A 72089-nucleotide genomic window follows, 5' to 3' on the forward strand; every position below is an offset into this window, starting at 1 on the left:
TCTGATGGCCCTTGTTTTTTTCAATTTTATTTTATTTTCTGATTTTATGTTTAATCCTTTTATTTTATTTAATTCATAGAAATTTCATTTTTAATCCAAAAAATATGGTACTATCACCAAAAATCTTTAAATATTTTCATCTTCCATATTTTGAATTAAAATTATTTTTTGGATTAATTTTGCTATTTTTTTTGAATTAAATGATTTTTGACTTGTTTTTAAATATTTTAAAATACTTATGACCTTTTAAAAATTCTAATTTTTTTTGTCTAAGATCCTTTGATCTTGTTAGACATAGGATAAATCCCTTGGCCATTTATTTGGTGATTTGAAGGGATTCGGAGTTTTGTCCATTTAAAAATGCATTTTAATTTATTTAAAAATTTATTTTTAATTGTTTAATTGTGTGAAAATATCATTGAGCCATTTGGTTTACCTTGTGATGTTTGACTTTCTGTTTGGCCTTGATCATGGTAGATTTGAACTTTTACTTGATAAATACTATTGGATTTAAGGGGTTGATGAAATGTACATTTCATCCCTCAAAATGAATGCATAGTATTGATTAGATGAAATTCCTCCTATGATCAATTTGGGTTTCTATTTCCCTTTCCCTCTTCATCTTCATCCCTATTCTTTCCCAATTCATTCATTGACCAATGAAATCTAAAGTATCAAATGCTAGTTGATTCATCGATAACTTTGTTACAGATGAATCAACATGAGCCTGATTAAGATAGGTCCATACAATCTTATTTTTGTGTGTGGTATGTTTTGGGAGCTTGGTTCTTTGTACCATGTCTATAACGTGCATTAACACCAATATCTTTATTGCCCGACCTCAGATAGTTGTGACTTCTACATAAGTCTAATTACGATTGCTTAACATATAGCTAAATCTGTCCCACAAGGTATAACATTCTTGTAAGTGAGATTGCAAGTCTCCCATTCTTCATGGCATTGTATGAAGACTTGAAATTTTTTCCTTTTGTGAGAGCTAGTGGCATACTTGTTGAATTATCCAAGTTGGAGCCATTCTCATGGAAGATGTCTTGGTTTAAGGATTCATATTTGTGAATGAATGGTTGAGTGTTCTCCAAAGAATGACTTAATCAATTAAAAATCAACACTAACCTTTGACTAACATTTCCTTAATATTGTGTAGTGGGGTATTCGTTACCTTTAGGTTTATTGACTAAACCAAAAGTAAACATACAATTCGAGTCGCCACCGCACTTTTATTTGTCCAAAGGAAAGGCTATAAAGCGAACAAAATCCAAGTAAGAAGTTTTATCAAATCAAAAACTAATAAAACTGTCAGAGATCTAGGTAAGGGGGTTGGTTATGAAATGGGAAGGTTTTACGCACCCAAAACATCCTTAGTACTCTAAGGGAACCTCTTTTTGCAAATGTGTGTTGTAGGTTGGTATTTGAGAAAATATGTGCAAAAGATTGGGGGGATGAGAAGAGAATATATTATATTGATAATTTTGTTGTTTGAATGGATGAACCCGTTGCCTACGTACCATCACAAAGGTAGGATCAAAACCTCGTAGTTCGGGGTGAAAATCAAAAAAATTGGTGAATTTATTTGATCAAAAGCCTTAAGGTCTTTTGTTATCAAAGAGAGAAAACTCAACCTAAACCAACAATCCACCATGTGAGGAAGACTTCAACATGCTAGTGAGGAGTTAACCCTATAATAAGCATGGAAGACTTATAATCCAACCATTAAGGATGAGGTGAGGTTTACATCAACCACTATGATAACTCAAACCTATGACTAGTGTTTATGAAAAGGTTTAATAAAGGTGGCCATTGGAACCACAAAAACAACTTGAAGTGAGTTGTATTTACAAGTTAGATTTATTTACAAAATAAGGTCAAAGTTGAATTAAGATTCATTCACAATGAGTATTAGTGAAAAGAGTTTGAAAAGTCAAAGGCATAAGGCCTAGGTTTCTAGTTTGAAAACAATGTCAAAGTTAGAAAAAGTTTTGGCTTGGGTTAGAGTGAGGAGAAGAAGAGAAGGGCTATTCCTAAAGCATACAAAGATAAGAGAGAAGATAAAACCCTTGGAGTTCCTTTTCTTGAAATCATAGAGATGATTCAAGATGCTCCTTTCCTTTGGACTTAGCAAACAAACAAGCAATCACACAATATTTGGATTCAAGCTCCTAGGATCTCCATTTGGCTTGTCTCTCTTAACTTGGCTATTCATGACAATGGTCCTCTTTACTATATCAAGATGGAATCCCTATCACACAAGAGCAAACATCAAAAAGTTCACAACACAATAAGAGGAATGGACAAACAATAAGTTTTGGAAAGGATGTCCTTTGAAGTCAACTTTGAGATTTAGCATTCTAAAGGCATGAGGCCTAGTTGCTCTTCAAAAAGTTTAGCATTCTAAATGCATGAGGACTAGTTGCTCTTGAACTCCTTTAAGCATGGGTATGTCCTAATTCTAAGTCCTTTCTCCTTTTTGCATTAGGTTCACACAAAACAAAAGCAAAACCAACACCAAACAACAATATATTTATATACAATAATGAGTTCAAATGAGCAAAAGGAAAATGGCATAAACATAAAATATGTGCTCAAGTGAGCAAAATGAAAAGCAATATGAATAAATGAGCAAAAGTAAATTGCATTAAAGTAAATTGCAAGAAATTAAATGCTCAAATTAAAGCTAGTAGTTAGTGAAGTTATGTTAGTTTGTCATAAGACAATTTAGCGCTATGTTAAGAAATCGTATGTGGACTAATATAGTAGTCACACCTATCTGAGGCCGATCAATAAAACTATAGACAAATAAACACAAGTTAGAGACATGACTAGTAAGCCAAGCTCCTAAAACTTGCCATGCCAAAAGAAAAGAGAAAGGCCTTGTATGGACTTTAGGTTCTTTGCTTGACCAAGAAGCAACCTATCTTGGACACAAAACAACTCACTTGATCTTGGATCAAGTTGAGTTTGGTTTGGATCAAAGAAGGTTAAACCCCTCATTTGTCAAGACCAACCATAAGACATTAACTCATTAGCCAAAATAAAAATAAAATGAGATGAAGATGAAATGGATGGAAAGAGAAATAAAGTGTCAAACTCAATTGATCAAATATGAACAAAGTCATCATCAACCAATGTCAAACAGAAGAGAAATGAAGATCACAAGTCAACAAGTCGACCACATTGTTTTGGTATTTTTGAATTAAAAATAAATACAAAAATAAAATGGACAAAATATGGTCTAACCTCAAATTTAATTCAAATTAACTTCAACAAGTCCAATTAAATTCTCATAGGTCTAACATGGTCAAACAAGTTTTGACAAATTTTCTCAATAATTTTTGAAATTAAAAACAATAAAAATAACACAATATGAATTAAAATCTCAAATAAATCTCAAATAAATCTCAAATCAATTAAGAAATTGATGAGACTATTTTTCATTGACATATCATGATCCATATGGATTAGGAAAATATTTTTGGAATTTTCAAATATCAAAAAGTATTTTAAAATGAGTTAAAACTATTAAAAACCAAATAATTCACAAAAAATATTAAATGAAGTCACAAAAATAGTTAAAAATCAAAATATGAAACTAGATTTTTCAAGAATTTTTTTGGCATTGGTCTCATATTTTTGTTACTTCAAATAAAATATTTATGAATTTTTGAGAATAAAAGGGATTAAATGAAATTAAAACAAAAATAAGAAAATCAGAAAAAACCAGCGCCCTCTGATCATCTCATTAATTGACGTTGCAATGATCTGAGGGTTCAGAGACGCGGATGCACGAAAGGCCTAAGTCAAGCGCGCTACACTTGGATTTAAAATAAGTCAAAACAATGAAAGGCTAGGATTTTAACGTTTCAGTGAGATCCAAGGGCCATGAAGCTCCCACGTGGGGATGGTGGTGGAAACCACCATCTTCTCCGACGATCTAACTAGATCTGGCCACCACGCGCAGGGAAATGAAGTTTAATGAAAATGAAAACTGAGGATATCAAAATGAAGCTGGGGTGATGTACATCACCCCTGTAACCATGGATCCTCCTCAAAGTTCCTATTTAGAGAGAAACATGAGCTTAAAGATCAAGGTGCATGAACTGAAATGGCACGATTTGCAAAATTAAGACCACCACTGGCCTGCCTCATGCATGAGGGCTTCAGAAAACAGCACAAACCAAAGAGATTCACATTATATAGCAAGATCTAGATCAAGAAAGTTTGGTGATATACCTCTGAAATGGAGTTTCAAACATCACGAATTTTCCAAGCTCTTGATCCAATTTTGATTTGGAAGTGTGATGGTGATGCAAGGTTAAGGAATTGAGCTGTAAAGATCAACTAATGATGTTGAAACTCAAGCTTGAAAATGAAATAGAAAACTGAAAAATTCCTTTAGTGAGGGTTTGGTTTTCAATTCAGCAACACTTCGGATCTCCTTGTGGTTACCATTTGAATGAGATTGCACTTCTATTTATAGGTGGAATGGATGCAAGGCAATGCTTGGCTCGTGTGCATGAAATTTGGATCCTCCATGCATGGGCCTGTACAGGCGCATGTGAGGCCCAAGAATGAATGCAAATCCATGCTGAATTCATATGGAAGTGAATTGGACGTGCACAAGGCTTGGCATTTGCTTGCACATGAAGTTTTAATGTGAAATGCACAAATGAACATAAACATTAAGCTCTTCGAAACTAACTCATGGAAAGTCCAAAAAATTAATGTGAGTAATGGTTAGAAAGCCCTTGAAATAAGGAACAAAAGTCATGTTGGGCAAAAAATCATTTGGAGTTTGGAAATTTATGAAAACTGGCTGTGAAGTTTTGGGTACAAAACATGTCTAGGTTCCCTTTGAAATTTTTTACCCAAAGTAAGCAACTTCAATCCCTTCTGTTCCAATGATGCAAGCCTCAAATGGAAAAAACTCCAACGTAAAAGTTGTAGATATTTTCAAGATGATCAATTTAGACTTAAATGTTTCATTATTTGTGTTTTTCATGAGAAAGTTATGGGCACTTGAAGTTGGGCATTTTTCAAATTCAATGACTTAGGTCCAAAGTGACCTATAATGTTTTGTATTATCAGATGTGTTTCTTTTAGGATTATGAAATTTTGTCCAACATAAAATTTTAATTAGACATCTGAATCTTTCCAATGCAATTAGTTTCACCTCAAAATCATAAAAAATAAGGAAGTCAGGTCTTTGGGAAATTGACCCAAAATTAGGGTTTCAGTCAAAATGACCTATAATGTTTTGAAATGAATGATGACCTTCCAAGTTTCAAATGGATTTATTATGAACATGAAATTTGTTCATATGGTTCTTAAGAACATGTTTTCTCTTGGGGTCATCTTCATTTGACAAACACATCACAAGTTGCGTCTCAGTGATCCTCAGTTTAGTCAGATGACTTGACTGGTTAACTTCTCAAAGCCAACCTTCCAATCTTGATGAATGACTGATTGAGGATCCTCAAATAAGCTCATATATGCATAAAATAATGAATCAAAGAACTTACCTTGATTAAATTTGATCATAGGTTGAGGTTGCTTTGTGAGCAAGGCATTGTGAATGTTCACTTTGTTTAAAATAGTTTATAAAAACCTGATTTGTTTAAAACAATGATATTTATCAATTAAAAATATGCAAACATTTGTTAAACAGAAAAAAATAAGAGTGCAAAGAATTGGGTAAAGGCTCAAATTTATTTGATAGAATGGTGGTCTGCAAATGGCGAGACTCCATGGATCTTTACAAATTTGAAATTGGTGATATATATTGGAAAAAGGGATACATTGAACATAATGACCGTTTCTCCACCAACTCTGAATCCGATGTATTTGAAGCTCCAGTTGATGACTGAGCGAGAATCTTTGACAGAAGACAGCTATGGAACAAAGTCTTGTCAGGATGCAGTTACTTGCCAAATCCCTAATTTTTGCCTAGATTGCCCTAGGGTGAGGTACTCAATCTAGCGGGATATATATTTATTCATTTTTTTTATGTCTCTAACTTTTGGCTGGACCTCCCTTTCGGGTTTTCAATCCACCGAGACGCTCATTTTTGCCTAAGTCGCCCTTTCGGGTTTTCAACTTAGCGAGCTATTCTGTTTTTATTTTAGGCGAAGTATTTCTTGACTGCATCTGAATTCACAGGACGAGTGAAATCCTCCCCGTCCATAGTTGTAAGCAACAAAGCACCGCCTGAAAAGGCTCTCTTAACAACATATGGACCTTCATAGTTTGGAGTCCACTTGCCCCTGGAATCGGGCGCGAAAGACAAGACTTTCTTGAGCACGAGGTCACCTTCTCGAAACACACGAGGCTTGACCTTCTTATCAAAGGCTTTCTTCATCCTTTGTTGATATAACTGACCATGGCACATGGCAGTTAATCTCTTCTCTTCAATCAAGTTCAATTGGTCATAACGACTTTGAACCCATTCAGCCTCAATCAACTTGGCTTCCATCAAGACTCTCATTGATGGGATCTCGACCTCCACGGGGAGCACAACCTCCATGCCATATACAAGAGAAAAAGGGGTTGCCCCTGTTGAAGTGCGGACAGATGTACGATAACCATGCAAGGCGAATGGCAGCATCTCATGCCAATCTTTGTACGTAACAACCATCTTCTGAATAATCTTTTTGATGTTCTTGTTAGCAGCTTCAACAGCCCCATTCATCTTGGGTCTGTAGGGAGAAGAATTATGATGTGGAATCTTAAACTCGCTACACAGCTCTTTCATCATCTTGTTGTTCAAGTTAGATCCATTATTAGTAATGATCTTGTCTGGCACACCATATCGGCATATAAGCTGGTTCTTGATAAACTTCACAACCACCTGCCTGGTCACATTTGCATATGATGCCGCTCCAACCCACTTGGTGAAGTAATCAATAGCTACAAGAATAAAACGGTGACCGTTCGACGCCTTTGGTTCAATCATGCCAATCATGTCAATTCCCCACATGGAGAAAGGCCATGGTGAGGAAATAACATTCAGAAGTGTCGGGGGAATATGAATCTTATCCGCATAAATCTGACACTTGTGGCATTTCTTCACATATTTGCAGCAGTCAGACTCCATTATCAGCCAATAGTAGTCTGCTCTCAATATCTTCTTAGCCATAGCATGTCCATTGGAATGAGTACCAAATGAACCCTCATGGACTTCAGTCATCAACAGGTCTGCTTCGTGTCTATCCTTGCATCTGAGCAGAACCATGTCAAAATTCCTCTTGTAAAGCACATCACCATTGAGGTAGAAACTTCCAGATAATCTCCTCAAAGTCTTCCTATCTTTAACAGATGCCCCAGGAGGGTATGTCTGACTCTAGAGAAAGCACTTGATATCATAGTACCACGGCTTATCATCTTTTACTTCTTCAACTGCAAACACATGAGCTGGTCTATCCAAGCGTATCACGGTGATATTGGGGACTTCATTCCAATATTTAACCATAATCATTGAAGCAAGCGTAGCAAGAGCATCTGCCATCCGATTCTCATCTCGAGGAATATGATGGAAGTCAACCTCAGTAAAGAAAGTTGAAATCCTCCTCGCATAATCTCTGTATGGGATGAGGCCAAGATGATTCGTCTCCCATTCACCCTTAATCTGATTAACAACAAGGGCCGAATCACCATAAACATCAAGATGTTTGATCATAAGATCAATACATTCTTCCAAACCCATAATGCAAGCCTCATACTCTACCATATTATTCGTGCATTTGAAAGTTAGCCTTGCTGTAAAAGGAAAATGTGTGCCTTGAGGAGTAATAATCATTGCCCTAATACCATTTCCATACTGATTAACAGCACCATTGAACACCATACCCCATCGGGAACCAGACTCTGGCCCTTCATGGAGCGTAGGCTCATCGCAATCTTTTATCTTCAAATACAGAATCTCCTCATCCGGGAAGTCGTACTGCACAGATTGATAATCCTCAATTGGTTGATTTGCCAAGTGGTCAGCCAAGATACTACCTTTAATAGCTTTTTGAGCTCGATACTCAATATCATACTCAGATAACAACATCTGCCAACGGGCAATCCTCCCAGTTAAAGCAGGCTTCTCAAAGATATACTTGATTGGATCCATTTTGGATATTGTTGATTCTAAGTGTTGGCAACAATTTTGGTAAAACAAAGAGTGTTCACAAGATGTTATGTGTGATGTCTTAACATGAGATATCCTATGTACCTGCTGGAGTTCAAGAACATGTTCATGCAGGATTGTTTCAGAATGCGACATACAATGACAAGGCTTCTGATATTGGATGTACCTGCTGGAGCTTAAATAAAAGACATGTTCATGCAGGATTGTTTCAGATGACACACACAAGGTCATGACATCTGATATGGCTGTACCTGCTGGAAGTTATAAAAGGAATTATTGGATTATGCAGGATTTTTCCAGGATGTCAGACCCGATGTCATGACATCCTGTACACAGAACATTCAGTATGAATGTCTGGTGTTTTGTGATTGCACAATTAATGGCAATCTTTGGATGATTGAAGATATGATTAGCTGGCGCATTCAATCATGGATTACAACCAGATTTACTTATTTTCCAAGGAGATCTAAACAGCTGTTATAAAAAGATTTGATTGGAAAATAGATTTAGGGTTTTCAAGATGTCCAAGACCAGCTGGATGCTTCTATAAAAAGGGACTTAGAAAACTTGTTTGTACACACAACCAAGACTGAGCGAAATATAGAGAGAGAGTTAGGGTTTGTGTCTGTTTAGTCGTAAGACTTGTAGGTCATTCAAGTCATCCATTGATGATTGAATTAGACTGATTTGTGGTTGTAATTTGTCACTCTAAAGCTGTTAAGCAAGAGTGTGTGTCTTCTTGATCAAAGCTGTGAAGCAATATCAAGAGTGTGTCTTCTTGATTGAAACTGTGAAGTAAAATCAAGAGTGTGTAATTGAAAATTATTTTCTTTTCACAAGGGATTGTTGTTTAAAATCACTGGTGTGTGATTTTAGGGAAGTGAATGGGTTCTCATATCTAAGAGTGCTTAGGTAGAAATTGCACGGGTAGAGATTAGGTGAGAAAGACTGTAACTTGTTGAAGTGTACGGAGAGTCTTTGAACTAATTCTATTTTAGTGAATTTCCTTCCTGGCTTGGTAGCCCCCAGACGTAGGTGAGTTGCACCGAACTGGGTTAACAATTGCTTGTGTTATTCGCTTTACCATTCTGTATTTTTTATCCATTGTGTGTTAACAGATATTAGTGTCGTGACATTACCTTCGACATCTTATATCTGATACCAGAATTTCAATTAGTATCAAAGCCGGCATCATGCTCTGGTTCTGGGTGAGATTTAGGGGCAATACTTTCTGGTACAATGGAGAGAGATGGAGGATCTGTTCATAGGCCACCAATTTTGGATGGTTCTAACTATGACTATTGGAAACCTAGAATGGTAGCGTTTCTGAAATCCCTTGATAACAAGGCTTGGAAAGCTGTGTTAATAGGTTGGGTACATCCTGTCATTACTAAAGAAGGAGAAGCCACCACTAAGAAGCCTGAAGAACAATGGTCCAAGGAGGAGGATGATCTTGCTCTTGGAAACTCTAAAGCCTTGAATGCCATATTCAATGGGGTAGACAAGAATATTTTTAGGCTGGTAAACAACTGTGAAGTGGCCAAAGATGCTTGGGACATTCTCAAGACCACTCATGAATACACCTCTAGGGTAAAGATGTCTAGACTTCAGCTGCTCACCTCCAAGTTTGAAAACTTAAGGATGAAAGAAGATGAAAACATTCATGAATTTCACATGAGTATCCTTGAGATTGCTAATACTTCAGGAGCCCTGGGAGAGAAGATGACAGATGAAAAGTTGGTAAGAAAAATACTCAGATCACTCCCCAAGAGATTTGCTATGAAAGTAACAACCATAGAAGAATCTCAAGACATCTTAAATATGAGAGTTGATGAGCTAATTGGATCCCTCCAAACATTTGAGATGGGAATATGTGATGGAGCTGAAAAGAAAGCCAAGAGCATAACATTTATGTCAAACACTGAAGAGGAAGGTGGTCAAGATATTAATGAAGACCTGGCAAATGAGATAGCAATGCTGGGAAGACAGTTCAACAGACTGATAAAAAGGGTAGATGTGAGAGCAAAGGAAAATGTCAAGAACATCACATCTGACAAATCCAACAGCTTTGGTAAGAAACCAAAGTCTGAAGAAAATCCCAAAGAAGTTCAGTGTTATGAGTGTAATGGGTATGGTCATATTAAAACTGAATGTGGGACCTACCTCAAGAAACAAAAGAGGATTCTTGTGGCCTCTTGGTCTGATGGAAGTAAAACAGAAGAAGCCACAAACCATGTAACTGCATTGACAGGAAGATGGGGGTCTGAGGAAGAGTCAATTGATGATGAAAGAACCCTTAAAGAATTGTACCACAGAAGGGCAGGAGTGTGCATACAAGTTGAAAGCCAGAAGAAAGTGATAACTCAGCTGGAAAATGAAAAGGAAGAGCTTGTGGAAACCATCTCAAAATTAAAGGTGGAAGTTGTATTCTTGAATTCCAAACTAGATGAGATGACTAAGTATGTAAGAATGCTTAACAATGGATCTGCCATCTTAGACAAGATTCTCCAGACTGGCCAAATAACAGGAAACAAATTTGGTATTGGATTCAAGGATGAGTACAGTTACACTGGTTGCAAATCAAAATCCAAACCTAAGTGCAGCCATGTTAAAAGCAAACCTGAGATGTCACAACAGATGTCACAACAACAAAAAGGGAAGCATCAAAGATGGAAATGCCAATACTGTGGAAAAGTTGCCCACCTGAAGCCCTTTTGCTATAAGCTATGTGGCTATCCTGGCCCTGTTCAGTCTCAATACCAATCAAGGTCCAAGCATCACAAGACTGTCAACAAAAAGCAATGGGCTCCTAAGACAAAGGTCACAAGTCTCATAGCTCACACTTCCCTCAGAGTTTCTGCCAAAGAAGATTGGTATTTTGACAGTGGTTGCTCCAGACATATGACTGGGAACAAAAATCTGCTAACTGAACTTCATCCTCATGCCATGAGTTATGTTACCTTTGGTGATGGTGCAAAGGGGGAAATCAAGGGAATGGGTAGGCTGGATTGCCCTGGAGTTCCTGACCTTGATGATGTCCTACTTGTTAAGGGACTAACTGCTAATCTTATAAGCATCAATCAACTGTGTGATCAAGGTCTGACTGTAAACTTCACCAAAACTGAATGTCTGATTACTAACAAAGAAAATAAAGTAATCATGAAGGGAGTAAGGTCCAAAGACAACTGCTACATGTGGAACTCTCAAGAAACTGGATACTCCTCAATGTGTACCTTAGCCAAAGAAGAAGAGGTGAAGATATGGCATCAAAGATTGGGCCATCTGCACCTTAAAGGTATGAAAAGGATCATATCTGTTGAAGCTGTTAGAGGAATTCCCAACTTAAAGATTGATGAGGGAAAAATCTGTGGAGAATGTCAAATTGGAAAACAAACAAGGATGTCACACCAGAGGCTTAGACATGACACAACTACCAAAGTCCTGGAGCTACTTCATATGGACTTGATGGGACCCATGCAAGTAGAAAGCCTTGGTGGGAAGAAATATGCATATGTGGTGGTAGATCATTTCTCCAGATACACCTGGATCAATTTCATAAGAGAACAATTTGATGTTTTTGAAGTCTTTCAGGAGCTTTGTTTGAAACTTCAAAAGGAAAAAGAAAGTCCTGTTGTCAAAATTAGAAGTGATCATGGGAAGGAGTTTGAGAACAGCAAATTTTCTGAATTCTGCTCTTCAGAAGGAATTCATCATGAGTTCTCATCCCCCATCACTCCCCAGCAAAATGGTGTGGTGGAAAGAAAAAATAGGACTCTTCAAGAATCAGCCAGAGCTATGATTCATGCTAAGAAATTGCCCTATCATTTTTGGGCTGAAGCCATGAACACAGCCTGCTATGTTCACAACAGAGTGACATTGAAGAAAGGAACTCCCACAACCCTTTATGAAGTCTGGAAAGGAAGAAAACCCACAGTCAAATACTTTCATGTATTTGGTAGCAAATGCTATATCCTGGCTGATCGTGAGCAAAGAAGGAAGATGGATCCCAAAAGTGATGAAGGAATATTTCTGGGCTATTCAACAAATAGCAGAGCCTACAGGGTCTTTAATTCCAGAACTAATGCATTGATGGAATCCATTAATGTTGTGGTTGATGACCAACAGACGGATGTCACAGACGATGTTGAGACATCTCTGAATGATTCTCCAATTGACCACTCAGACAAAAATAAGGAAGAAGAACCTCCTCAAGCTGAACCTGAAGATGACAAAATTAACAAGGGACCCTCTATCAAAATTCAGAAGGATCATCCCAAAGATCTTATCATAGGAGATCCAGATAAAGGAGTCACTACTAGATCAAGGGAAGTAATCTCACATGGTTGCTTTGTGTCAAAGATTGAACCCAGAAATATCAAGGAAGCCTTGACTGATGAGTTCTGGATCAATGCAATGCAAGAGGAGTTAGGCCAATTCAAGAGGAATGAAGTATGGGAATTGGTTCCTAGACCTGAAGGAGTAAATGTCATAGGAACAAAGTGGGTTTATAAGAATAAATCTGATGAACAAGGGGTTGTTACTAAAAACAAAGCTAGATTAGTAGCTCAAGGATATACTCAAGTTGAAGGAGTGGACTTTGATGAAACATTTGCTCCTGTAGCTCGCCTTGAGTCCATTAGACCATTGCTTGGAGTGGCATGCATTTTGAAATTCAAGCGGTTTCAAATGGATGTAAAAAGTGCCTTCCTGAATGGCTACTTAAATGAAGAAGTATATGTTGAACATCCTAAAGGATTCATAGATCCAAATCTTCCACAACATGTGTACAGATTAAAGAAATCCCTCTATGGGTTAAAGCAAGCTCCCAGGGCTTGGTATGAGAGACTCACCATGTTCCTCACTGACAATGGATACAAAAATGGAGGTATTGACAAAACTCTGTTTATGAAGAATGAAGGAGGTAAGCTCATGGTGGCACAAATATATGTAGATGACATTGTTTTTGGTGGGATGTCAGAACAGATGGTTGAACATTTTGTTAGACAAATGCAATATGAGTTTGAGATGAGCGTTGTTGGAGAACTGACCTACTTTCTTGGGCTACAAGTCAAACAGATGGAAGACTCTATCTTTCTATCTCAAAGCAAGTATGCCAAGAACATTGTGAAGAAGTTTGGAATGGAAAATGCAAGCCATAAAAGGACACCTGTTCCTACTCATGTGAAAATCTCCAAAGACGAAAATGGTGTTAGTGTAGATCAGAGTCTATACAGAAGCATGATAAGGAGTCTCCTATATCTCACAGCAAGCAGACCTGACATTGCATTTGTTGTAGGTGTTTGTGCTAGGTATCAAGCTGAACCAAAAGTCAGTCACATAAACCAAGTGAAGAGAATACTGAAATATGTCAATGGCACCAGTGACTATGGGATGTTGTATACTCATGGATCTGGATCCATGTTGACTGGGTACTGTGATGCTGATTGGGCTGGAAGTGTTGATGATAGGAAAAGCATATCTGAGGGTGTCTTCTTTTTGGGGAACAATCTGATTTCATGGTTTAGCAAGAAATAAAACTGTGTATCTCTATCCACTGCTGAAGCTGAATACATAGCAGTTGGGAGTAGTTGTTCTCAACTGGTCTGGATGAAGCAGATGTTGTCTGAATACAGTGTCACACAAGAAGTCATGACATTATACTGTGATAACCTGAGTGCCATAAATATTTCCAAAAATCCTATTCAACATAGCAGGACAAAGCACATTGACATTCGTCATCACTTCATCAGAGAACTAGTAGAAGAGAAGATCATAACTCTAGAGCATGTTACTACTGAAAAGCAATTAGCAAACATTTTCACTAAAGCTTTGGATGCCAATCAATTTGAATGTTTAAGGGGGAAGTTGGGGATCTGTGTTCATGAGAACCTATAGCAAGCAAAGGAGTATGTGGTTATCCCAGAGGATATTTCTGCCTGGGAAAACTGTGTTGTGGCAAGGACTAAAAAGGGGGAACCTTTGGTCACTTTTGACTAAAAAGGGGGAGAGGTGCGGATATGGAAGTTGTTGTGGAAGTTGTATATAGCTAGAGGACAACTATTATTAAAGGGAGTGCACAAGATGTCTGATATGGTGCACAGGTGTTGATGTTGAAGTAGATGTCAGAATGACATTCTGGCTGGTACAGGTGCTGGAGTTACAATAGCTGTTTGTTGTATGCATAGATTTAGGGGGAGAAGGAGTACCCTTATGCATTTGTGTGGCTTACTAGTTGCATCCATAACTAGTAATTCTGTTTGTTGCACAGATTTAGGGGGAGGAGAAGTACCCTTGTACATATGTGTATTACTAGTAGCCATAGCTAGTAATTATTTTCGCTTCTGCTGCTGATTAAACTACTGTTAAGTTGTTTAACTGCTGATAGCTTACCTTGTGAACAAAAAGGTCAAATATATGTTTTATCCAAAATTTGCCAAAGGGGGAGTTTGTTGATTCTAAGTGTTGGCAACAATTTTGGTAAATCAAAGAGTGTTCACAAGATGTTATGTGTGATGTCTTAACATGAGATATCCTATGTACCTGCTGGAGTTCAAGAACATGTTCATGCAGGATTGTTTCAGAATGCCACATACAATGACAAGGCTTCTGATATTGGATGTACCTGCTAAAGCTTAAATAAAAGACATGTTCATGCAAGATTGTTTCAGATGACATACACAAGATCATGACATCTGATATGGCTGTACCTGCTGGAAGTTATAAAAGGAATTATTGGATTATGCAGGATTTTTCCAGGATGTCAGACCCGATGTCATGATATCCTGTACACATAACATTCAGTATGAATGTCTGGTGTTTTGTGATTGCACAATTAATGGCAATCTTTGGATGATTGAAGATATGATTAGCTGGCGCATTCAATCATGGATTATAACAAGATTTACTTATTTTCCAAGGAGATCTAAACAGTTGTTATAAAAACATTTGATTGGAAAATAGATTTAGGGTTTTCAAGATGTCCAAGCCCAACTGGATGCTTCTATAAAAAGGGACTTAGAAAACCTGTTTGTACATACAACCAAGACTGAGCGAAATATAGAGAGAGAGCTAGGGTTTGTGTCTGTTTAGTCGTAAGACTTGTAGGTCATTCAAGTCATCCATTGATGATTGAATTGGACTGATTTGTGGTTGTAATTTGTCACTCTAAAGCTGTTAAGCAAGAGTGTGTGTCTTCTTGATCAAAGCTGTGAAGTAAGATCAAGAGTGTGTCTTCTTGATTGAAATTGTGAAGTAAAATCAAGAGTGTGTAATTGAAAAGTATTTTCTTTTCACAAGGGATTATTGTTTAAAATCACTGGTGTGTGATTGTAGGGAAGTGAATGGGTTCTCATATCTAAGAGTGCTTAGGTAGAAATTGCACGGGTAGAGATTAGGTGAGAAATACTGTAACTTGTTGAAGTGTACGGAGAGTCTTTGAACTAATTCTATTTTAGTGAATTTCCTTCCTGGATTGGTAGCCCCCAGACGTAGGTGAGTTGCACCGAACTGGGTTAACAATTGCTTGTGTTATTCGCTTTACCATTCTGTATTTTTTATCCATTGTGTGTTAACAGATATTAGTGTCGTGACATTACCTTCGACATCTTATATCTGATACCAGAATTTCAGATATCAACCAAGTCGTATGATTCAACATATACTGGCGTAAGCGCTTAGAAGCCCAAGCCAAAGCACAACATGTTTTCTCAAGCGTTGAGTACCGAGACTCACAGTCAGTGAACTTCTTACTCAAGTAGTATATTGCATACTCTTTCTTCCCTGATTCATCTTACTGACCAAGGATACAACTCATGGAGTCATTAAGCACGGTAAAGTACATAGTCAATGGTCTCCCTTCAACAGGTGGAGACAGAATCAGAGGCTCGGACAAATACTCTTTGATACTGTCAAAGGCCTTTTGGCAATCCTCGGTCTAATCTTGACGCTGATCTTTCTGGAGGAGCTTGAATATAAACACACATGTGGCAGTCATGTGGGATATAAATCTCGAAATGTAATTCAAGCGGCCAAGAAAACCTCGGACTTGCTTCTCAGTTTTGGGCGTAGGCATCTCCTGTATTGCTTTGACCTTGGTAGGATCAACTTCAATACCTCTTTCACAGACAATAAAGCCCAATAACTTGTCGGAACGGACTCCAAATGTACACTTGTTCGGATTCAGGTGGAGTTTGTACTTCCTCAAACGCTGGAAAAGCTTCAACAAGTGTTCTACATGTTCAACTTCCGTTTTCGACTTTGCAATCATATCATCAACATACACCTCGATCTCTTTGTGTATCATATCATGAAACAAAGTAGTCATAGCACGTTGATACGTGGCTCCGGCGTTCTTCAAACCGAAGGGCATCACTCAATAACAGAATGTTCCCCAAGGTATGATGAATGTTGTCTTCTCCATATCCTCGGGTTCCATTTTAATCTGATTATAACCGGAAAATCCGCCCATAAATGAGAAGACATTGAATTTAGTTGTATTGTCTACCAACATATCAATGTGTGGTAGAGGAAAATCATCTTTCGGACTAGCTTTATTCAAGTCACAGTAGTCCACACACATTCAGACTTTTCCATCTTTCTTAGGCACGAGCACAATATTGGCCACCCATTGAGGATATGTAGAAGTCACCAGAAACCCCGTATCAATTTGCTTCTGAACTTCTTCTTTAATCTTCACTGCCATATCTGGATGAGTTCTTCTAAGCTTCTGCTTCACAGGCACACACTCAGGCTTTAACGACAAGAAGTGTTGCACAATATCAATATCTAGACCAGGCATGTCTTCATACGACCAGGCAAATACATCGACATATTCTCGTAGCAACTCAATCAACCCCTTCTTAACAGACTCTTCAAGGAGTGCCCCAATCTTCACTTCACGGATACAATCTTCAGACCCCAAGTTGACTGTTTCTAGATTCTCAAGATGCGGTTGAATGATCTTCTCCTCATGCTCAAGCAGACGGGAATCTCATCAGGAATCTCTTCAACATCATCTTCTTCTGCCTCAAATACAGGGAACTCAAAGTTGGGAGATGATGTTGGATTATTATGTTCAATGGGTTTGATTAACCTGCATAATGATTTTGAGTATAAAAAAGATTTCAGATTTCAAACAAGGCAAATCATTATGCAAATGAAAAGATTGATTTTATTCTCTTTTTAGGGTTTTATAGTGATCACCAATTTCATGCAAAAAGCAAAAAGGAAAAATAATTTGGAAAAACAAACATTTAACATGTGATTATTGAATGAATATCATTGTATTAATCAAATTGTGCCAACAATGTCTTCACTTCTCCTTTTGGCATGGGAGAAGGGTTTTCAAACAAAATGAACACATTACATTGACTTATGGATAACTGTTGGAACATCAACAACGCCCCAATTATTGCAGATTCCGTCAGGTATGACAAAGTTGCCAAGGTCTTCCTCTTCATCATCTTCAACAACGGCAGCTGCTTCCTGATCTTCAACAGTGTGGATGAAACCACCACTCTGGAATAACTCACGCTTATTGGAAACACCAGAAGAATACCCTATGCCAGCCCGGGACTTATTATCTTCCAACTTGATCATTTTCCCCAAACCAGTAGTTGCACCATGCTCAATGGCCAACTTCGCATCATTGTAGGAGACAAATGAAGAAAGTCCTTTCCTCGAAGGCTCAGCAATAGACAAGGCTTGGAACGGAGTCCCATCCTCATCCTCAACATCAATGTAGGAAAAGGAAGATAAATGACTGACCAAGAGAGCCTTCTCTCCCCCTATCACCACCAACTTCTTGTTCTTCATGAACTTCAACTTTTGGTGTAGGGTGGATGTCACGGCGCCCACCTCGTGAATCCATGGTCTGCCAAGCAAACAACTGTAAGACGGATGAATATCCATGACCTGGAAGGTGATCTGGAAATCACTGGGTCCAATTTTGATCTGGAGTTCTAATTCGCCGATCATAGTTTTGCGTGATCCATCAAACGCCTTCACAACCACTCCACTTTGCCTCATGGAAGGCCCCTGGTATGAAAGTTTAGCAAGAGTGGATTTTGGCAACACATAAAGCGATGATCCTGTGTCCACCAACACATTGGACAAGGTATCATCCTTACAGTTCATAGATATGTGTAAAGACAAATTGTGGTCTTTTCCCTCCTCGGGAAGATCAGCATCACAAAAGCTCAAGTTGTTGCAAGCAGTTATATTTGCAACAATGCTATCAAACTGTTCTATAGTGACATCGTGGTCCACGTATGCCACATCAAACACCCTCTGCAAAGCTTTGCGGTGTGGCTCAGAATTCATCAACAAAGATAAGACAAATATCTTTGATGGAGTTTGTAGCAGCTGATAAACAACATTCTATTCACTCCTTTTGATAAGCCTCAGTATCTCATCACCATCCTCTTTCAGAATGCCAGACTGGCCAACCAGGATAGGAATGTTATTATTCTTGATAGCAACAGGGTCAACAACAGGAACATAATTGTTTGAAGAAGAAGTCCCCACAGGACCGGCAGGATTAATAGCAGTTCTCTTCACAACATCTTCGTGGGATTTCGGCGGAGCCGAGAAAACACGACCACTACGGGTCACACCACTGACGTATGAAATGCTCACTATAGAAGTTGAGGGCAACGACACCTCCTTTCCATCTTCTAGCATTACAATGTTGTATCGATAGGGAACGACTTTGTCTGATACATATGGGACAGGGCCCGCTGGCTTGATCACAAGAGCTGGAGATACTTTCTTCTTGCTGCCATCATACTTGACGACAACGGGCTCAGGAATTCTAAATACAGGGGAGATAACACCAACTTCGTCCTCATTACGATTCTGAAGTATTTCAATCATTCCTTGATCAATCATCTCTTGGATGTCCTTTCTTACTTGTCGGTATCCTCTCTCATTAATAGTGCACACCTGGCACGTATCGTGGTCATGCTCGTAATGGCTGTGTTCACACAACAGCTTATGCATCTCGACCAAAGACTGCCTTATGTCATTTACATACAGGACTTTGTATTTTCCAGGGCATCCTTGGACCATGTCAACAATTGTTTTCCCATGCTCGGGCAATGGGTTCTTCTTGACATTCGGACCTACGTCCTCAAAAAACAATATCCCACTTCTCACAAGGTCTTGCACCTTGGTCTTGAACGGGTAACAATTATCCACGTCATGTCCGGGAGCACCGGAATGATACATACAATGAAGCTCAGGCTTGTACCACCACTGAGGATTGGTCGGTACAGCAGGAGGGTCTCGCAGAGTTATCAGCTTTTTATCGATTAAAGAAGGATAGAGCTCAACATATGTCATCGGAACCGGGTCTAAAGCTACCCTTTTCCTCTCATAGTTGTTGGTGCTGGTGTTATTATTGCTGCGAGGCTGGTAGGCATGTTGTTGTTGACGTTGTTGTTGATGGTGAACTTCTCGAAAAGCAGGTGCTATATGAGCCACCTGGTGTCGGTTGACGGCAGGACGTACATTCTTCCTCCTTACAGAGGGCCTTCTTTTAGTATGGGAGGACACAACATGGGTCTCTCCCTTCTTCTTCTTAGCAAAGCCCCTATACCTCTTTGCTGAAGAAATGTCTTCTCTGGATAAACGCCCTTCACAAACCCCTTCTTCCAATCTCATTCCCATATTCACCATTTCGGTGAAGTCTGAGGGAGCACTGGCAATCATTCATTCATAATAGAAAGAGCTCAAAGTCTTCAAAAAGATCTTTGTCATCTCCTTCTCTTCCATGGGTGGCACTACCTGAGCTGCCAGTTCTCGCCATCTCTGTGCGTACTCCTTGAAGGTCTCATTCTCCTTTTGCGACATCGCCCTCAACTGGTCCCTGTCCGAAGCCATATCCACATTATACTTATATTGCTTTACAAAAGCCTCTCCAAGGTCATTGAAAGAGCGGATGCTTGCACTCTCCAGCCCCATATACCACCGGAGCGCAACACCAGTCAGGTTGTCTTGAAAGTAGTGGATCAACAGTTGGTCATTATCGGTCTGTGTTGACATCTTGCGAGCATACATCACAAGATGGATGAGTGGGAATGTGTTTCCCTTGTACTTCTCAAAGTCAGGCACTTTGAATTTAACAGGGATCTTCACGTTGGGCAATAGGCACAACTCAGCAGCACTTTTACCAAAGAGGTCCTTACCCCTCAAAGTTTTCAGTTCCTTGCGCATCTCAAGGAATTGGTCTTTCATCTCGTCCATCTTCTCATAAACGTCCGGGCCCTTAGATGGCTCAGAATGATAGATGGTGTCTTCAACACGGGGTAAGGTGTGCACAACGGGAGGTGGCACAGATAGGACCGGGCTAGATGTCGGCAAAGAAGCGAGAGTAGGAGCAAAACCCTCTGGCACAAAATTAGCAGGCATTCCCCAAGGGAACCCGGCTGGCATAGACGGAGCAAAGTGGGCCGTTGCAGCAGGTACGGTAGAAGTTGCTATCTCAGATATAACATTCCTCGCGGGAGGAGTTGCAGGAGTTGGCGAAGCTTGGCTCTGGGCGGCTAGAACTGACTCCATCATGGAAGTCAGCCTAGCGATCTCTTCCTTCAATTCCCGATTCTCTTGCTCTAAATGCTCCATTATCCTTGGATGATTGGCTCTGGTATTATACCGGTGCGTCAGCTTATCTTCAAAATAAATGAAGAGCAAAGAGTTAGACCACTGATCAAGAGCTCAGGACAAAACCTGCTTATGCATATGATGCATGCACTGTTTGTGCATATGATTTTTTTAATCAGAGGAACTTTATAGATATCTATCTGCAAATATTTGAAAATATTGAACTTTTAAGACATATATGGGATACTCATAGCAATAATATTTGGAAACTTTTTACACCAAAGAAGTAATACAGTTTTGGTAACCAAATACAATACAAGAGGAAAGGAGAATGAACATCCTATGGAGCCCTAGAAATAATCGTCCAAAGCTCTTGAGATCGGAAGATAAGCTGCACGAAGCCTCTTCACCTCTCTCTCATAAGCTACTTCCATATCGGCCTTCTCCTTGGTGAGCTGATCATACTTCCTCTTCCAAAACCTAGATGAGTGAGGAAGAAGAGAAGTAACCACATCATCAGGCTCATCAATAACCTGATGCTCTAGAAATTCTATCACTGCATCCTTATCTTTGAGCTGCTGAAGAAGTTCCTCTCGCTCACGAACCCAAGCACGCGACCAGTCTTCATCTCTCAACTCCTCTACTCCTTGATTAGGGAGGGTTGAAGGCCTAACCATAACCATAGGGGTAGGTCTCGGATAATCATATGGCATGCAGTACTCAAGATCTCTCTTCCTCACCCAAGCGGTGTAGGGTTCCAAAGCAATACAATTCTTCGGACCAAGCTCCTTCCTTCCCTTCCTATGAACTTTGCGCCAGGCACGGACCATCCTACCCTTCAAGTTCTGGGGATCTTTACCCTCTTTAAAGAATACACCTTCCAACTGAAGGTTGTTAGGTTTATCCTTTAAGGGGAACCCAAGCTAACGGCGAGCCAAAGCAGGATTGTAGTTAATTCCACCACATGTACCAAGAAGAGGCACATTGGAGAATTCACCATAAGAGTCAGTAATCTGAACGCCATCATAAACACGATTATACCAAGATATATCATCATTAGTGAGAGAGATAAGTCTCGCAGACCACCGTAGACATCCCTTGTTCTCCTTGAAGGCGAGCGTCTGAGGCAAGTGCGAAATAAAGCACTTGTACAACAGAGGCAAACAACACACGATGGAACCACCACCCTTTGCATTCCTCATATGCAAAGAGAAATAAGTGTCACCCAACAGAGTCGGAACGAGATTAAGAGAAGAGAAAGTCCTAATAGCGTTCATATCCACAAAATTGTCGATATTGGGAAATAACACTAGCTCATAGATGAGTAGCACAAATATGGCTTCAAAGGCGTCCTCACTCATGGCCTTCCCAAACAAAGTAGCTTGGGCAGTGAGAAAATCAGACGGGAGACCTTGAATTCCACCTTTGGTAGTCATATGAGCAACAATATCAGATACATCTATGTGAAGCAGGTCAGCAATCTCTTGAGAAGACGAAATCCTCTCCAAACCACTGAACGACAACTGATCAAGAATAGGTATACCCACATGATAGGCATACTCCTCAAGTGTAGGCAAAAGTTGGAAATCTGGAAAAGTGAAGCAACGATACAAGGGATCATAGAATTGCACCAACACACTCATCAGATCTTCATCCACCTTGGTAGAAAGAATAGACAGAAGCTTCCCATGGCGAGCTTTGAACTCCAAGGGCTCTAATACATAAGATGTAAAACTCCTTAACTCTTTTAAGTCGGGTTGTCTGAAACTGTACTTCTTCGTATTCCTTCTTTGCTTATCCATGTCCGAAAATTTGCAAATACACCTCTTAAGTTCCTTGAAAATTTTCATTGTTGATGATATGGATGTATATGAATGCATGGATGCAACAATCACACTCAAGGATCAAGCAAGTCACACCACACAAAGGTCACAGGATGGTTCAAGTCATCGTCAATATCAGTCATCCATTTTGGTGGATTATGGTTTACACCTTATCAACACCCAAGTTCCATTGATATTAAGGATATACGAGAACGGATCAACCGCGAATCACTAGTTTGTTGTAAGTCACGAGCATGGGGTCTCGTTTAAGAACCACCCAAAGGGAGTGTACTATGGTTAAACCTTACAATCATGTTCTAAAAAGGTCCCCATAGTCATCATCTCATCTTTCGGATATTATCGGATAAAACGACTACTCGTATTCCAAAAATATTCTCAAGAGAGACTCTTATGAGTGTAGTATCACGTAACAATCGTATCAAATCTTACACTTGAACGACCTTCGCACTACGTCCTAAAATAGGCCAAGATGGGCTAGGTATCTAAGGTTCTTGGCTTCTAAGGTTTATATTGGGTAGAGTAATGCCTAACCACGACTACTCATGTGACATTATTGATCCGAACAAGACCTTCACCAAGTGAATGGGCTTGCAAGTTAACTTGCTTAGGAATAACTCCACACAAGTCAACAAGACTATGCCATTCTCCTATCATAAGTGCACTCGAGTTCGGGTATAGAACTCATCTCACAAGAAACCACCAAGCATGCAAGCAATTAATATATCAAGCAATTCATACATTACAAACAATACAGTCATCCCAAATTTGCACAAAAATATGTCACCAATAAATATAAACATACAACACACATAAGCAAAAAGTAGGCTTAAACCCACTAGGATAAGATCCCCAGCAGAGTCGCCACTTTTCTGTTGCGGGGTATTAGTTACCTTTAGGTTTATTGACTAAACCAAAAGTAAACATACAATTCGAGTCGCCACCGCACTTTTATTTGTCCAAAGGAAAGGCTAAAAAGCGAACAAAAGCCAAGTAAGAAGTTTTACCAAATCAAAATCTAATAAAAATGTCAGAGATCTAGGTAAGGGGGTTGGTTATGATATGGGAAGGTTTTACGCACCCAAAACATCCTTAGTACTCTAAGGGAACCTCTTTTTGCAAATGTGTGTTGTAGGTTGGTATTTGTGAAAATATGTGCAAAAGATTAGGGGGATGAGAAGAGAATATATTATATTTACAATTTTGTTGTTTGAATGGATGAACCCATTGCCTACGTACCATCACAAAGGTAGGATCAAAACCTCATAGTTCGGGGTAAAAATCACAAAAATTGGTGAATTGATTTGATCAAAAGCCTTAAGGTCTTTTGTTATCAAAGGGAGAAAACTCAACCTAAACCAACAATCCACCATGTGAGGAAGGCTTCAACATGCTAGTGAGGGGTTAACCCTATAATAAGCATGGAAGACTTATAATCCAACCACTAAGGATGAAGTGAGGTTTACATCAACCACTATGATAACTCAAACCTATGACTAATGTTTATGAAAAGGTTTAATAAATGTGGCCATTGGAACCACAAAAACAACTTGAAGTGAGTTGTATTTACAAGTTAGATTTATTTACAAAATGAGGTCAAGGTTGAATTAAGATTCATTCACAATGAGTATTAGTGAAAAGAGTTTGAAAAGTCAAAGGCATAAGGCTTAGGTTTCTAGTTTGAAAACAATGTCAAAGTTAGAAAAAGTTTTGGCTTGGGTTAGAGTGAGGAGAAGAATAGAAGGGCTATTCCTAAAGCATACAAAGATAAGAGAGAAGATAAAACCTTTGAAGTTCCTTTTCTTGAAATCATAGAGATGATTCAAGATGCTCTTTTCCTTTGGACTTAGCAAACAAACAAGCAATCACACAATACTTGGATTCAAGCTCCTAGGATCTCCATTTGGCTTGTCTCTCTTAACATGGCTATTCATGACAATGGTCCTCTTTACTATCTCAAGATGGAATCCCTATCACACAAGAGCAAACATCAAAAAGTTCACAACACAATAAGAGGAATGGACAAAGAATAAGTTTTGGAAAGGATGTCCTTTAAAGTCAACTTTGAGATTTAGCATTCTAAAGGCATGAGGCCTAGTTGCTCTTCAACAAGTTTAGCATTCTAAAGGTATGATGCCTAGTTGCTCTTGAACTTCTTTAAGCATGGGTATGTCCTAATTCTAAGTCCTTTCTCCTTTTTGCATTGGGTTCACACAAAACAAAACCAAAACAAACACAAAACAACAATATATTTATATACAATAATGAGTTCAAATGAGCAAAAGGAAAATGGCGTAAACATAAAATATGTGCTCATGTGAGCAAAATGAAAAGCAATATGAATAAATGAGCAAAAGTAAATTATATTAAAGTAAATTGCAAGAAATTAAATGCTCAAATTAAAGTTAGTAGTTAGTGAAGTTATGTTAGTTTGTCATAAGACAATTTAGCGCTATGTTAAGCAATCGTAAGTGGACTAATGTAGTAGTCACACCTATCTGAGGTCGGTCAATAAAACTATAGGCAAATAAACACAAGTTAGAGATCATGACTAGTAAGCCAAACTCCTAAACTTGCCATGCCAAAAGAAAATAGAAAGGCCTTGTATGGACTTTAGGTTCTTTGCTTGACCAAGAAGCAACCTATCTTGGACACAAAACAACTCACTTGATCTTGGATCAAGTTGAGTTTGGTTTGGATCAAAGAAGGTTAAAGCCCTCATTTGTCAAGACCAACCATAAGACATTAACTCATTGGACAAAATAAAAAGAAAATGAGATGAATATGAAATAGATGGAAAGAGAAATAAAGTGTCAAACTCAATTGATCAAATATGAACAAAGTCATCATCAACCAATGTCAAACAGAAGAAAAATGAAGATCACAAGTCAACAAGTCAACCACATTTTTTTGATATTTTTGAATTAAAAATAAATGCAAAAATAAAATGGACAAAATATGGTCAAATCAACTTCAACAAGTCCAATTAAATTCTCATAGGTCTAACATGGTCAAACAAGCTTTGACAAATTTTCTCAAAATTTTTTGAAATCATAAACTATTTAAAAACAATTAAAAACAATAAAAATAACACAATATGAATTAAAATCTCAAATAAATCTCAAATCAATTAAGAAATTGATGAGACTATTTTTCATTGACTTATCATGATCCATATGTGTTAGGAGAATATTTTTGGAGTTTTCAAATATCAAAAAGTATTTTAAAATGAATTAAAACTATTAAAAACCAAATAATTCACAAAAAATATTAAATGAAGTCCCAAAAATAATTAAAAATCAAAATATGAAACTAGATTTTTCAAGAAATTTTTTGGCATTGGTCTCATATTTTTGTGACTTCAAATAAAATATTTATGAATTTTTGAAAATAAAAGGGATTAAAGGAAATTAAAACAAAAATAAGAAAATCAGAAAAAACCAGCGCCCTCTGATCATCTCATTAATTGACGTGGCGATGATCTGAGGGTTCAGAGGCGTGGATGCACGAAAGGCCTAAGTCAAGCGCGCTACACTTGGATTTAAAATAAGTCAAAATAATGAAAGGCCATGATTATAACGTTTCAGTGAGATCCAAGGGACATGAAGCTCCCACGTGGGGATGGTGGTGGAAACCACCATCTTCTCCGGCGATCTAAGCAGATCCGACCATCACGCGCAGGGAAATGAAGTTTAATGAAAATGAAAATTGAGGATATCAAAATGAAGCTGAGGTGATGTACATCACCCTTGTAACCATGGATCCTCCTCAAAATTCCAATTTAGAGAGAAACATGAGCTTGAAGATCATGGTGCATGAACTAAAATGACACGATTTGCAAAATTAAGACCACCACCGGCCTGCCTCATGCACGAGGGCTTCAGAAAACAGCACTAACCAAAGAGATTCACATTATATAGCAAGATCTAGATCAAGAAAGTTTGGTGATATACCTCTGAAATGGAGCTTCAAATAGCACGAATTTTCCAAGCTCTTGATCCAATTTTGATTTGGAAGTGTGATGGTGATGTAAGGTTAAGGAATTGAGCTGTAAAGATCAACTAATGATGTTGAAATTCAAGCTTGAAAATGAAATAGAAAACTGAAAATTCCTTTAGTGAGGGTTTGGTTTTCAATTCAGCAGCACTTCAGATCTCTTTGTGGGTTACCATTTGAATGAGATTGCATTTCTATTTATAGCTGGAATGGATGTAAGGCAATGCTTGGCTCGTGTGCATGAAATTTGGATCCTCCATGCATGGGCTTGTACAGGCGCATGTGAGGCCCTAGAATAAATGCAAATCCATGCTGAATTCATATGGAAGTGAATTGGACGTGCACAAGGCTTGGCATTTTCTTGCACATGAAGTTTTAATGTGAAATTCACAATTGAACATAAATGTTAAGCTCTTTGAAACTCACTCATGGAAAGTCCAAAAAATTAATGTGAGTAATGGTTAGAAAGCCCTTGAAATAGGGAACAAAAGTCATGTTGGGCAAAAATTCATTTGGAGTTTGGAAATTTATGAAAACTTGCTGTGAAGTTTTGGGTACAAAACATGTCTAGGTTCCCTTTGAAATTTTTTACCAAAAGCAAGCAACTTCAAGCCCTTTTGTTTCAATGATGCAAGCCTCAAATGGAAAAACCTCCAACATAAAAGTTATATATATTTTCAAGATTATTAATTTACACTTAAATTTTGTATTATCACATGTGTTTATTTTAGGATTATGAAATTTTTTCCAACATAACATTTGAATTATACATCTTAAGCTTTCCAATGAAATTGGTATCACCTCAAAATCATAAAAAATAAGGAAGTTAGGTCTTTGGGAAGTTGACCCAAAATTAGGGTTTCACTCAAAATGACCTATAATGTTTTGAAATGAATGATGACCTTCCAAGTTTCAAATGGATTTTTTATGAACATGAAAGTTGTTCATATCGTTCTTAAGAACATGTTTTCTCTTGGGGTCATCTTTATTTGACAAACACATCACAAGTTGCGTCTCAGTGATCCTCAGTTTAGTCAGATGACTTGACTGGTTAACTTCTCAAAGCCAAACTTCCAATCTTGATGAATGAATGATTTAGGATCCTTAAATAAGCTCATATATGCATAAACTAATGAATGAAAGAACTTAACTTGATTAAATTTGATCATAGGTTGAGGTTGCTTCATGAGCAAGGCACAGTCAATGCATAGCTGAAATAGGGTTTCCTTAGGAAACAACCCTCGAGCGCTTTGGGTTATCTTGATCAAATTGGCAAATTGAGATACTTGGGAGACATATATGATGATTAGGAACTTTGTGAACCATTGTCATGCTTTTTCTCATCTTCATCTAGCCACTTCATTGAGCTTAGGAGCCTCCTAGGAGCATTGGAGCACATGATCACTTGAGCTTCAAAACAAAAAGAGTTAGTGACATATTTTTGTGCTTTTGGTTAGTAATCAAAATAATAAAAGCAATAATATACAATACAATCATTCTTGGTGGTCTCAAACCACTCACACAAGTCCCACCCCCTAGGGTAAAAGAGCCACACATGCTATGATCCTTGAGGCAATGCATTGAGCAAATGATATGATGCCATGAGGGATCTTAGGGTCAAAATTAGGGTCTTACATATTGGTTTACTTTCAAGTCATTTACTTAATTAAATTTAAATTTAAGTACCTTTATCATTCATTGCCATTTATATTTCTTGCAAGATGTTTATGTTTCAGTCATTTTCACTATGCTCACTTGAGCCATATCATTTATGCTTGTATATATTGTGTGCCTTTGATGTTTTTCTATTTATGGTCTTAGGACCTTAAAATATTTAATAACAACAAAAACCCTAAAAATTATGTTGGTAGATTGTTGGACCTCCTCCCTCGACTTGATCTGAACTCTTGGACTTAGAAGTAGACAAAATTCCCTATACTTTGACAGACTTGGCCAATGCCATTATTTGAGACTGAGCTATCTTTGACAGTGTTTTTTTATCTGATGCAAGCCTTGAGTTTACCCTTGGTTCATCTGTCACTTTGTCTCTGTGCTTAATTGTTATACTGTTATTATTGTTGATGTCTGATGATTGTTTGTTTGAGTTTGCCAAGGAATATTTCATCTTATACATTTGAAGACTACTATTGGAGTTCTTGCTTGGATGTTATTGTCATCTTTATTTGATGCCTTGGTCTTCATTATTAATTGCTTGGATGTTGCTTGTCAATAGTCCAAAGGAAATGGGTTTCTATCTGACATTCTTGTCTTGTGGATGTTTTCTCATTGATCAGATCTTTTCAACTCTTAAGTTTTAATTTTGTTTAGGGTAGTACCTTCATCTCCTCATTTCCGTCTTTAATTTCAAAATATCTCCCTCCTTTTAAAATATTCTTTGTCTGTGTTTTCAACTTAGACATGTTTTAATGAGTAGAAACTTTGGCCTTATGCCACTGATTTTAAAAAAAATTTCTTAATCAAACTTGTGAATAAATTTAACCATATTGACCTTCAGTTTCAAAAGACAAAAATAAGTAATAACTTCATTCAAGACTTTGGCCTTTTTGTGCCTTTTTCTGTTATTGATTAAAATCAATCCACCAATCCCTTTGAAATTTTTACGACGAACTACGGGGTTTTGATCCCTCATTTTTATGTTGGTACATAGGCATAAGACCGAAGGTCTTGTCCAACACAAAAATATAATAAATGAATTCTTTTATCATCCCCCAATTATATTTTTTCAAACATAATTTCAGGCAAAAACACTTGCACATAAAAAAGGGTTCCCTAGGAGTACCTAGGATACTTTGGGTTCTAATACTTTCCCTCTGTGTAACTAACCACCTTACCTGTAATCTCTAGAATTTTATTAGTTTTGATTTGAAAACTTCTTATCTTTTGGTTTTGTTCGTACTTTTCCATTTCCTTTGGAAACAAATAAGGTGCAATGGCGACTCTGATTATTCAAATGACGTCGGGTTTATCCATAGCTCGATGGTTACGAATGCACCGCTACAAAAATAAAGTGGTGACTCTGCTAGGGAGTAGTCCCAAGTGGGTTTAACCTACTTTTTTGTGTGAAATATTTTGTTGATATTTGATGTTTGTATATATTGTTTGTGTGATATACTCTGTCTGTTGTGCTTGGTGATCTTTGAGTGGTGAGATAAGATCTAACCCGAACTTGAGTGTAATTAAGATAGGAGGATGATATAGTCATGTTCGACACATGTGGAGTAGTCCTTAATGAGTTGGCTTGAAACCCATCTACACAGTGGAGACCCCCTTGGAATTACTAATGTCACACGAGTAAATCGTGGATAGACATTACTTTTTCCGACCCAGGAGTCCGAGAAGCTGAGGACCGTAGAACATATAACCCAACTTGGCCTATTTAGGACGTAGTGCGGAGACTGTTCAAGTTTAGACTTGATAATAGTTGTTACGTAATACTACACTCAAACGAGTTTCCCTTGAGAATACTATGGGTTGATGAGTCAGTTATCCAAACCTATAGTATCCAATAGATGGGATCACGACTCTGGGAACTTTTTAGAACATGCTCTACAGGTTTTTATCCGTAGTACACTCATTTGGGATGGTTCTTAACCCGACTCCATGCTCGTGACTCACAACAAACCCTTTGATTCTTGGTTGATCTAATCGGTCTCGTCAAAATCAATGGATCTTGGGTGTTGATAAGGTGAAAACCATAATCCACCAAAATGGATGATTGATCTTGATGATGACTTGATCCATCCCGTGACCTTTGTTTGTGTTTGCCTTGTGTGTGATCCCTTATATGTGATTGTTGCATTCATGCACATCATAACATTAATCACATTAATAAATTTTCAAGGAACTAAGGTTGTATTTACAAATATTTTCAGACCATGGATTATGGGTGGAGGAATACTAAAAAGTAAGGTTTCAGATGTCCTAATTTAAAGGAGTTAAGGAAGTTGTCATCCTTTGTATTAGATCCCTTGGATTTCAAGAAACGTGATGGATAACATTTGTCAATGTTGTCTACTGATGTGGTTGAAGGACCCCCGAGTGTCTTGGTTCAATTCTATGATCCTCTTTATCGATGCTTCACTTTTCCGGATTATCAGCTCATGCTCACATTCGAAGAGTATGCCTATCTCTTGGGTATGCCCGTATCTAACAAGGTGCCCTTCAGTGGATTCGAAGATATTCCCAGATCTCATGTTATAGCTGAAGCTCTTTATTTGAAGAAATATGAGATTGATGCTAATTTGATAAAGAAAGGAGGGATTCAAGGGTTGACTTCTGAATTTCTCATTGGTAGAGCTATCACTTTTGCTCAAGCCGGTAGCATGGATGCTTTTGAAGCCATCTTTGTCTTGCTCATCTATGGCTTAACTTTGTTCCCTAATATCGACGGTTTTGTTGATATTAACACCGTTAGAATTTTCTTGATTGGGAATCCTGCTTCTACTTTGTTGGGTGACACATACTTCTCTTTGCATTTAAGGAGTTCTAAAGGTGGTGGAACTATTGTGTGTTGTGTTTCTCTTCTGTATAAGTGGTTTGTTTCGTATTTGCCTCATACACCAACTTTCTTGGAGAACTGACAATGTCTACGGTGGTATCAAAGACTTATGTTTCTCACTAATGATGATATTGTTTGGTATGACTCTGATTTTGATTGCGTGAAGATTATTGACAGTTGCGGTGAGTTCTCTAATATGCCCCTCATTGGTACACAAGGAGGAGTCAACTACAATCCTGCATTGGCCCGTCGTTAGCTTGGAATCCCCTTGAAAGATAAACCTAATAACATTTAGTTAGAAGGTCTATTCTATAAAGAGGGTAAAGATCCCTAACATTTAAAGAATAGGATGATGCATGCTTGGCATAATGTGTATAGGAAAGGAATATCCGAGCTTGGTCCGTGCAACTATGTAGGTTATACTATATGATTGAAGAAGAGAGCTTTGGAGTTGAAGATGCCATACGCCTGCGAAAGACCTATGTCTATAGTTATGGTTGAGCCCTCAACTCTCCCTAACCAAGACGTAGAGGAGTTAGAAGATGCACTCTCTAAGATAAAATAAGAAAGAGATTTGTGGGAAGAGCGTTTCCATGCCTTGAATCGAGAGCATGTAGAGTTGTAACTTGATTCGAAAGAGAAAGATGCACTTATCGAAGTTCTTGAAGAGCGTGCAGTGAAGAGTTAGAGAGAGCACAAGGATTTATTTTCCTCTAGAATTCCTCAGCCTTCCAATTCTTGGAAGAAGATTGTTGATCGACTCGTCCTCGATAAATCTCAGATGCAGACTGCCTTTGAGTCGGAGATCAGACGCATCCGAAGGAAGTATACTCCCTTGGCCAGTTCAGCTGATTCAGATGCTAGGGATCCTTAGAATGAAGTCTTCCTTTGCTCTTGTATTTGTATTTTTGGTTTCTGAAATTGTACTTAGTGTAATCCTTCCAAAATTTTATGAATAAAAATAGATTTTCTGGTCAATTAAATTGTCGTTATTATTAATTGAAAAATTTGCAAATAGGACTTTGTATGTTCCTTGAAAATTAAAATAAAAAACATTGCATATCATGCATCATTTGCATAAACAAGTTTCTTTTGCCAGATGTGTTATTATTTTTCTTATGTGTATCGGTCAAGCTGACTCATCACTACTACACTCGCGTTAATTGTCTGAAGAGAATGAAACATCTTAAACAAGAGAACATAAAGCTCAAGGATGAGATTGCAAGACTCACAACCTTGGTGGAGTCTGTAATCGCTGGTTAGAATTAATCATCTCCGCCTCCTACAACTCTTCCTCCTCCTCAAAGGACTGTTATTTCAGAAATTGCTTTGACGTCTGTGCCTGTTGTTGCCGTTAGCCAGTCTACGCCCGCCATGCCTACTGGGTTCCCATGGGGAATGCCACCCAACTTTGCACCTGAGGGGTACGCTCCAACATTTGCTTCTATGCCGACATCTAGCTCGGTCCTGTCTGTGCCTCCTCCTATTATGCACACTTTTCCCCGTGTAGAGGAAACCATTTATCATTCTGAGCCTTCTAAAGGTCCAGATGTTTATGAGAAGATGAACGATATGAAAGATCAGTTTCCTAAGCTACGCAAGGAATTAAAGACTTTAAGAGGGAAGGAATTTTTTGGTAAGAGTGTTGTTGAGCTGTGTTTGGTGCATAATGTCAAGATTTTGAAAAGTATAAGGGGAATACTTGCCCTCTGAGTCATCTTGTCATGTATGCTAGAAAGATGTCTACTCAGACCGACAATGATTAACTACTCATCCATTACTTTCAGGACAGTCTTACTGGTGCTGCACTTAGGTGGTATATGGGCTTGGACATTGCTAATGTCCGTACTTTCAATGACTTGGGCGAGACCTTTGTCAAACAATACAAGTACAATGTTAATATGGCTCCTGATCAAGACCAATTGAGATCAATGTCTCAGAAGGACAAGGAGACATTCAAATAATACACTCAAAGGTGGAGAGAGCTTGCTGCTCAAATTAGCTTACCTTCCGGAAGAGAAAGAAATGACGAAGATCTTTTTGAAGACACTGAGTTCATTTTACTATGAACGTATGATTGCAAGTGCCCTTAATGATTTCACCGAGATGGTGAACATGAGGTTGCAATTGGAAGAAGGTGTCCGAGAGGGCCGGTTGTCCAAAGATGAAGCATCAACAAGCAAGAAATACGGTAGTTTCTCCAAGAGGAAGGAAGGGGAAGCCAATGCAGTATGAGAAGGACGACAGAGAAGACCCATCATAAAGAAGAACTCTCAGTCCTGTCAACATCATCATCAAGTATCATCAATAATTTCAGTTTTTACCAATAATCCAGCAAATCAATCAGTTCCTATTCAAGAACAACTATAATATCATACCAACTACACCAACCACAATCATCAGCAGAACTCTGAGAGGGAAAAGGTCTCTTTTGACCCTATTCCCATGACATATGCATAATTATGTCCCTCTTTGGTAGTCAAGAATTTAATTCAACCAATAAATCCTCCACAAACTCCTGAACCTGTGCCATGGTGGTTCAAACCTGACTTGTATTGTGCTCTTTATCAGGGAGCTCCTGGCCATGATATTGAAAATTGTTATCCTTAGAAATACGAAGTACAAAAGCTTATCAAGAGCGGTATAGTGTCCTTTGAGGACCGAGCGCCTAATGTTAAAGAAATTTCGTTTCCTGCTCATGGCAATACATATGTGAATATGGTGGACGACTGTGCAAGGAGAAAGGCGATCCAAAACTCAGTGGAATTTAAAATTTTCTCCTTTAGTGATCCTTATGAATGGGCATGATCAGTGATAGAATCGTTACCTCTTGTGACGATTGAAACCTTTGATGCAGATCTACGGAGCGATCACGAACGTTGAACGATGACAATGCCTCTACTCAGTCCACACGAACAGATTCCTTCAATCTCAGTGCTAGCTGCTACAAATGAAGGCTTTGAGTGTGTGTGTGTGAGAGAGAGAGAGAGAGATAGAGAGAGAGAGAGAGAAAGAGAGAGAGAAAACGAAATTGCAACTACACTAAATGCTTCTGCATAAGGGTTCTATTTATAGAACCACTTATGTGGGTTGCAAGCTAAAAAGCCCACTTAAGTGTATGTGGCCCATATCTTATAATATGCAAAAATCACTTAAGCGCGTGGTACCTTACCATATTTCGTATTCTACTTAAGTACACCGTACCTAACGATGTTCTACAATTCAATTAAGTGCACCGTACCTTACGGTGTTCCTTAGTTACTCAATCTCTCATCAATCCGTCCTTTTGTGTGTGACCCTATAGGTTTTCGCGACATTGGCAATTATATTAAATCACGCATTTAACATAATAAACAGTGAGCGGTATTTAGGAATACATCACTGCTACCCAAGACACGAAAATGTCATGTGATCTGACAAATCCTTCTGTGATAATACGCATGTGTATAATTACCCTTTTGCCCTTATGTGTATATTGAACACAAGGCATAGACCGTGTTATCCTTGTCCAGTTCAATATTGGGCCCATAGACATTTATCCTGTTACGCAAGATGGGAAAATTCCCTCTAGGTCACTCATGTCCCTTAGCATGCTTTGTGGGATACCAATCAACTGTCTTTATGGTCATCCAGTTACGGACAACGTTTGATCAGCAACAAGGCACTCGACTCTACATCTAGGGTCCATAGTGGTTTCAGGTCGAAGGGTTGTATACACCATTATCACCATGAGAATAACTTATGACACTTTGCATAACATTCTATATTGTATTCTCATAGCGGGTCAATCCAGTATAAACATTACTCTTAATATTCATACCTATGTTTAAGACTTGATAACTCCTTATCCATGATCCATGAGATGTGATCATCAATCTATATACATAATAGTCTTAATGCTTTAATGTTATCCCACTTCACAATAAAGCTCGACTACGGATACTTTAAGAATATTGTTCTTATGTTTAATGTGATCTCATGATCAAGTCACACTTGATACATTAAACGGACTAGCTATTCAAGGGACTTTATTAAACAAACATAATAAAGAAAAGGCCTTTTATAATTAATAAATAATTCGATACAAGTACCAAAAGTATTGGCCTCTAGGATTTACACCAACAATCTCCCACTAGCACTAGAGCCAATCAGGCATACCCCTAATGCCCATAGATCTAGTATGGCCATTATGCTTCTGTTGCGCAAGAGGCTTTGTCAGTAGGTCAGCAATATTGTCAAGTGTAGGTACTCTGCATATTTTCACATCTCCTCTATCTATTATCTCTCGAATGAGGTGATAACGCCTAAGTATGTGTTTGTATCGTTGGTGAGATCTAGGTTCCTTAGCTTGTGCAATAGCACCATTGTTATCACAATAGAGACCAATTGGATCCACAATGCTAGGAACCATTCCAAGTTCACTAATGAACTTTTTGATCCAAACAACTTCCTTTGCTGCACTTGAGGCTGCAATATACTCGGCCTCGATTGTAGAATCAGCAACTGTATCTTACTTTGAGCTTTTCCAGCTCACAATGCCACCGTTTAAGCAAAACACATAACCAGATTGTGATCTAAAGTCATCTTTATCTATCTGGAAGCTAGCATCGGTGTATCCAATTACAGTCAGCTCTTCCCGACCTCCAAATACTTAAGGATATTCTTGACAGCTACCCAATGAGCATCACCAGGTTCAGATTGGTACCTACTTGTTGCACTTAAAGCATACGAGATATCTTGTTGAGTACATAACATGGCATACATGATAGATCCTATTGCAAATGCATATGGAATCTTATTCATGCGATCCCTTTCTTCATTAGTTGACGTATCCTGCTAACCTTCTTGTAGACACAAGCCTCATCTTCGTTCTTGATTCATGAGTAATACATCACCTTGATCAGTTATGAGATATCCATACCTCTCAGGTAGGTGATGTATCCTGCCTGACCTACGCTGGTCTTGTTCTACTTGAGCAGGTTGCTCTTCCACAACTACTTGTGTTTCCTCCTCTAATTCCTCTATAGGTGTATCAATGCTTTATGATTCTTGAATTTCTCAAGCTCTACTTTCCTCCCACTGATTCCTTTGGAAATAAAATCCTTTTCTAGGAACACTCCAGTTCGAGCGACAAACACTTTGCCCTCAGAAGGATTGTAGAAGTAATACCCTCTTGTTTCTTTAGGATACCCCACAAATAAGCATTTGTCGGATTTGGGCTCAAGCTTAGTTGAAATTTGTCGTTTCACATAAACTTTGCAACCCCAAATCTTCATGTAAGACATATGTGGTTTCTTACCACTCCATATCTCATATGGTGTCTTCTCAACCTTTTTGGATGGAACACGGTTAAGTGTGTAAGCTGCTGTCAATAGTGCATGTCCCCAAAAGGAGTTTGGAAGATCGGCATGACACATCATGGATTGGACCATGTCTAACAGGGTTCGATTTCTTCTCTCAGATACACCATTCCATTTGGGTGTTCCAGGAGGAGTAAGTTGGGATAGGATCCCACACTCTTTCAGATGGTCATCAAACTCTAGGCTTAAATACTCACCACCTCGATCTGATCGAAGAGTTTTAATATTTTTACCTAGTTGGTTTTGTACTTCATTCTTGAATTCCTTGAACTTTTCAAAGGACTCTGATTTGTGTTTTATTAAATACACATAACCATATCTACTAAAATCATCAGTGAATATGATGAAGTACTGAAAACCTCCTCTGGCTGGTATGTTCAGTGGTCCACATACATCAGTATGTATGAGGGTCAAAAGATCATTCGCTCTTTCACCTTTTCCTATGAATGGAGACTTTGTCATCTTTCCAATTAAACAAGATCTGCATATCTCATATGATTCATAATCAAAAGAGTCCAAGAGTCCATCTTTATGGAGTTTGGAAATGTGTTTCTCATTTATGTGGCCTAATCGACAATGCCAAAGGTAAGTTGGATTTAACTCATTAGGTTTCATCCTTTTAGTATTAATGTTATAAATAGGCATTTCAAGATCAAGGACATATAGTCCATTGTTCATTTGTGCAGTAGCATAGAATATATCATTCAAATAAATTGAGCAACAATTGTTCTTTATTATAAATGAAAAGCCAAACTTGTCCAAACAATAAACGGAAATAATATTCCTACTAATTGCAGGTACATAATAACAGTTCTCTAACAGAATTATTAAACCACTAGGTAAAGTCAATACATAAGTTCATACGGCTAAAGCAGCAACCTTTGCTCCATTGCCAACTCGTAGGTCAACTTCACCTTTTGCCAAATCTCTACTTCTTTTTATCCCATGCACATTTGTACAAATGTGAGAACCGCATCCAGTATCTAATACCCATGATGCAGAAGTAGATAAATTAATTTCAATAACAAAAATACCTGAAGTTGAAGTCTCTACTCCGTTCTTCATATCTTTCAGGTACTTTGGGCAGTTTCTCTTCCAGTGTCTGGTCTTACCGCAATGGAAGCAGGTGCCTGCCTTTGCTATGCCTCCACTAGGCTTCAAAGCAGCAACAGTGGGTCTGGGTTTGGCAACTTCTTTGCCTTTCCCTTTATCGCCCTGCTTGGTGGGTCTTTTGTTCTGTCTCTTTCCATTTCCGATCATCAGAACGGACTTCCCTTTTGACTTTAGATTTTGCTCAGCAGTTCTTAACATGGCTAGCAGTTCAGGAAGAGATTTGTCCATATCATTCATATTGAAGTTTAGGACAAATTGACTGAATCTATCTGGCAACAATTGCAAGATCAAATCAGTCGCAAGTTCCTTTCCGAGGAGAAAACCCAACCTTTCAAGGTTTTCCACATACCCAATCATCTTGAGCACATGGAGACCTACAGGGGCTCCCTCAGCTAACTTTCCTTGAAAAGGGATTTTGAACCTTCAAACCTTTCATGCCTTGCTTGCTCTTGATATAGCATCTTCAGGTGTTCGATCATATCGAACGCTGCCATGTTCTCATGTTGCTTTTGCAATTCTGAGTTCATGGTAGCTAGCATGAGACAAGCAGTTTTATTGGCATCATCGACATGCTTCTTATAAGCATCTCTTTCTGCCTTAGGTGCAGAACTAGGAGGTTCCTCTTCAGGAATATGTTTCTCCGAGACATACAACTTTCTATCATGTTTGAGGACAATCCTCAGCTTTCGATGTCAATCCAGAAAATTTGTCCCAGACAATTTTTCCTTGTCAAGGATTGATCGTAAAATGTTGTTAGAGGTGTTTGCTATCATGGTAATCTACATGAAATTAGTTAAAATATAAGTATTAATAACATACTTAATTAGGCCTTTAATTAAATATGCTCCCACTATTTTACTCAAAACAAATGACCCTCATCATTTGATTCGGAAAATCCCGTTGGAAGATTTTCTAGTGGGTCGAGATCCACATTGCACTTTGTTTTAAGTCTGCGTAGGCGGATTACACAAAACTAGGTTATTTAGGTAGGAACTCCTTCCAATTGTATCTAATACAACTCTCGAATATTTTAGTTGGGTGAATAACTCCTTATTCCAATCCATCACATGGATCATTTCCAACTCTTGCTTCTAAACACATATAATCTTATTATAATTTGTTTAGTTAAGTTTGACCCATTGTTTTAGCAATTGGATATTACAATTATCCCATCGCACCTTACTAATATAGAACATGCACCTCGCGTAGGCGAAACCTACTGTCATACCCCGATTTTTACCCTAAAATTAGGGTTTGGTATAAAATCAGTTTATTTCTGATTCTTTGGGTGAAACTCTTTTCCATGGCCTTCCATATGTCCATAAGGGTCTACATACAAAAAATCAGCTTTTTATTTGAGCCAGAAGTGCTTCAATTCATCACTGGAATCAGGAATCAGATAGTTTGGGGAAAGTCAACTGTGGTGCCAGAAAAGTCAACTCTTGACTTTTTGAGAGTGGAATCTTAAAATTCATGCCTAGGGGAGCCTACATGTGAAATTTGATCAAGTTTGGATAATGGATTCATCATTTAATCAGGAATTAGAAAAGTTACTTAATTTGGAATTGGTTGACTTTCCATTTAGGGCAAGTTTTTATGATATTTGCCCTGATTTTAAGCCCATCTTCCATCAAGATAAAAGCTCCATTTGAAAATTTCTCCAACATGAAACTTGTTCATTTTGTTCCAAGCTTTCTAGATATATAAAGTTTGCTCCATTTGGATGAAAATTGAGAAAGTTAATGTTGGTCAAGTGAGGCTTATTTTTAGGACACTTAGAAAAATTTCTAAGTCTAAAAATCTTCAAGTTTTTCAAAACTTCTTGGCCAGTTTTCTTGCACTTCAAGGCATCATTTGAAATTATTTTCTTCACAACAATTATACCTTGCCATGTCTTATTTCACCTCCCTTTGGAATCATCTCATTTGGATCCATGGTTTGAGAGATACATTCACTTAAAGTGGCGACCATGACTTGAAATTTCTAGGCAGATTTTGTGCCAAACTTGCCCAACCAGTTTTGCAATGGTGTGACACGATCTTGAGGGCCATGTTTCATTCCACTCATCATTTACACTCATGCTCAACATGAAACATACCAAGCTCCATGATATCTTTCTACTGTTTGCATTATCTTATCAATTGGTGATTTGATCATCAAGTTATATGGCCACAAAGTCACTACTTTGAAATGTTTCCTTGCTTGCTAAACCAGCCATGCTATGCGGCACAAACCCATCCCATGTTTTGTTACCTCATTTGGCCATGCAGCAACATTTCCACTCACTTAAGTTTTACCCAAAATAACAACTCTCACGTGCCCTCTTTCTACACCTCACCAAATGTCACCCAACTTGCATTGTTTTGCTCATGGACAATCAGATTATTTCAGGGCCCATTAAGGCATTAGACCCACCATATTTAAGCCGTAAACCCTAAACCTGAAAGGGAGGGACTGGAATTTTCGAGCAAAGCAAGGCAAGTTCATTTGGAGAGCAGACTTTATTTCTCAGCAAGCTTTTGAGTTGAAGCTTTTGAAGCACCAAGAGAACATCACCATTTCCTTCTATTCTCTCCATAGTCAAGACGCAGTGGACCAAGCTTCCACTAGGTAACTTCCTTGCACCATTTCCATAGCTATGTTGTTGATACATTTATGCTCATTCTTATGCTTGCTTCATGCCTGTTTATCATGCTCACCATCATGCTCATTACCATGCTAATAATATGCTATGCTTGCTTCTGAAGTCCTCAGTACGAGGCATTGTTCATGGTTGAATTTGTGTTGTTATTTTTTGCTCATATCCGTGTTCATATTGATATCTTGTTGACAACTTTTCTCCATGATTAAGCTACTGTTTCACTTAAACAAAGATACCATGTTAATCCTTGCATTTCATACTTGAGATCTGGGCTTTATTTCGTGTGTTTTGATGCACTATGGTGGTCGCATTTTGGTGTTGAAGTTTGAAGAAAACCACTGCATTTTCTGCGTTTTTGTTGCATGGCATGGCTAGCGTTTGGTTAAATGAAGAAGACGACCACATGTCGTCTTGAGAACCATCGGATCCGTCGCGTATGTTTTAATCCTGGCCATCTATTTGTTTTTTGTCTTTTAGTCACTTAAGTAAACTTGACCAATTGATGTTATGTCACATGTTATTTTTAATAAAATGTTATTTAAGTGTCACACCTGGTTTAAGTGGTGACTTGGGTCGTGGGCCTTCCACTGTTTGTTTTCCACCCCCCCTTTCCTGGCCCATCAGCACTAATACACTTCCATTTCCATTTTCCTTTTTAATTCACATTTATTTTCTGTTTTGATTTTTATTGATATAAAATATTTTCTTTGTCCATAAAATTATCCAAAAATATTTTCCATTTTTCTTGATGCCTTATTTAATTTTATTTAATTTTTATTTTCGTATTTATTTAATATTGATATTTTATTTTAATTATTCATTCCAAGTGGTTCATTTTAGCATACATTTTTTTTATTGATTTTATTTTTATAACTTAAAATTATTTTCAGCCTTTGATTTTTGGGATGAAGGTTGACCACTGTCCCATGGTCAACCTGACCTTTTCTTGGATTTTTTATTTCACATTTGCTATTTATTCTTGATTTATTTTTAACCTAGTTTTGTTGGTTGACTTTTAGTTTGACTTCTGTTTTATTTCAATTAATTCATGCACTAATTTTCATTATTTTTAAAATCTTTTTGGGGGATGATGATATCCTAACCCCACCTTACTTAGTTTAATTTTTCATAATTTTCTTGATCAATTTACTATTTATTTGATAATTATTAAGTTGACTTGAATTTTCAGTTGACTTCTTCATGATCAATGTTTGATTTAGGGATTGCTTTTGGCAATTGAAGAGATCTTTTGATCCTCCCTTGCTCATCTCATAGACCATGTATTAGAGGCCTTTTATATTGATTTTATTTGGTCCTTATCTCATTTCTTGATTTAATCAATTTCAGTGGACCCTTTTTGTGCATCTTTTCATCTGTCTGGTTCATCTGTTATCTGTTATACTTGTTTCTTTCATCCATGCTTACTATTGCTTGATTGTTTAACATGTTCATACTTCCCATGCCTTGTTTAATGCTTCATTATTTCATTCTTTGATTCTTTGATTTGATTATATACTTGTTTAGTTATCTGATTTGATTGATAACTGTTGCCTACTTGTATGATGATTGAGGCATATATTCTTATTGTTTGATTGCCATGAACCATCCCCATTCATAACAAGTGTACCCCTATCCCATAAAGTGTATAATATTTATTCTTTTATTCTTTATTCATCTGTTAATACAAGAATTAAAACGAGCATCCGATAATCATTTCAAACCTTTGTACTTTAATTATTTTAGTTTATTATTCAAATCTTTTCTCATTAAAATCTAAAGAAAAAGATTACCCTGGATGGAATATCCAGTCGTAATCCCGAATACTAGGCCCAAGCTGTAAGAGCTTGTGAGCCCTATGTATTCGTCTTCTCTTTAAAATATTTGTAAATATTCAAACGTATTTTTCTCAATAAAATCTGAAGAAAAAGATTACTCTGGATGGAATATCCAGTCGTAATCCCGAATACTAGGACAAAGTTGTAAGAGCTTGTAAGCCCTATGTATTCATCTTCTCTTCAGAATACTTGTAAATATTGAAACTTATTTTCTCAGTAAGTTGGAAGAAACAGACTACCTGGGTGGAATATTCAGACGTAGTCCCGAGTATTAGACCCAAGTTGTAAGAGCTTGCAAGACACAAGTACTCGTCTTTCAAACTCCAAAATACTTAATTCCTATCTTAATACCTTTTCAATAAAGATGGAAATGGAACATGGTGGATACCGTGCACTCCTGAGATTAAGATTCGAGGTGGATGCCTCGCCTATCTTAACTCTCGTTGTCATTGTCAATGCGGTTTCTTCAAACCCCTTCCTCAATCAAATTCAAAACACTTAATCTTTATTAATTTTTTTTGCCAATAAAGATGGAAATGGAACATGGTGGATACCGTGCACTCCTGAGACTAGGATTCGAGATGGATATCTCGCTCATCCGAGTTCTCGCCATTACTCAAAAAATACATTCAACCAATCAAACCTTTTTTTTCTCGCCGTCGCGCGATCTTAAAAACCTTTTCATAAACGAAAGATATCTTGTTTTAAGGTGATGTAAAGCAATGCTTTGGCCACAATTATTGAGTTGAGATAAGTGACGTTTTTCCGAATGTTGATTTGTAAATCCATTCGATGTGTGGTATACGTCTGCTCCTCATCTGTTTTGGGTAAAACAATGTTTTCGTCGATTAATACAATATAGCTTTCGCTAAAATTGACCAACAAACAAACATTTTCTACCCAGAACTACGTAAGCCTTGACTTCTCTATTGAGATACGTAGGAGCAGGATTTGTAAATCTTGTCAGGCCCACTAATAAAAAACTTAGGTTTAGTCCTTCGTCAAAAATCCAAAAACATTTTCCTCTCTTCTATTCTTTCTTTCCCATCTAATAACTTAAAGCCTAAAATTTCAAACTAACACTAACGCACACAACTGACCTAATGGTTCCCGTTGAGTACAACGGACGTGAGGGGTGCTAATACCTTCCCCTTGCGTAATCGACTCCCGAACCCTGATTTGGTTGCGACGACCATAATCATTGTCGTTTTTTCTTGGGTTTTATCGATATTTCCCCTTTCCTTTTTTAGGAATAAATAAAGTTCAGTGGTGACTCTGTTCAGTCCATCATTGCGAGTGTGCGATTGCGCTTCGCTTAGGTCGTGTTCTCATTTTCCTAGGTACGATAGATGGCGACTCTGCTGGGGAGATAACTCCCTAAGCGAGTCAAGCCTAGTTAGATAGTTTGTGTGCCTTTGTTTGTTTACTTGTGTGGCTTTTCTTTCTTGCTTTTGCTATCTTTATTGTCATATAGATATATCTGTTATATTGGTTCCATTATGCTTTGGTACTTGGATACTCTGATTGCAAACCATTTGGGAAAGACTTTTTACCCGAGTCTCGAGTAAAAACATAAGATATGACAAGGTTGAGTAGTCCAGGTCCGCGAGATGAATTTCTCGTTGGATCGGTGCGAGAACCTTACTTAGAGTAGATTCTTGAGAGGATGTTATCGCTCGGCAAGTAAGTTGCCGTAAGCTTCGATATTTTCTTTAGGATCCATGACTCTGAGAACCGTTTGTAGAACCTTAATTCTTTGTCCAACTAGGAAAGATGGTTGCGTAGCATGGGTCTGCGAGTTGAATTTCTCTTTGGATCGATGCGAGAACCTCACTTAGAGTAGATTCTTTAGATGGAGTTGATGCCCGACAAGTAAGTTGCCGCAGGTAGCAAATAGTCTAATAGATCCATGACTCTAGGAACTTTTTTGAAACCTTAGGTCATACCTGGTGAGAACTTGGAAATGAGACTTATCTATGCCTTAAGCCTTTTGAACTTATACAAAAAAATGCATCACATTCATTGCATCAACATCATAAAAAGCAAGCTCTTAGTTGTCCCTTATTTGTTTCAGGAATTGAGAACTTGAAAATGGCAACTCCAAGGAGAAACACTTTCACACTTAAGTACAAGGAACCTAAGCTGGACAGTCTGAAGGGTTTGATCTCTGATTTGACTCTCAGCAAACGTGATGAGTTCGGAAAAAACTATGGGAAAATTTTGAGCCTTCTAACTAAGAAATTTTGGCACAATATTATGATCCACCTCTACGCTGTTTCACATTCACTGATTTCCAACTAGCTCCTACTTTGGAAGAAGTTGAGAGAATCGTGGGTCTCAAATTGAAAGATTTTGATCCATTTCCAAAGCTCGAAGAAGAAGCGGGCCCAAAGAAGATAGTCTCAGCCCTAAGTATCAATGTCCCGACTGTTATAGACAATTGGGTTGAAAAAGGGGGTTGTGAAGGTTTTGCCATGATGTTTTTGGAAGATTTAGCTCTGAAGTTCAAGAAAAAGGGAAATTGGAATGCATTCTATGCTGTGTTGGCTTTATTGATCCATGGGATTGTGCTCTTCCCAAATGTTGAAAAATTTGTGGATCAAGTAGCCATAGAAGTCTTTCTCTGTGGCAATCCCGTACCATTTATCTTAGATGACATTTACCATGCCCTTCACGCTCGACATGAAAAGAGGGGTGGAACTTTGTTGTGTTGTGCTCCTTTGCTTTATACTTGGTTCATGCAACACATGCCCGAAGAAGGCCCTTTTGTGGCAAAAGAACTTAAGTCTCTTCAAAGATTAGCTTCTCTCACTGCAAGTTCCATAATATGGTATATCCGAGAGTGGGAAACCCCAGACATTATAGTCAGTTGTGGGGAATTTCCTAATGTACCGTTGTTGGGTACTAAGGGATGCATCAATTATAACCCTATGTTATCTCGAATGCAACACGGCTACTCCATGGATGGTACTCCTGACGCAAAGGACTTACAACCATTTGTGCTCTTTGACATCCAAGCAAGCAATCCTGATGTAAGAGTAATACGAAAGGCTTGGTTAAAGGTTGTTAGGAAGGGTAAAGAGTTTGGAAAAAGAAACCTTCTCGCCAAAGAACCTTACACTCGATGGGTGAAAGAAAGAGTTGGGGAAATCAATTTGCCATTTATCTTAAAGGCTTCAGCTTTTCCCAAAACTCCTGAGCCCAAGCCCATACTCCCTAAGGACATGGAGAAACTCACCACTAAGGTTAAGGAGCTCGAATTGGAGAATACTGAATTACGGATTCAGATGAACCGAGTTATCTTAGAAAATTAGAATTTGAAAGAGGAACGTAAGGGGAAAGCTTAGGAACTTGAGGATAGTAACAAGAGAGCCAGGCTATTGGAAGACCAGAAGGACGATCTTGATCATATCCTTATAGGTTCCACATCAGTGATCCGAACCAGGAAGGAAGTGCTCAAGAAAGCTGAATATAGAATCTGCGAGTTAGGGAGAATGTTGGATAAATCTCTTATGGATAAGAAAGAAATTAAGCTTGACTTTGAGGCACAGATCTGTGAACTGAGGGACACTCTGAAGAAATGCAAGGAAAAGTTGTCTCGCGAGATACTCCAAAAGGAAGAAGCTGAAAGAAACTGTCACCATCTCAAGTACCAGTTGGAAGAAGCTAATAGGAGGTTTGCAGTTTTGGAGAGCCAAGAAGGTGATGCAGCCTACTTGCTCCTAAAGAATGACTGTGTGTATTGGAAAAGGTTGTATAGAGAGGCTAGAGCAATCTTAGATGAAGATCAACAGGTCATCAAGAAACTCCAAGAGCTCTATGTTGAATGGAATGGCAAGTTCCGCAACTTAGCTAGATTTGTTAACCTCAACATGTTGGAACTCCCAGAAAAACTTTGGAAGCGGATTGGTGTATGTGTCCAGAAAACACGCCTCCTCAAGTTTTCAATTTCGTCAAGTTTTACAAGAAAATGATGAAGGAGCTCACCACAGATCTTGCTACGATCATAAGAGCTGAGACATAGCTTAAGTTTACTTGTACTTGAATTTGAATTGTTGGTGTTTAAATCTTTTGTATTCGAATCATTTGTACTTGAAGTTAAATCCTTTTGTATTCGAATTTGATTTTAATTAATGGAAGTTGTCATTTTGGGTCTCAATTATTACGTCTTATTCTTATTTAATATATTCTAACATTGCTGGAATAAATAATAAAGATAACTAAGAGCTTTGCACAAAATTCACCCATAACATACACTCATGTCATTCTTCAAACAAAAAACTCATTTTTGTGTCTTCTTCAGTTCCACACTGAGTCCTCAACACCACTACACCACCAGAGCCAGCGCTCGTCAAAGAATGGCTGATCAAGAACAAGAATTGGAGAGAGTAAGCTCCGAACTTGAAGACCTACGAGGAAACATGGGTCAAGTCATGGAAATACTACAAGTCATTAAGGCCAAGTTGGACACCCAAACGACGGTCATTTCAGAAATCACCGGTCCTACGATTGAACCCCAACCTGCAAGGACAGTACCGACCCCTTGGCCGGTCTATGGTTTACCTCCCGGTTTCACACCTCCAGTTGAAGGCGCCCCTGGTTTTGTACAATCCACTCAGCAGGCGGCTCCTCTACCAACTATCAATGAAACTCATCTAGTGGTCCACACGATCGCACCACCTCTCGTCCGTGCACACGTGCAACCTTACTTCGAGGATCAACAACATGCTCCGGACAATTCAGACGAAGATGATGAAAGGCATGAAGACATAAGAGGAATGAAAGAGAATTTCTAGATTCTTGAGAAAAGGTTAAGGGCTATGGAAGGGGACCAATTCTTTGGTGCTGCTGCTAGGGAGATGTGCTTAGTGTCAGGTCTTGTGATTCCTGCGAAATTCAAGACCTCAGATTTCGATAGGTACGAGGGCCACTCATGTCTTAAAAGTCACCTTATTATGTACTATCGAAAAATGGTTGCGCACGTAGAGGACGATAAACTTATGATACATTGCTTCCAAGACAGCTTGAGGGGTGCTCTCTCTAAGTGGTACTTAGGCCTTGATCAAAGTAGAATTTGTTGTTGCTAAGACTTATCTGATGCTTTCATCCAACATTATAAGTATAACATGGATATGGCCCCAGATAGGAGGCAATTGCTCAACATGTCCTAGAAAGATAACGAGTCTTTTAAGGAATATGCACAACGATGGAGGGAAGTGGCCTCGCAAGTCGAACCACCCCTTGTTGAGAAGGAGTTAGCTGATTGGTTCATGGATACGGTAAAACATATGTTCTATGAAAGGATGGTGAGTAGTGTATCGGCAAGCTTCTCTGACTTGGTTGCCGTGGGCATAAAGGTCGAGCTTGGATTGAAGAATGGAAAAATGATAACCACCTCTGAAACATCTGGTAATAATGTCAAAAAGTTTCCCGGAAGTTTTGAAAGGAAGAAAGAGGGTGAAACAAACGCAATATCAACAAATCAAAGAAGGAGTCATTCATGGAAGAAGCAACATCAATTTGTTCAACAACAACCAACTTATCCAGTGCAGTATGTTCAACAACCATATGTGGAAGCAGTCACACCAAATTTCAACCAATCATCAGCTCTTGTCTATCAACCTATTCAACAAGCACCAGTATACCAACAAGCACCCATGCCACCCGCTTATCAACATCTGAGGGCACAAGCAACACGTCCACAAAATCTTCCAAATCAAAATAGGGTACAAAGAGGTAGACCTCTTTTCGCCTCAATCCCTATGACGTACACTGAGTTATACCCATCGTTACTGCAGAAAGGGTTGGTGACTCCCAGACCTTTGGGTCCTCCACCAAATCCTTTACCTCCATGGTACAATCAAGATGCCCATTATCCTTTCCATGAAGGTGCCTCTGGGCATGATTTAGAGGGATGTTATGCTTTGAAGCATATTGTGCGAGAGCTGGTCGAGAAGAAGATCCTTTCATTCCGAGATGTTGGACCCAACGTAAAAAGTAACCCACTGTCGGTGCATGGTGATGTTAATGCCATTGAGGATGTTTCTAATGTTTGTATAATCAAAAATGTTGAAGATGTTAAAACTTCGTTGCTAGCACTTCATGTAAGATTGGTGGGAGCTAGTTTGATTGATACATGCCACGACAACTGTGAAGAATGTGTCGTTCATCTAAAGGGATGTAAAGTGGTACAAATTGATATTCAAAACTTGATGGATCAAGGTGTTTTGTAAGTTTGTGGTCCTACAACAAATGAGGAAGTTTCAGTCATTGAACCCTTTTTCAATCTACCAGAACCTGTTGAGATAACTTATCAAAGAAAAGATGTTGTTCATCCATCACCCGTGGTAGTTTGTATGCCTACCCCCTTTCCTTTTGAAAGCACCAAAGCGGTACCTTAGAAATATGACATAACTGTGGTAGATGGAGTGGTAGATGAAAAACCCAAAGATGTTGAAGGTGAGAAAGGCTTGGAGAATGTTGACACCAATATCACTAACATCGCAGGGACGAGCAGAATGACCCGCAACGGTCGGATTTATACTCCCAATGTTAATATAATCCCTCAAGAACCAACAAGGGAAGCTTCAACTGCAAATCCTGCCCCAGAGTATGGAGGGGCACAACTGGCAGTGCAAGCAGATGAAGCGAGTGAATTTCTAAGAATGATAAAGAAAAACGACTACAAGATAGTTGATCAGTTACATCAGACACCGTCAAAAATATCTATCTTGTCCTTGCTTTGAAATTCCCAAGCTCATAGGGAGGCTCTACTGAAAGTGCTTGCTCAAGCTCATGTTACCTAAGATATAACGGTTGGCCAATTCGATGGGGTGGTCGCTAATATCACAGCCTGCAACACTCTAAGTTTCAGCAATGAAGAGCTACCCAAGGAAGGGAATAATCACAATCGCGCCTTACATGTATCCATAAAGTGCCAAAAAGATGCTCTGGCCAGGGTTTTAGCTGACACTGGATCGTCCCTCAATGTTCTACCAAAGAGGGCGCTTGCTAAATTATCTTACCAAGATTCGGAAATGAAACCTAGTGCACTTGTGGTAAAAGCATTTGATGGTTCTCGGAGGACAGTAGTTGGGGAGGTAGAGCTACCAATCCAAATCGGACCGCACGTATTCCCTATCAATTTCCAAGTCATGGATATAAATCCCGCTTATAGCTGCCTTTTGGGACGTCCATGGATACATGCTGCTGGAGCAGTGACTTCTACTTTGCATCAGAAAATGAAGTTTGTTATCGATGACAAGCTCGTCATTGTCTCGGGTGAAGAAGATTTTATCATTAGTCAACTCTCCTCTTTCCGTTATATCAAGGCTGATGAGGATGCCTTAGAGACCTCTTTCCAAGCACTTGAAATATCCAATGCCACACTTGCAGAGGTAAAGGATCCTATTGAGAAAACCAGTTTGTCGTTCGCCTCTTTGAATAGTGCAAGGTCAGCAGTTGAAAGTGGAGGTCCTACAGGTTGGGGGCAAGTCATCAATGTCAGCGAGAGAAATGATCGATTTGGTTTGGGCTACAAGCTTTCTGCTAAGGGGAGAGCCCTGGTTCATGCGAAGGACCGCATGCGGACAATACAAGAAGTTTTCCTAAGCACAGGATTTATCCATGGGGATCAAGTTGGTGCCGTTGAAGATGACACTGAAGATGGAGAAGCATCAAATCTGATATATCGGTGTGAAGCAGCCTTAACAAATTGGGAAGCAGTTGAGATTCCAGAAGTTTTTCCTGTGTCAAAGTAATTGTGTTTTCCTTTGTTTTTTGAAAATCCTTAGCTCTGCCCAAGGCTAACGGATCATTTGTAGGGCCACTTTAAATTTCAAAATCATTATGACAAATAAAGAGCATTTTGTTCAAATTCTTATCGTTTATTCATTCGTTTTTCTTTCCTTAAAATGGCAATCCTTTCAAAAACTACAAAAATATTTTTAATTCTTTTGCACTTTATTTCCACTTTTCTAAAAAACCATCATTTAAAAAACATGCAGAATAATCAATAAACCAGTTGAATTCGATGACCCCACTACTTCCTATAACTTTGAACTCCCCATCTACCAAGCGGAAGAGGATAGTGAGGAAGATTGTGATTTCCCTGAAGAATTGGAAAGGCTACTCGAGCACGAGTCAAAGGCCCTTCAGTCGCATCAAGAACCAGTGGATACAATCAACCTTGGCACTGAGGAAGAAAAGAAAGAGGTCAAAGTTGGGACTACACTTGGGGCAAGCATCAAAGAAAGATTGATCAAGTTGCTACAAGAATATGTAGATGTATTTGCTTGGTCATATCAGGATATGCCAGGTTTAGATACTGATATTGTTGTCCACAAGCTACCACTACAGCCAGATTACCCGCCAGTGAAGCAGAAGCTCCGAAGAGCAAGACCCGACACGACTCCAAAGATTTGTGACGAGGTGAAACGTCAATTTGATGCCGGTTTTCTAGCAGTTGCGAAGTACCCTCAATGGTAGCTAATACTGTACAAGTACCCAAAAAGGATGGCAAGGTCAGGATGTGTGTTGATTACAGGGATCTAAACAAAGCTAGTCCAAAGGACGATTTCCCCCTGCCACATATTGACACTCTGGTAGACAACACTGCTAAGTTTGCGGTCTTCTCCTTTATGGAAGGATTCTCGGGTTATAATCAAATTAAGATGGATCCAGAAGACATGGAAAAGACCACATTCATCACCCCTTGGGGAAAATTTTTCTACAAGGTAATGCCATTTGGTCTCAAAAATGCCGGGGCAACTTACCAAAGAGCAATGGTCACTCTTTTCCATGATATGATGCACAAGGAAATTGAGGTTTATGTAGATGATATGATTGCAAAATCCCAAAGTGAAGAGGATCATATAGATCACTTGCAAAAGCTATTTGAGCGTCTTCGGAAATTTCAACTACGGATGAATCCTGCTAGATGCACCTTCGATGTCCGATATGGAAAGTTGCTTGGTTTCATTGTCAGTCAACGAGGAATTGAGGTAGATCCAGACAAGGTTAGGGAAATACAGAAAATGTCTGCTCCACGTACAGAGAAAGAAGTTAGAGGATTCCTGGGACGTTTGAACTATATCTCTAGGTTTATATCTCATATAACTGCTACGTGTGAACCTATATTCAAGTTGCTTAGAAAAGATCAAGCAGTTGAATGGAACTCTGACTGCCAAATGGCTTTTGAGAAGATCGGACAATACCTGCAAGAGCCCCCTATTCTAATTCCACCTGTTCAGGGGAAACCACTCTTTATGTACTTAACTGTGCTTGAAAAGTCAATGGGATGTGTGCTGGGACAACATGATGAAACCGGCCGAAAAGAGCATGCCATCTACTATCTGAGTAAGAGGTTTACCGATTGTGAAACCCGATATTCACTCTTGGAGAAATCTTGTTGTGCTTTAGCATGGGCTGCTCGTCGTCTAAGACAATACATGATTTGCCACACTACTTTGTTGATCTCAAAAATGGATCCAATAAAGTATATCTTTGAAAAGCCTGCTTTAACTAGAAGACTCGCTCGTTGGCAGATGTTACTATCTGAGTATGACATCCAATATGTATCTCAAAAAGCCATTAAAGGAAGCGTGTTATCTGATTACCTGGCAAACCAGCCTGTTAAAGACTACCAGCCATTGAAATTTGACTTCCCTGATTAAGACATTATGGTAGTAAAAGATTGTGAAACCCTAGGACTTGATGAAGGACCTGAACCCGGATCTCGGTGGAAGCTCGTGTTTGATGGTTCCTCCAATTACATGGGGCATGGCGTAGGAGCTATTCTATTGAATCCAAATGGTGGATACACTCCTTTCACGGTAAGATTGTGTTTTGATTGCACAGACAATATAGCAGAGTATGAGGCGTGCATCCTAGGCATTGAAGCAACAATTGACCTCCGAATCAAAATCCTTGAAGTATGTGGAGACTCGGCCTTGGTGATATATCAAGTCAAAGGCGAATGGGAAACTCGTGATACCAAGTTGATCCCATATCGTGCCCATGTCATGGAACTAATAAACTATTTTGACGAAATCACCTTTCGTCATATCCCGAGAACGGAGAACCAAATTGTTGATGCTTTGGCTATGTTGGCTTCAATGTACCAAGTTAGATTCCATAACGAAGCGCCTCTCATTCAGATCGAGCGGAAAGTTGAGCCTGCCTACTGCCAGTCGCTTGAAGAGGAAGCCGATGGTAAACCTTGGTTTCACGACATCAAATGCTTTTTGCAAAACCAAGAATATCCAACAGATGCAACAACCCTTGACAAGAAGACATTGAAGAAGTTAGCATCCAAATTCTTCTTAAGCAATGGTGTGTTATACAAGAGAAACCACGACATGATTCTGCTCAGATGCGTAGATGGACGTGAAGCAAGCTTGTTGATCAAGGAGATTCATGAAGGATCCTTTGGAACTCATGCTAATGGGCATGCCATGGCCAAGAAGATTTTGAGAGCTAGTTATTATTGGTTGACCATGGAATCTGACTGCTTCAATTATGCCAGAAAATGTCATAAATGCCAAATCTATGCCGACAAGGTACACGTGCCTCCGACCTTACTAAATGTTTTGACGTCACCTTGGCCTTTCTCAATGTGGGGCATCGACATGATTAGCGCCATCGAGCCTAAAGCTTCCAATGGTCACCGCTTCATCCTGGTTGCCATTGATTACTTTACCAAATGGGTAAAGCTGCCTCTTATGCCAATGTGACAAAACAAGTGGTTGCACGGTTCCTCAAGAAAGAGATTATTTGCCGTTATGGAGTTCCAAGCTGGATCATTATAGATAATGGGACGAATCTGAATAATAAGACCATGAAAGAATTATGTGAAAGCTTCAAGATTGAGCACCATAACTCTTCACCATATCGTCCAAAGATGAATGGCGCTGTTGAAGCCGCTAATAAAAACATCAAGAAGATCCTGCAGAAAATGGTGAAAACCTATAAGGATTGTGTAGCACCTCAAATTTGCACCTATCATTGTACATACATTTTCATATTAGGTCATAGCATATCATGGTCCACTGCATAGCATTGCATTGTCCCAGTTGCCTCAAGTGCAAGCCAATCAAGAAATTAGGTCAAACTGATCAGGAGATCAGTCAACCGAGCAAGCAAGGGTGTTTCTCAAGGAGCCAAGGCCTTAGGGTTGGTCCAATTTGTTCACATGACTTGGAGGTCCATTTGAAGTGTTTAAGTCAAGGGTTGGGTGTTCAGAAGTCATCAGTTCATGCACAATCAGTCAGAAACCCTAGAAAGTCAAAGTTGGTCAACTGTGGCTGATTCTATGGTTTTGATGGATGGATTTGGTTTGAGAGAGCTTATTCATGTCCCAATAGGCCTCATATATCATGGCAAACAACATCATTGAAGAATTTGAAGCCAATCAGAAAATTTCCAAAAATAGAAACTGGACCTGTAATTTTAACTGCCAAAAATGGAAACTTCTTGATCCCAAACTTACATCATGATACAAGCTTCAAATGAATTTTTGCCCAAAATGAAAGTTGAAGATCTTGTTCTCCCATTTCCAAAAAGTCCAAGAACTCTCAATTCCCATGTATGGTTGGCAAGATATGATCAAATCAATTTCAAAAATTTGTGAACTTCAAAGGGCCATATCTCATGAACCATTTGGCCAAATTTGATGGGGTTTTTTCCTACAAGCTCTATTTGTTCCCCTCTTTCCAAAAATGCATTCCTCATTCACCAAAACCTCACCATGCAAAATGGCATTTTTGGACTTGTCTTATTTAAATTCAAGTGTGGAAAAAGTTGACTTTTTGATTTAGCAATTTTTACTCACTTTGGCCAATTAGAAATTGTTGGAAATGTTGTTTAAAACTTGCTTGAGGCCCAATTCGTGCAGACCTTCCACACCTCCATGTGCACATGTTCAAAATTAGCAAATTGGCATTTAGCTTCATTTAAGTTAATCTTTGTTAGCACATCATTAACCAAGCTTAAACAGAGATATTTAAAGACATTCTCAGCAAATTGCAACCCTAGCTGCAGCCTCAATCGAACAGAATACTCTCATTCTCTCATTTTTGCATTTTCACACCTTTGCATTTTTCTGCCAAAACTCTCAAAGAGCCCGAGCATCCATTGGTTCTTTCATCACCTGGCCAACATTTGGAAGCATTGTGAAGCGTCAAATTCCTGCTGGAACAACATTTCAAGTTCTATTTCTCCATGGACCCTTCAATGGTGAAAATCGATTTGGACATTTCCAGGCCTTGCTGAGCTAGATTTCTTCAAGAATACATCAACATCAACCACCAGCTTCATCTGTTTGAGCTTGCATCCTCCAGAAAACCACTGTTTCTCAAGTTTCTTCACAACCAAGTAAGATTTCGATTCCCCTTTTTCTCTGATCCATGCCATGTTTCTGGTAGATTTTGCTTTGCTGTTTGTAATGCAACTTGAATCATGTAAAATAGTTGAGAAATGCATGAGATATCTGGATTTAAAATTTGTTGTTCATGATGATTTTTGCTCGATTCATGTTAACTAGATGGTTTCAATGCAAATGAGGTTTAGAATATGCATGCTGGATGTTTGTTGTGTTTATTGCCATACTTATTTTCTGATTCTGGGCACTTTGATTTTCTTCGATTGATGGAGATGATGAAGCTTTACAGTAATGAAACCCTATGAATCTACCCAGAAAATTCACATGAATCGTGTTTGGTTTGTTGCTGTTTGATGTTGCACGAATATCATTGCCATGCTGTTTGAGTATTTCTGTTTGAAATTCGTTTTTATGGTGATAACATGAAGTTGAAGCTGCTGTTTTAAAACCCTAAGTTTCCTTAAACCCTAATGGCCATTTTCCAGAAACACAATTGGCTGTTGTTGTTTGAATTTTCGCATGCTCCACTGTTCCATTGCCTAGGCCGAATTGTTGTTTGACACCTCACCAAATTGATACGCACCGTTTTGATTAATGAGGGTGTTATTACCAGCATGCCACTCGGTCAACCTTGTTGACCTAGTAAACCATGTCCATTTTGTTTATTTGTTCCAAATTGTTACTCAACTTCCAAAATTCACAATTCACTCATTTCAAATCCAAAATTCATGAAATTTTTTTCATCATGTTCACATGAATGACTACTTTTTTATCATGATTTTTAATGATTTTTTGGATGGCTGGATTTTTAATGGCACTAGGGTTCTTGACATGTATGCACATTTTGTACCTTTTGCCAATTCTTTTGTGAAATGATGAGGATGTATCCAATGCCCCTGAAATTTTTTGTGGTTAATCTACACTCATTCATGTTTGTTTTGATGTAGAGTTCTTGAATTTATCATATGTGGTTTGTGAGATATGAATTTTTGAAGTAGGGTGTGACAATTTGTGTCACACGAATGATATGCTATTTCATGATTTTTGTTGACATGCTTCCTGACTTCCAATTAATGTGAAATTTTGCATGAACCTTCTCTTATATGTCTAGTTGACTTGTGAATTTTCCTGGAAATATTTGTGCCATTTCTTAATTGTTTGAGATTTTTCTTCCCTGTCTAGTCAAATGTTGACCTTGTGTGATGCACTTTGCCATTTGTTTTGTGAAATGCTCATATTTTATTAGATGGACATGAAATTTTGCATGAGATAACTAGACATCCTCATCTTTGCCATGGTTTTAGTCCCATTCATTTATCATACACCATCTCTGATTTATGATTTTTCTAAGTTGATGCATGTTTGGTTGACTTCATTAAGCATGTTCAATATGGCTTTGATTTTCTGATTTTTATTGACTGCCTTCCACTTGTCCAAATGTGATGAAATTTTACATGCTTACCATGCTATGTGTTAGGATTGATCATGATTTATTTGGTAATTTTTGGAAATGTTTGAGTTGACTTTTGATGCAAGTCTTTCTGTTGACTTTTATGAACTTTCATTTGCCATGCTTTGCCTTCTTTTGCCTATGAAATGATGTTGATGCATGATATGAACATGAAACCAATTGGGTTTGCTCCTTATATGTTTGAACTTGGTTTTGATTGGGCATTGCTTGCTGTTTTGACTTTTTCATTCTCTTTTGACCCTAGGCTTGCCCTAGTGGTCCTGGTACTCACTTTTGAGTTTATGTTTTCAGGTTGAACACCAAATGACCAATGAGATCAATTTCTTTTGATTGAGCTTGCTTGAATATCATTGTCTAACCTCTTGGTTTTATAGGTGGCTTGACTCGTATGATTTGAGTCTTGTACATTGGTCCCTCTATGTTGACTGTTGATTCTTTCCCTTTTGCTTTAACTGTTGAAATGTGTACTGATTTGTTTGACTATTTCAGGTACCATTAGTTGCTTAAGTTCTTTGAACTTGCTTTGCTTTGCTATTTAGCAACTTGCTTGAGGTATAATTCCTTTTTCTTCATGTAGTCTGGAAGACCTGGCCTGTTACTTGGCCAGGCAACTGTCTGAAGTCCTCCTTAAGAGGCAATGTTTGTGTATGTTTAATTTGTCCTTGTACAGAGTCAAATACCTCCTAAGTGAAGAGGCAATTGGCAGAACCAAGGGATAAGCAACCTATCCCCTGCTATTCAGTGTGTCTTCTGTTTTGCTCCCACCGCTGTGTTGATGCTTTACAGATAAAAACCCAAGATCTTGTGCAATTGTACAGTTGAGTCAGTATCAAATGTGTAGAAGGGTACCCACTTTCTGAACCCACACATTCTTGTCAAATGCTCTCCCTGGCCAGGGATAGAAGCAATGAGGCACACCCCTCATCTCCTTTCATCTGCTTCACCTTAGCCTTTCAATGGCAAGGTTAAGAGCACCATTCACCCCATTCCAGAGGTTTGTTTGTCGAGGTTGATATGACCCCTCGACTAAAACCTAACCCATGTTTGAGCCCCCTTGTTGGTGTGTTTATTTTATGCTGTATGTGTTTGTGTGGTGTGATTGTATCCCCCAGGTTTGTTAGACTCCGCGTAGTCTCGTTTGCATGTCAATTAAGGTAGCACGGTTCCTTCGTATAGGACTTCCTTTCTTGCTTGAGCCTTTTTAAAACACAAACAAACATCATCCCCTCTTAAGGATACGTTAACTCCTTCTACTACAGATGGGTAAGTCTCCAAAGGTCGAGCATCAGGTAGATTGTGCAGTGACGTTGTCCACTTAAAAAACACAAACCAACAGTAATAGTTTAGCCGAACTACGGCAACTCTGATTCTCATGTTCAGATGAGATACGTAGGCACGAGATGCGATGTCTTGTCGAGTTTGACTAACCACTAACGCTAATTCTCTTCTCTCGCCCTCGTTGCGATTGAGACCTTTCTTTTCTCTCGCCCTCGTTGCGATTGAGACCTCCCCTTTCTCTTGCCCTAGTTGCAATCGAGACCCTTGCTTCCTGTGCAAGTTAGGTTTGGTGTGGCTTGCTTCCTGTGCAAGTCATGATTAGGATAGGCTTGCTTCCTGTGCAAGTTAGCTAGAAACCTTAACTTAGGGACGACTTTGCATGACAACATCTAGGCTCGAGTCGTAGTCTCCCTAGAGTTGTGTCTCCCTCTGTTATCTGGTTAGGCTAGTCCTTTTTCCCTGCGTAGGGGAACTACATCGCCCTGATCTTCATACCAGATGAAGTATGTAGGCAGGAGATTGAGCTGATCTCTCCGGGCGCCCTTTTTCTTTTTTGTGTGTGTTGTTTGACAGTTATAGGCTCGAGTCCCCGACTCCCTATTAACTTGTTGTGTTGTTGTGTGCTCGGAAGCTGATGTAAGTCCATCGAGTGGCATTTGGGTTCCAGTGTGGGTTTGTCTTGGTTCGGATGCTGATGTAAGTCCAGTGATTGGCATTCAGGCTCCACGTTTGCCTTTGTCTGTGTTTGTTTGTGTGCGTGTTAGCCGAGCTACGAATGCTCTGATTCTTCTCTCGTCCGAGAAGATACGTATGCATAGGATGCGATATCCTAGCGAGCATGTGTCGTTTCCCCAGTCCGAACTACTTCGACTCTGATGTCTATGCCTGATAGACTAAGTAGGCCCAGGATACGATATCCTGCCGAGTCAGTTTCAGTCAGTTTCTTGTGTCTCTTTCAGCCAGTGTGTGTGAGTTTGAGCAGTGTTTTAGCAACCAATATTCCTTCCTTTTGTGCGTGGATCCCGTAGAGTACTACGGATGCGTAGGGGTGCTAATACCTTCCCTTCGCATAACCGACTCCCGAACCCATTCTCTTTGGTCGCGAGACCATGTTCTTTCCTAGGTTTACTTCGAGCGTTTCCTTTCCCTCTTTTGGGATAAATAACGCACGGTGGCGGCTCTGTTGTTTCTTCTTTTTCCCGCCGGTTTTTCGCGTGATGCGACAGATTGGCACGAAATGCTACCCTTTGCACTGCATGGATATCGGACTTCCGTCCGCACTTCAACAGGGGCAACCCCATTCTCTTTGGTATATGGGATGGAAGTGGTTCTCCCAATTGAAGTGGAGATACCTTCAATGAGAATCTTGATGGAGACCAAGCTAGAAGAGGCTGAATGGATTCAAAATAGATTTGATTAGTTAAACCTCATAGATGAGAAGCGGATGATTTCTTTGAGCCACGAACAGTTATACTAGAAACGGCTCAAGAGGGATTTTGACAAGAAAGTACGTATTCGGGAATTCAGAGAAGGAGACCTCGTGCTCAAGAAGATCTTGCCAATACACAAGGACTCACGTGGGAAGTGGACTCCCAATTATAAAGGCCCATATGTTGTGAAGAAAGCCTTCTCCGGAGGTGCCTTGATTCTCACAACTATGGATGATGAAGAGCTCTCACACCCTGTGAACTCTGATGCAGTTAAAAAATACTATGCCTAATAAAAACCCGCTAAGTCGAAAACCTGAAAGGGAGATTTAGGCAAAAAAGGGGTATCCCGGTGGATCAAAAACCCGAAGGGGTGATCCAGGCAGAAGTTAGGGATGAATAAAAAAAATGATAGCTCACTAAGTTGAAAACCTGAAAGGGCAACTTAGGCAAAAAAGGAGCGTCCCGGTGGATTGAAAACCCGAAAGGGCAATCCAGGCAAAAGTTAGGGGCAGAAGGCATAAACTGCATCAGGTTGTTACTGATTAACACCGAGGAATCTGAGGCGGAAGATCAATCCAGTTACTCCCCTTAGAAGCAAGGTTTTGGGGAATCATATCTATTGGGGATGTTAGTGGTCACTGAATTCAACGTAAACCTTTCCTTATTGCCATTTTCCAAAATTGTAACATTCCATGGAGCTACGCCATTTGTGTGCTACCATCCTTGAATAAAATACAAGTTTTGCCTATCAATCATTGTTAATTGTGTTCTTCTATGTTTTTCTTTGTTATGCAAAGTGTCATTTATTTGTTAATAATGAAATTTTGAAACTTGAAAAGAATTTGAAATTTAGTAAAAGGAACAAAATTACTTTGATATATGTGAAAATCAAGAGAAAATCATTTATTTTTCCGAAAGCCTCAAGATTGCATAAATACTCCTGGATCACCAACAAAAATCTCCATGGAACACAACTTATTAATCCTCTGGAAGGGTGGACCTTTGGTTATTTATAATTGTCAATCTTAATAGATTCCCCTCTGAGTACGCCTATTACTTGTACGGGTTTGAGTTATTGGTGTTGAGGAATCAGAATCTTTATAAACAGTCCCTACAAACTCCCAGTCTGCCTATTGTCAGCATTGCATATCATGATCATTCATATATCATGCATAAAACAAAAATTAAATCATGCATGGTTCAAAATGTACTTTGTACTCATGTGTGTGGCCCCTTCGGTCTCGAGGACAAGCTGATCAATAATCTTCTTCCAAGTAACAGAAGGATGAGGAATGCTAGAGTAAGATGAAACCTCCGGCTCTCTCTGTCTCTTTTTCACTCGGTCTTCAAGAAGCTCAATAAGTGAATCTTTGTCCTTAGACTCCAACTACAACTCTTCATGCTTTTTGCTCAAAGCTCGGAAACACTCTTCCCACATATCCTTCTCTTGCTTCATCTTGGTGAGTGCGTCTTCCAACTCCTCTACATCTTGGTTAGGGAGAGTTAATGGCTCAACCACAACCATAGATATAGGTCTCTCACAAGGATAAGGCATCTTCAATTCCAAAGCTCTCTTCTTCACCCAAAGAGTGTAGGCTTCCAAAGCTACACAATTGCGCGGACCAATCTCGGATCATCCTTTCCTATGCACATTGTGCCAAGCATGCACAATCTTCTGCTTCAAATGTTGGGGATCTTTACCCTCTTGATAGAAAAGACCTTCTAACAAAGTGTTATTAGGTTTTCCTCTCAAGGGGAACCCAAGTTGACGACGAGCCAAAGCAGGGTTGTAATTAAGTCCTCCTTGTGTACCAATGAGAGGCACGTTAGAGAATTCACCATAACTATCAATAATCTCCAAACCGCTCAAAGAAGGATCATACCAAACTATATCATCATTAGTGAGAGACATAAGTCTCTGATACCACCGTAGACATTGCCTGTTCTCCATAAAAGCAGGTGTATGTGGCAAGTGGGAAATAAACCACTTGTACAAAAGAGGAATGCAACAGACAGTAGTTCCACCACCCTTAGAATTCCTTAGATGCAAAGAGAAATACATATCATCCAATAAAGTAGGCACAGGATTCCCAATCAAGAAGATTCTAATGGCGTTAACATCAAAAAAATCGTCAATGTTAGGGAATAAAGCTAATCCATAAATGAGCAACACAAAGATAGCTTCAAAAGCATCCATACTACCGGCTTGAGCAAAAGTAGTAGCTTCCTTGATGAGGAAATCAGATTGTGATCCAAAAAATCCTCCTTTCTTCACCCAATGAGCCTCTATCTCAGACTTCTTCAAGTGAAAAGCTTCAGCAATAAGATTAGATCGGGGAATATCCTCCAATCCACTAAAAGGCACTCTATTAGAAACAGGTATCCCCAAGAGATGGCCATACTCCTCCAATGTAGGCACAAGCTGATAATCTGGGAAAGTGAAACAACGGCAGAGAGGATCATAGAACTGCACTAGCACACTCAATAGTCCTTCAACCACATCAGCAGACAAGATAGACAAAAGCTTCCCATGACATTGTTTGAAGTCCAAGGGATCTAATACAAAAGATGCTAGCTTCCTTAACTCTTTCAAGTCCGGACATCTGAAACTGTACTTCTTAGTGTTCCTTCGTTCACAATCCATGGTCTGAAAATATTTGTAAATAATACCTCAATTCCTTGAAATTTTCATGTGATGAATGCTATGATGCGCATGAATGCATGAATGCAACAATCACAAATAAGGGATCACACACAAGGCAAACAAACAAACAAAGGTCAAGGGATGAATCAAGTCATTGTCAAGATCAATCATCCATTTTGGTGGATTATGGTTTTCACCTTATCAACACCCAAGTTCCATTGATATTGACAAGTCTTGATTAGATCAACCAAGAATCAAGGGTTTGTTGTAAGTCACGAGCATGAAGTCTGGGTAAGAACCATTCCAAAGGAGTGAACTAAGGATAAAAACCTGTAGATCATGTTCTACAAAGTCCCCAGAGTCTTAATTCCATCTATCGGATATTACAGGTTAAGATGACTGACTCATCGACCCATAATATTCTCAAGAGGAACTCGTATGAGTGTAGAATCGTGTAACAACTGTTATCAAGTCTACACTTCAACAGTCTCCGCACTATATCCTAAATAGGCAAAGAGGGGGTAAATGTTCTACGGTCCTTAGCTTCTCGGACCCAAATTAGAGATAGTAATGCCTAACCACAAATACTTGTGTGACATTTCCAAATCCAAAAGAGTCTCCACTGAGCAACTGGATCTCAAAGCCAACTTGTTAGGGACTACTCCACACAAGTCGAACATGACTATACCATCCTCCTATCTTAATTTCAGTCAAGTTCGGGTTTAGAACTTATCTCACCACTCAGAGATCACCAAGCACAACAAGCATATTATATCATACAAACAAATATACATACATCAAATATATATAATTATATACATACAAAAAAGTAGGCTAAACCCACTTGAGACTACTCCCCAGTAGAGTCGCCATTTATTTTCTATAGCGGTATATTCATGATCTTCAAGCTATGGATAAGCAAGACATCAAATAACAAGAGTCGCCACCGCACTTTTATTGTTTCCAAGGGAAAAGGCAAAAAGTACGAAAAAAACCCAAAAGTAAGAAGTTTTCAAATCAAAACTAATAAAATGTCAGAGATTACAAGTAAGGGGGTTGGTTACATAGAGGGAAGGTATTAGCACCCAAAGTGTCCTAGGTACTCCTAGGGAGACCTTTTTTGTATGCATATGTATTTAGTACAAAATGATGTTTACAATCAAATAGAATAGGGGGCGAGAAAAGAATTCATTAATTATATTTTTGTGTTTGACAAGACCTTCGGTCTTGTGCCTACGTACCAACATAAAAATGAGGGATTAAAACCTCATAGTTCGTGATACAAATTTCAAAGTGGGTGCATTGCTTTTAATAAAAATTTAGTTTGAAAGGCACAAAGGCCTAAAAATGGTTTGAATGAGTTAGTTCTTTTTGACTTTTTTTGAAAGTTTTTAGGTCAAGTATAGTTAAGTCTATTTACAAGTTTGATTAATAAAAGAAGTTTAAAAATGCAATGGCATAAGGCCAAAGTTTCTAGTTTGCAAAGTGGTCAAAATTCTAGAAAATTACAAGTTCAAACAAAGAATTTTTTTCAAAAGGAGAAAGAGATTTTTTTGAAATTAAAGAAATGGGGAGGAGATGAAGAGACTAATCTGATGTAAAAAATTAAAAGTTAAGAGTTGAAAAGATCTAACCGATGGGTAGCAATCCAATAGGCAAGAATGCCATATAGAAACCCCAAATTCCCTTGGATATTAGAATCAAGCAACAAACAGTGCATATAATATTAACTTGAAGAGCAAGGCATCAAATAAAGATAGCCCCATTGATCAGTGCATTTTGATACATATTCTTCTACTATTCTTCTTAGGAAACTCTATAGTTTATTCTATTATTTTTACTATTTTAGTGTGTTTTTAAATTTAACTTTATTTTTGGTTTTATTTTATTTTCATACTTTATTTTCAGCATAAATAGTTATTTCATACCTTGTTACTATGTAGATCATAACTTGAGCTACGGGGATTGAATTGATGCGTTATAATATGCGTTGGAAAGTTGAGATAATAAGCTAAAAGTTTCATGTTAAAGTTAAAAGATTATTCTAAGTGAAGGAGGATCGAATAATTTGTTGAAGTTCCAAACTTAATTAAAATAGTTAGTTTGGGCTAGTTTTTGTAATTTTCGGGTCAAATCCTATAAGGGTCCAAATTTACCTTTTATTATATTAGTTCTTTCATTACTATAGTAATCCTAATTCTGAATTTTGATGATACAATATTGCTTAGAAGATTTCATGGAGAGATAATTCCCAAAGAGCCGATCTGTTGTATTCGAATTCCACTTTGAGATTTTTATTAATTTCAGTTTAATTTCAATTTCTTTTCAATTCTTCCTATAAACTTGTTTGATTAATTCTATTACTTTAGTTTTCTTAATTTGATTGTTTCTTATAGGATAGAGTTGATTAATTTTGATTGTTTGTATGATCCTTAACTATAATCACGTTAGTGTAGCTTTTTCGTTATTGTTTTTGATTAAGTCGTGTTAGCTTAATTCGCGTCTGCTTAAACTCGTTTGCTTAATTCGTAAATTAGGAACATATATCATATAATACCAATTTGTGCTTGTCAGTAGGTATTATAATCGAATGAGATTGAATCCTCTAGGGAATTGAAATTATAAGAATCGATGATAAGTTGGAAATCGATACAATAGATTAGCTTATTTATCAATTTTACTTTCATCTTTAATCATCTTCGATTTAAGTTTTGAACCTTAAAAAAACCCCTTCTTTTCATTTGTTTGGTTATAACATTCAAGAGTCCTTGTGATACGATATTCGAGTGTCGCTTCCGTTTGACTACACTTTTAAACTCGTTTTTGACCCGTGTGCGACAGCGGATCAAATTTGCGTCGTTTTCAACAACGAACAGGTTATAGTATTCAGACTTTGCAAACACAAATTGGAAAACTTGCCACTTCAATGAGTGTCATGCAACAAGCTCGATGATCGAACCAACTACCTGCCCAAATAGTAGTTAATCCAAAATGCTATAATATGAGTGCAATTTCCTTGAGACCCGAAAAAGTTACAGAACCAGCCCCAGAAAAAAATAAAAAAATTGTTAGTGTAACACCTGAAAATAAACCTGAACCTTCTATTGTTATTGAGGTTGAAAAAAAGTATGTATCACCAATCCCTTTCCCACAAAGAGTACTGAAAAATAAGAAGATTGACGAGGAAGGGCATTTTGTTTTTCAATTAGAGTTGCTTTCTTAAGTTGTTGATGAAGCTTATTTTGATTTGTTTTTAGCTGATTTTCCAACTTTATCTGGTTTTGATGATATTTACTCATGTGATGATTGTACTAACACTAACCTTTGTGCTGTTTGTGCTGAGATTGATGCTGCTTTGCAGGGTGATAGTGTAAATGATGTTGTTTATGTAGCTGAAGCTCTTGACATTCTGACTGCCCCAAACATACCATCCATTGAACAACCATATTTTGTAGAGCCTAAACCACTTCCCGAGGATTCGTATTATTCATCAAAGCTTCAACTTAAGTAGAAACATAAGAAGGGGATTGGATGGACCTTGGTTGACACTCGTGATATTAGCCATTCCATATGTATGCATAGGATCTCACTTAAAGATGAAATAAAAGTAGTGAGGCAACCCCGTAGTCCTTTGATTCTTGATATTGTGAAAAAGGAGATCACTTTCACGCGCCCATTCAACACTTTTACTTATCAAAGATTCTTCTTTGATCCAGGAATACAAGGCGAATACACTAATCAAAATTTCAAGGTCAATAGACACTACCCAAAACTACTACATGAGAACTCGACTTTGGAAGAAGAGACTGTAGAAGAGCTCTCTTTGGGAAAGGCTGCTTATACAATCACTTATCCGCCCTGACTCCTCGGGTGTGTTCTTTCCTTTCTCTCACTCTTATTTTATATTTATGCTCTTTCATCGAGGACAATGTATGTTTTAAGTATGAGGGAGGGAACCATTTATTTGTTTTGTTTTCTTTGTTTTTTTTTGTTTTCATTTTTTCTCTATTTTGGTTTTTGTTTGCTTTCTTAAAAAAATTGCATGCTTTTTCCTTTGGTTTTTGAGTTACAATTATGAGTATTTTTCTTAGTTCTCTTGACTAAAGTCTTGTGGTGTGATGTGAAAAATTTGTTGTGTATTTTTAGTATGATAGGTAGGACTAAACTCTAAATTGTACATCATTTGTGGTAGATCAATTAACCTTGTGAGATTTTGAGCCTTATATAGATAACATATAAAAATCCATCTCTTTCTTTCTTGTGTGGTTCGCTCATGTCTGTTAGTCTCTAGAACTTGAATTGACTCTTGTTGATGTTGTTGTTTACTTGTGCACATTGATATGATAAATGCAGTTTTGTTTTTTGTTTTTTGTTTTTTAACTTTTAGCCAATTAGCCAAAAAGTCAACCCTGAAATAATATCATCCCTTGTTTGAAACTGTAGCACCTCAAATTTGCACCTCCCATTTTGTATATACATTTTTATGTTTAGGTCATTAGCATTGCATTGTCCACTGTATAGCATTGCATTGTCCATTGCCTAGTGCAAGTCATCAGTCAAGACTGGTCAGGAGATCCAGTTGTGCAAGCAAGCAAGTGCATTTCCTATGGAAGCAAAGCCCTAGGGTTGGTTCAATAAGTTCATATGATTCAAGGATCATTTTGAAGTGGTTTGGCCAAAGGTTGGATGTTCAAAGCTCATCAGTCAAGATGCAATTCATCTGAAACCCTAGAAAGTCAACCAAAGTCAACTGTCAATTCAATCATGGATTTGAAGGTGGGAGATGGTTAGAGAGGCCTCATTCATGTCCATACAAGTCTCATTTGACATTTCAAACATCAACAATGAAGAATTTAAGGTCAGATGAAAAGTTTCCAAAAATAGTAAGTGACCTGTAATTTGAAATTGCCAAAAATGGAAAGGTTTTCTCCTCAAGATTACATCATCAAGAAGGCTTCAAATGGAATTTTGTCCAACATGAAAGTTGAAGATCTTGTTCTCCCATTTCCAAAAAGTCCAAGATCATGAATTTCTCATGTGTGGTTGAAAAGATATGGATCAATCATGGTCAAATGAATTTGAACTTCAAACATGTATAACTTTTAAACCATAAGGCCAAATGGAGTGGTTCATTTTGCAACATTCATGTCTTGATATGCACTATCCAAATCATGTATCATATGCCATGCATTTCCATCACAAAAATATTTGCATTTCCATTTGAATTTTGGAGGGAAAATCCAAATTTGAAAATTATGCATTGTTCATACATTTCATCACTTGCACTTGGCTCCAAACAAAATTTGAAGTGAATTGGATTCAAATTTCGTGCACTGTTCCATTCAAATTCCATGCATGAGGTGCATTGGCCAATTTGCATCCACACCTTGTTTTCACTAATTACACTTGCATTGCTTAAACATGATTAACAAACTTGATTAATAGAGCATATATAAGTTTAAGCATAACAGAAAATGGGATTAACACATCATAATCTTCAGATCTGAAATTTTCTTCACATTGTGCTCTTAAATTTTTCTTCAATTTTCTTCAAAAGCATTGCATGTTTCTTGATCAAATCATCACCTAGAAGTATATTTGAGCTGGATTGAAGCAAGATCTAGAGGTTTTCATACAATTGGAGGTTGTTTCGAAGCTCACACTCATCTATGGCAGTTGGAGTTTCTGGCCAGATCAAGCACGATTAAGCTATCATTCTTCATCCATTCATTCATATGAGCATTGAGGAGCATCTGTTTGAGCTTAGCATGGCCTGATTCGAGCAATTCCACTTCTGCATCTTCATTAAGGTCAGAATTCGATTCTCATAATCCATGAAATTGTTATATGGATGTTGTAGATCCTTCATCACTGAGCATGCTGAGCTTTAGATCCATTAAATTCATGCAGTATTGTGATAGTTATGGTGATTTGAAGTTTTGGCATATGAAACTTAATCCATTCGTTTTGCATGATATATGTTGATTTAGAACAAATTAAGCATGGCGTGTTAATGTATGATGGAAGATGAGTCCAATGATATAATTGTTTTGTATTTCTGGACACTTTTGTTCTTGAGCCTCAAGAACATGATGAATGTTGATGAATGCGCTAGGGTTTTATTTCCAGAAGCTGTTTGATCCTTCCTCGCGTGTTTTGCATGCTTGGTTATGTTAATGAACATGTACTGGACCACGTGGCCTGGGCGTGGCATGATGATTGGCCAGGAGCGCTTGGCAGTGCCACATCAGTTAAGTGAAACGGTGCGTTTCACTAACTGAGCGCGCTCATTCAAACTTTGACACCCTTCGATTCCCAGCTTAGACATTTCCAAAAGTGCATTTTCATTTTTATTCCATTTTCCTCATCGATTCATGTACCTTGTTTCATGTGATTTTTTAATTTTTTCTCCACTTCCAAAAATCATAACTCAATAAATATGCATCCAAATAACATGAGAATTTTTGCATCTTGCTACTTATCATTTCTAGTTTTTTATGACTATTTTTCCACAATTTGTGCCTGGATGGATTTTAATTTGGCCTAGGGTTTGTGTATGCATGTCTATCTTGTACCTTGCTTGCCATATGCTTTGTGAAATGATGAGATTTAATCCAATGATTATGAAATTTGGTATGCTTAAACTAGACATCTTGAGGGACATTTTGGTGTTGAGTTTTCATTTTTCTCATTTGTGGTTGCTGAGTTATGATCCTTTGAATGAAGGTGTGACAATGTGTGTCACACCTTTGCTTGCCCTATTTGCTGATTTTCTTTGCCATGCCAAATGAACTCCAAATGATGTGATTTTTTATATGATGCTTCTTCTAGGTGTTCTGATTGCTCATGAGTTTTTGTGGAATTTTTGGATTCATTTCTGATTTGTTTGGGATTTTTCTTTCTGGATGATCATTTGTGCACTTTTGATTGGTCTTGAACTTCCATGATTTGTGAAATGTTGGTTGTTTATCCTATGAATGGGAAATTTTTCACATTGTTTCTAGACACATTGAAGTTTGCTTTGGCTTTAATTGGAGGTTTTTATCATTTGTCAATTCTGTTTTAGGCTTGTGCTAAGTTGATGTAGCATTTTGTGTCTCAATTGAGCTTGTTTGTGCTTACCTTGCCTTATGGAATTTGATTACCCTGCTTAAACTTGTCCAAATGCCTTGATTTTTGGTGTATTGATCATGTGATGTGTTCTGTTTAGACATGATTTTTCTTGAGATTTATTGAATCATTTTGGAATTAATATGCATTTGTTCATGTTGTTGCTTCAATGTGCTTTCAATTTGCATACCTTGCCATAATTGATTTGTAAAATGAATTTAGTTGATGCTATGGACATGAGACTTTTTGGATTGTATTCTCATTTGATTGAAGTTGATTCATGTCAATTTTCATGTTCTGTTTTGAATTGTTTCTCCATCTTTGACCCTAGGCCTTGTCCTAGTGGTTTGTGCTTATGTTTGAGCTTTGTTTTCAGGTTAAGAAGCATATGGCCATAAGAGGATTGATTCACATTGCTTGAGTTGGATTATTTGGTTGATATTGACTAACCTTGACTTGTTTTGTAGGTTGGTGTTAGCTCATTTGAGTTGAGCTTGTGCATTGCACACTGTTGCATTGCTTGTTTGACTGTGCACTGTTGACTGTTGACTATTAACTGTCTGTTTAGTTCATTTGGCTTGTGTACTGATTAAGTTGGATTGTTTTCAGGTACATTAGTTGCATAAGTTCATTGTGAACTTGTTTTTGCTTTGCTTGGTTGCTTAACCATTTGAGGTATAATTTCTCTGACTTCATGTAGTCTGGAAGACCTGTCCTGTTACTTGGGCAGGCACCTGTCTGAAGTCCTCCTTTAGAGGCAATGCTTGTGTTTGTTTAAGTTTGTGCCAAGCAGGAAAAGACCTCTATGAGGCAATTGGCAGACAAAAGAGATGTGTAATCCATCTCCTGCTATTCAGTGAGTCATTCACTTTGCTCACACACCTTGTGTTGATGCATTGTGGATATTAACCCAAGATCATTGTTGAGTGAGTCATATGTGGAGAAGAGTTCCAACTTTCTGAACTCCCACACCTTCTATTTGAGTCAAGCTCTCCCAGGCCAGGGATAAGAGCTATGAGGCACACCCCTCATCTCCATTTCATCTGCTTCACCCTAACTCTCAATGTTAGGGTTAAGAGCTAACTACACCCGATTCCAGTTGGCTTGTGTTTCACAGCCTAACCTTGTGTGAGCCCACTTTGTTTGTATATAGTGTGTGCTAATTGTGTGTATGATTGCTTTGCCCGTGCTGTTTAGGATAGCTTGCTCCCTGTGCAAGTTAGATAGAAACCTCAACCTAGGACCATTGTGGATTTGCATGATAACTATTAGGCTCGAGTTAGTCTCCCTTCTAGTTTGTCATTTCCCAGTCTCTAGTTAGGCTAGTCCTTTTTCCCTGCGTAGGGGAACTACGTCGCCCTGATCCTCATACCAGATGAGGTACGTAGGCAGGAGATGAGCTGATCTCTCCGGGCGCCCTTTGTGTTTTGTCCCTTTTGTGTGTGTTAGGAGATGGATGTAAGACCAGCGATTGGCATTCCGTATCCTATTGTTGTGTGCTTGGAGTCCGATGTAAGTCCAGCGATTGGCATTTGGTTTCCAGTGTGTGTGTGTTTGGTTCGGAGTCTGACGTAGGACCAGCGATTGGCAGTTGGTATTGCGCCACTTAGCGGAACATTGATATCACGAGCAGTTCAGACTCTGATGGGGTATTATCGTTACATACTTCGGGTGTGTATATGATGATATTCTATGAAAGGGTTATTTATGCTGCGTTTCTCTCGACCTTACCCTGGCCTAGATGACACCCGTGAGTGGGGAGGGAATGATCATTATTACAGGTACAGTTGGTGACTTGTCGGTGACTTGTTGGTGACTTGTGATCCTGTTGGTGACTATGGGTTCAGATGACAGTTTCTCAGATGACTTTGGGTTTCAGATGAATTGTGGTTCCGAGTTCAAGCCGAAGCTTTGATCCTATGTTCCGAGACGCACAGCCTGCCAGTCTTGTCTGCATCATTTGCATCATAGCATGTTTATTTTCAAAAAGATACGCAAAAAAAAAGAATTGAAAAAAAAGAAAAGAAAAAGAAAAGCTAATCTCTGCATGCATATCATTTCTCAGGTACATTCCAGAGTCTATTCACTGATAGAGATGGCAACAGTCCCAGAGTTGAAGCGGAAGACTTGTTCCTACAGCTTTCACCGTGAGCCTTTGACGTCTCTGATAGAGTTGGGCAATCTTGTGACCAGTGGTAATCAGAAGGAGTTTGTTGATCAGTATGGGGATATTCTGACACTGTTGAAGATGGTAGTTGATCCAGTGCCGTTGCAGACTCTTCTACAGTTCTATGACCCAGAGCTTCGTTGCTTAACCTTTCAGGATTATCAGTTGGCGCCTACTCTTGAGGAGTACTCCATTCTGATGAATGTCCCGATCCGGTATCAGGTTCCTTTCTTGGACGTGCCTAAGGAGGTTGATTTTAGAGTTGTCTCCAGAGCTCTCCATTTGGGTATCAAGGAAGTCAGTAACAATTGGAAGTCCAGTGGGGATGTTGTGGGTTTGCCTTTGAAGTTTCTGTTGAGGATTGCTAGAGAAGAAGTAGAGAAGGGGAATTGGGAAGCTTTTCATGCTCAGTTGGCCACCATGATCTATGGAATTGTTTTGTTCCCGAGTATGCCCAACTTTGTGGACTATGCTGCAGTCATTATCTTCCTTGGAGGAAACCCGATTCCTACTCTGTTAGCTGATACTTATTATGCTATTCACAATAAGCATGGTAAGGGTGGAGCTATCAGATGTTGCCTTCCACTTTTGCTCAGGTGGTTCTTGTCTCTCTTGCTAGTCAGTGGACCTTTTGTGGATGCTCAGAGCACTCACAAGTGGACTCAGAGGGTTATGTCTCTTACTTCATATGATATCAGATGGCAATCTTACCGGATGGATGTGCGGAATGTTATTATGAGTTGTGGAGAGTTCTGGAATGTGCCACTTGTAGGGACTAAGGGTTGCATCAATTACAACCCGGTTCTTTCCCTTCGCCAGTTGGGGTTCGTGATGAATGGAAGACCACTTGATGCTTAGATAGCAGAGAGTGTGTATTTTGAGAAGCGGAGTGACCCTGTTAGCTTGGAGCGAGTGGGAAAAGCTTGGAAGTCTATTGGTGTTAAGGATGGAGCTGTCCTAGGGAAGAAGTTCGCCATTGCTATACCTGACTACACTGAGTGGGTCAAGAAGAGAGTGGAGACTTTGCTGTTGCCCTATGATAGGATGAATTCTTTGCAAGTGCAGCCACCTTTGATCCTTGCTGAGAGTGTACCTGCTGAGCAGTACAAGCAAGCCCTGATGGAGAATCGTAGGTTGAAGGAGAAAGAGCAAGATGCCCAGATGGAGTTGTACCAAGCCAAAGCTGACAAGTTGAACCTAACTCATCAACTCAGAGATATCCAGAGTGTTGATGTTGGTGGAGTAAGGAACAAGAAGAGATCTTATGAAGAGATGGAGAATTTGCTGAATGCAGAGCACCGTGAATGCTTGAGGCTGCAGAGAGTTGAGGCCAGCTATCAGAAGAAGATCAGAGACTTGGAGAAGCAACTCAGAGACAAAGATATCCAGTTGAAGAAGGAAGTCGACTTGAGACATGCATCAGAGAGCCAACTTGGAGCAGAAGTTGTGGAGCTCAGAAGACAGTTGAAGGAAAAGATTACTCCCTTGCCAGAATGTTCAGAGTGTGACCTGTTGATAGACCAGTGTCACTACTTGAAGACGCTCATTCCTGGAAGTCG

This window comes from Lathyrus oleraceus, chromosome 6, assembly GCF_024323335.1.
Source record: "Lathyrus oleraceus cultivar Zhongwan6 chromosome 6, CAAS_Psat_ZW6_1.0, whole genome shotgun sequence".
NCBI classification, from domain to species: Eukaryota; Viridiplantae; Streptophyta; class Magnoliopsida; order Fabales; family Fabaceae; genus Lathyrus; species Lathyrus oleraceus.